Below are 64,421 nucleotides of genomic sequence, written 5' to 3' on the forward strand. Positions count from 1 at the left end.
TCTCAGCATCCCCAGTAACTTTCCAACCCCGTAAGCTTCCAAAACACTGCTGATATGCATTGCTAGAGGGTGTCTCTGCACTCAGAGTCCCCACACCAATGAAATCACAGATCTGGAGTCCCCCAAAATTATTGTATTAGTTATAATTCCAAATGATGTCATATTAACACGGTACTTTGTGGTTCACAAGCTAGTTTGCTATATTTAGTCCATGAATGACTGAATGAAAAAATGAGCATTTATTAAGTGATTACTGTGCATGGCCTGAATTTGACTGGAGAGAAGCAGTTTGTAGGTCAACACTGAGAGCTCTCACCAACCGGAGCATGAGAGGGGAGACATGATATGACAACACCTGAAGAGCAAGTGCCTCTGTATGCCCCATGGCACAAGTAGTATTATCCCCATTATAAAGATGAAGAAGGTGAGGCACAGAAAGGAAAATGAATGAACTTACATGTTTACATAGCATTTTATGGTTCACAAAGTGGTTTCCATAAGAATGAATGAATAAATGAATCTTCATAACAACGCTGTAAGGGAGTGAAGACAGGCATTATCCCAATTTGACAGGTGAGGAAACTGAGGCTCAGAAGGGTGAAATGACTTGTCTGCAATTCTCCAGTGAGTTGTGGGAGAGTTCAAACTAGAACCCAAGTCTTCCAGACCTTAGCCCAGTGCTCTTTACCTTCTATTGGGCTGCCAAGAGGGCTGTGTGGCCTCGTCCCATGACTGGCCTCAACTGCCCACCTCCCATGAGCAGGAGCAGACACACTACCTTCAAATGCACCAGTCAGCTGGGATCCCGCCAATGGGAAATTTGTTTCTGCGTTACATCAACTAGCTAACATGACAACCCACACAAATGTTTATTTCCAGCCAGTGGCTCCCTGAAAGAGGCTCGATGCTTCCCAAGACCCTTAAAGTGCGATTCAAAGAAGGAAGAGAGAAAAGCACCAGCTTGGAGATCTTCAGAGCCACAAATAGAACAACTCTATTTTCAGTTGGGGCCATTTGGACAAAGTCCATTTTCCTTTACTTTGAGTTTCTCCCCAGTTCCTTCAGAACAGAAGTGTGTGCTCAGTTATTTTTGGATCTGATGTGAGTTGGTGTCTTAGTATTTTGGGGATTCTGAGAGGGAAAGTTGGAGTTTGGAATGAGCTTATGGTTACTAAAGAAGCGTCACAGCGTAAATACGATGCAAATCGAAATCATAGAAAGTCAGAACTTAGAGAGACCTTGGAATAGGGAATGGCAGAGCTGGGAGGGACCTTAGACTGTGATGACCTAACTCCCCCCGTCACTTTGCTTCTCTGGATAACTGAGTTTCTATCCTATTTGTGGAATGGAAGCTTCTCTCAAAATTTGAAAATAAAGGCCAGTATGGTATGGTGGAAAGACCATCCTCTCAGATGACTAGCATGCCAACCAGCCTAGGGTTTGAGCTCAAGGTCTTGTACCTGCTCATTGCAACCATGTAGAACTGACTTGGGAGTAAGGAGGAGCATTTCTAAATTGACTCTTTGTCTCTGTTTAGAAATTCTCCTCTTCATTCCCAAGTCAGTTCCAACAGTTGAAAAGAAGAGGCTCATTTCTAGATAAGCCTGAGGTATATTAAGAACAAACATGGGCACAGTCACAGACAACAATGATTTTGTTCATATGCTTAGCCATTGCAAATCAATAAGGCCAAAAAGAATCTAAAAAAGAGCTGTCTATCAACATCCCAGTCAGCAAATCTTTGCCCAACCTGAGAGAAAAGATGGCAAAGAACAACAAAATGTAAGCTTTAAACTCATTTGGAAAAGCCATTTGGAGAAGGGTGGAGGAATGCAATGAGGAGCATGGAAAGGGCTTTCCAAAGGCTTGAGGAAACTCCCTGCAAAACCCAGCGAGGCTGAGAAACAGCGATCACAAGCAGAGTAATAACTAGCTAGCTACTTCTCCTTCTAGATACAGTTTTCATGAGAATCCTTCACTCTGTATTTGTCATTTGTTCATTATAAAAATGCATTTGATCTAGTAAAGCAAAATGCTTCATGGAAGGCTCCCTTCCAACAAGGTGTCTCCTGTCCACACATAAAAATTATTCCAGAGTCTCGAAAGATATAAATACTGAGACAACCTTGTTCGATGGTTCTCTGCTCATAAGTATTTCCTGAGGCAAGAAATGGAGCTGTATCCTTGCCTAACATGTCCACCATTTTCATTCAGATATCTAACACAGAGCCCAGGCTAACAAGAGATTCTGTGTGGGTAATGAAGTCCTCCAGGAACTCCTCATTGCAGGTGACATTGGGCTGTTTGCATGAACTCCCAGAACACTGTAGATTCCCTTGGAAGAGATCTATAACCACTCAAAAGAGTCCAGTCTAACCATCCACACAGGAAAAGCCAAGTGGATGAGGAATGCCTATTGTCTAGATTATGGCACATGTGGTCAGATAACCTACAGAACTTACACACACACACACACACACACACACACACACACACACACACACACACACACATCTGTACAAGGTAGGCAGCAAGAATGGACAATGAGCTGGGCCTTTTCCAGGGAAGGGACTAAGCATTGATAGAGTGCCTATTATGTGCCAGGTGCTGTGTTAAGTACTTTTTACAAATATTGTTGCATTTGATCCTCACAACAACCTTGGGGTATAAGTGTATTATTTATTCCATTTTGTAATTTATAGTTGAGGATACTGGAGGAAACAGAGGGTAAGTGACATGCCCAGGATCACACAGTAAGTATCTGAGGCCAGATTTGAGCTCGAGGCTTGCTGACTTTAAACCCAGCACTATCCACTGCACCACTGGCCACCTCTAAAACAGGAAGGAGGGAGGGAGGGAGAGAGAAGAGGGAGGAAGGGGGGGAGAGAGAGGAGGGAGGGAGGGAGAGAGAGGAGGGAGGGGGGAGGGAGGGAGGGAGGGAAGGGAGAGAGATCATCTTTCTTCTTTCCTTCCCTCCTTCCTTCCTTCTTTCCTTCTTTCCTCCTTCCCTCCCTCCCTTTTATGAAAGACTTTGGAAAGCCTCATTCATTCACTAGGGGTACAAGGTAGTAGATGGGTCACCTGTCATCAGTGGAAGATCTGAAGTGGTGGTGGAAACCCTTAGCCAGCTTCTCTGATAGGCAGGTCCCCCATTCCCCCATAAGGGATCAAAGTATTGTGGGGACCCTGTTGGGGAGAAAGATGATGAAGTCTGGCAAGGAGGAGAGAGGATCAGCAGCTAGGTCATTTGAAGTCAGATTTTTGAAATTAGTGTTTATTATTTTAAGAAAATCTCAAGGTCTGAGGACGAAGCAAATCTGTCAGTGACTTTATTTGAAATTAGATTTCTTGAATTACTGCGATTTGTTTGTTTTTTTAATTGCCCATGGTAGTATCTCCTCTCCTGCTGAATTTGATCACCATCCAGTATTAGAGCTGGGAGAGAGCTTCAGGTAGAGAATGTCAGAGCTTGGAAGGGGCTTAGAAAAGAGCATGTCTGAGCTGGGAGTGACCTAGAACAGAGCATTTCTTACCTGGAAGAGGCCTTAGAACATAAAGCTTAAAATATCAGCCCTGAGAAGAAATGAAGAACACAGAATGGAAGAGCTGGGAGGGCCCTTAGAATTTTAATCCTAGGAAAGGACCCTAGAGGTTATGTAACCCAACCCCCTCATTTTAAAGATGAAGAAACTGAGGGTCAGAGCGGGGATTATCTGTCTCCTGCCTCTAGCCCTAATTTTCTCTCTGTGATGCCAGGCTTCTTCTGGAAGGACTTTTGAACATGGAGCATGGAAAGTTAGAGCTGCAGAGGACCCAGAGCATAGAATAGTGGAGACATTGGGAACCCCCACAAAATTTTGACTACCAGAATGATGGAGTTCAAGGAGGGTTCCAGGAAGATGACTCAGGCAACATGAAGGGAGCAGGTAGAGAGATGCCATGGGACCTGAAAGACTCCCAAGGAAATAATTCTTTGTCTATTGGAAGAAGGCCATCAGGAGGCAGTGTGGGGCAGTGGAAAGGGTGCTTTCTTTAGAGTTATAAGACATGGTTTGGAAACCTTACTCCCTGCGTGAGGTTTCTTCCTCACGAGTAGATAGTCTCTAAAGTCTGTTTCAGCTTTAAGTCATATGGATCCTAGCAGACCCAGTGTGTACCCCTTAGCTGGGGGTAGGAGAGGAGCCAAGTGACACAGTAGGGGGGCAGGAACAGTTGAACTGGAAGAGCTACTGGAATGTGTGGGACGAGGGAGGAGGAAGGGTCAAAGAGGACCCCCAGGCTCAAGTCTAGGAGAAGGCGAGGTGGGCACCCATGTTAACAGGAATAGAGTTGCTAGGGAAAGGGTTGGATGGAGGAAGCTGGATAAATACGGCCTTGGACATATTAAGTTGGAGAGGCTGGTAGGACGTCCAAGTGAAGGGGACCTGAAAGGATTTGGATGTGTGAAGTGGGGAGAAATGGGGGCTGAAGAGGCATTGGGAGACATGGTGCCTGAGGTCCTGGATCAGGGGATCCTCAAGGGACAGAGGCAGAAAGAGAGGTGGCTCCAGACAGAACTTTTGGGGGACACCCACCTTTAAAGGATTGAAAAGAAAGGGGACACAATGTGAGAGACCAGGGAGAAGTTCCTCAGTGTCCTGGAGCTTGATAGGGCCAAAAGAAGGCCCCCAGCCTGTGGAAAAGGGAAGGATAATCCCTGATCCCTGTTCTACCAACCTTCCAGGGCCTGGGAATGATTTAATGAGATCACTCATGTAAAGTGCTTTGTAAATTGTAAACCACTCGGTTGTGTAAACAGCAGCTTTTTTCCGGTAGAGGATTAAGGGACAGACATGGACAAGACTGGCCCATAGGGAGCAGCCAGAAGAGGCAGGGCCTGCCCCCACAAGATTCTGGACCCTTCTTAACATCTGTCTGTTAAGTTAGATGCAAATTACCTGTGTCCATTTATGTGCGGGATTTAGCAACAAACATTTATTAAGAGCATTCTGTGTTCCAGGCAAGGTGCTAAGTGCTGGAGATACAAAAAGAGGCAAGAGGTTTAGATACAACAAGTAAACCGGTATGTGCAAACAAGCTAGATGCAAGATAGATGGGAAGTACTTAACAGAGGGAAGGTCCTCGAATTAATAGGGTTTGGAAAAGGCCTCCCCTAGAGGGCAGGGTTTTGGCTAGGACTTGAGGGGAGCCAGGAGGTGAAGAGGAGGAGGGAAGGCATTCTAGGCAGGGGGATGGACAGCCAGAGTCTGGAGAGATGGCATTTGGGGGGAGTCTCAGCAAAGAGAAGCAGGCTAGGAGGGGGTTGTGTTTGATCCTGGAGGTGAGTGAAAGGGTCAAGGCATGGTCCTATCTGGGCTTTAGTAAGAGATTTCTGACAGCTAAATGGAGGATGGCCAGGCAGGCCCCCCACCCCTACCCTGGCAGACTAGGCCAGGCGTGAGGCCGTGAATGCCTGCACCAGTCCGTGGGGGCAATGTCAGAGGAGAGAAGGGGGAGTATGTGAGAAAAGGAAAGATGACCTGAGTTCGAATTCTGCCTCAGACTCATTTATGCAAGTCAGGGCTCCTCTGTCATCTAGTAAATGAGGATGCTAATAGCATTCACCTCCAAGGGTTGGTGTGAGGATCAAGTGAGCACACAAAGGGCTTTGCCAGACATGTGCACTCTTCCATCAGAATGGGAGCTCCCAGAGCAGTCTTTCTTCACACCTCCATCGATGAACACAATGCCTGGCACAAGTGGGTTCTCTTTCAGTTGTGCGTGCCTCTGCACTCCCATTTGGGGTTTTCCTGGCAAAGACACTAGATTGGTTGGCCATTTCCTTCTCCAGCTCATTTTACAAATGAAGAACTCAGGCAAACAGGGTGAAGTGACTTGCCCAGGGTCACACAGCTGGTAAGTGTCTGAGGTGAATTAGCACTCTGGTCTCTCTGACTCCAGGCCCTGAACTCTTCACTTCACCACCTACCTGCCTCTGGCACAAAGTGGGTGCTTAATACTTGTTGACTGACAGCTAATGGGTACATAGGATACCTGACTTGCAAGTGGGCAAGCTTGGGTTGCAATATTACTGACACTTGGAAACTGTGACCTTGGTGAAGTCTCTCTTCCTTCTCCCCTTGACTTTCCTTGCTTGTAAAACCAGAGAAGCTCTTTCATTGGCACGATTATGTGGCTGCAAGGAGATAGAATCTGTAGAGTACTCAGCAGTTCCTGGTAATGCATTCTTCCTGCGTGGTGCACTTCCCTCATTAACTAGCATGTTTTGTTTTCTCGTTATTTGTTAAAGAGGAAGGGGGCAAAGAAGGGAAGCAGCAGGCACCTCACTTGCTTTGTACGAGGTGGGGGGCTATGGGTATGGAATACAGCATATCATGTTAGGCTTTTTCACTGTCTTGGTTGGTTTTACTGAACAATAGATATTTTTTCTCTTTTTTCTTTTTTGTTACAAGGCATGACTCTCAGAGGGAGAGTGGGAACCAACACATGGGGATATGTAGATGAGGCAGCAATAAATTTGTTTTTAGAGGAAGATGATGATGTGGAATGAGAGGAGGAGAAGAGAGGAAGCAGGGGTCCCCCAGTGTGCAATGAGAGAGCTTGGAGGCTGGCCCTAGGGAGGCACGTTTGGTATGCCTTGGGAGCAGCGTGAAGAAGTGCCTTGGCCCTTGTTTCGGGCCTGGGGTTGAACCTCATGTGTTGTGCTGGCCTGGGTAGTGGTCCTAGCACGGAAGCCTCTTGGGTCCCATCCCTGTAAAGGAGACCAGACCCAATAGGAACCTGTATCCCAGGGCTTTCCACAGCCTAGATTGGGCTGGACTTGTGGTGTGGGCCAAGCCAGATCCCCTGCTAGAAGTGTGACCTCTGAGTGGTTCTGAGGTCTCTTCAATGGGGCCATTCTCTCCACAATGCAGGTCACCACCTGTCCATGTTAGTGACTAAGTAATGACAGCTGAGACTTGTGCTGCACTCAAATGTGTTTGTAAACAACTTCAGGGCTGTCAGTAATGGTTCTGTCATTGGGCGCCATCACAGCCCTGAAGGGGAGTAATGCCAGGATGATTACCACTCCCCCACCCACCCATTTCCAGATGAGGAGCTGACACCCAGAGATGGTGAAGTGATTGCCCAAGATCCCAGGGCTTGTCAGGAGCAGACACCCACCACCCTTCCCCAGGACTTTGATGTGAGTGGTCATGGCATTCTGTTGTATAGCGTCACCTGCAACCCTGCTTTATGAGGTTACGGGGGGAGGGGTGAGGAGAGCCTTTAGTGAAGAATGTAAAGTCAGTCCTGTGCTCTGGGCTTGAGCCTGCGGATGACCTCCAAGGAGCACATGTTCCGCACAGGTTGCCAGGGTGGGCAGGAGTGAGAAGCCCACAGCTGCAGTCCTGGCTTTGATTCCTGCCCCTCGGATGACTTGGGGCTCTTCTCTGGGCCTTGGTCTCTTCATTCATAAAAAACCAAAACAAAGTAAAACCAAGTCCATGGGGGAGAGTAGGACTAGGCAGTCTCCATGGGCTCTGATCTTGGGTGATGTCACATGCCAAACTGGGGGGCAGGGTTGAACAGTTCTCTCTAGTCTCCCATGGGAGGTGGGGGGGGCTCCCAGCTGCAACCTTCAGAGCCAGCTTCATTTTTTTTTGGGTGAGGCAATCAGGGTTAAGTGACTTGCCCAGGGTCACACAGCTAGTAAGTTTCAAGTGTCTGAGGCCGGATTTGAACTTAGGTCCTCCTGACTCCAAGGCCAGAGCTCTATCTACTCCACTACCTAGCTGCCCTCCAGCTTAGTTTTTATATTAGTTCTCAGCCTGCCCAAGGGCATCATCCCATTTTCCCAAAATGGGCCTTTTCAAGCTGCAAAAACAAACCCAAACCCTTGGAAAGTGTGACAACAGCTGTAGGTTCTTTCAGGCCTTTTTTTCTTGACTTCCCATCCCTTTTAAGACTTTAATCTGTCTCGGATGTTTCTGCAGACTTCTTTTAAAATATTGTTAAAATCATTTGCTCCCAAAGAATAAAACAGACTTCCAGGCAGCCATTTTTTGGGGGGAAATGATTGTGATTCTGGAGTCAGGGAGGAGGAAGAAGCATCTTCCTTGTGAATGGAGCCCTGACCATAGCTCCATGGCCTGCCCAGCCTCCTCCAGGCAGCCTTCTCTGAAGCCCCCAGGAAGGAAGACCAGGCAGAGAGCATGCAGCATGTTCTGCCTTGGGCTCTAGGACAGGTGTCCATCCTCCTACTTGAATGGGAGCTCCCTGAGAACAGGGTCATCATTGCTGCATCCTCATATTGAGTAAATGGGCCTCCGCACACACTAGGTGATGACTGAATTGTGTTGATCTAGATTGCATGCTGAGGGAAAAACAGACAAGGAGGGGGAATCAGGTGTACTCTCGTCCTTCTGGAACTTGGGTTCACAGGGCAATGGATTTAGAGCTGGACAGGGCCTTCAGTCCAGGGCTGAGGGGCTCTAGCCATCAGAGTGGGAGGTCACCCTTCCTGAGGAATTGAAGGAAGGAGCCTGGGGGCTGGGGGGCAACACTATGGGGAATGGGTTCTTCAGATTATGCTCCTCCAGCTCCCCCTCCCTGTGCTCCAGGATTCTCCCCCCACACATGAAGTGTCTTGGTCAGAGTGCTCGTCCTGATGGATTAAGGATTCCTGTCCCTACTGTTCTCCCATGCTGGTGCTGGCCATTGGGGAGTTGGCAGCATGGAAGCTGCCCTACCAGACACCTGGCTTTCTCACAAGGCTAGCTGGGAGCAAAGACCAAGAGAGTTTTCTAATGAGTAAGCTCCCTTGCTTAATGGGAAGCCCTGCTTTGTCTAGTTGATGAGGTGAATGGGCCTGGCAGCCCTGGGAATTTCCAGGAAAGTTCCTTAGTTGGGAGGTGGATGTCCTGGTATAAGTGAAGTTTTCTGAGACTTTGCTGTAAGCAGGACATAAAAGGAAAGGTCTGGGGGAGTCTGTAACCAGAATGGGGGAGGTGAGCCAACAGCCGTAAGTGCCCTCAGTCCAGAGGACATGGGAGGGGGAGGGGTTGAGGGCAGCAAGCCCCCTCCCCTCTGCCTAGAGGCTGGGGAACTAGCAGTCTGATGGCTTTGGTTGTCAAGATGCTCTTCCAGCCCTAGGTGCCAGAGACCAACCTGTGGGGTCCCCAACTGTCAGCAGGACAAGTGGGGACACCTCGCCTGTGTCAGTGTCTCTGCCATGTCAGCCAGGCCTAGCCCTCAGTAATGGAGCAGAAGGAGGCCCTACTTTCTCTGCTGGCTTGGGCTGCCTTCGTGGGGCAGCAGTGACAATTCCATGGAGAGATGACCTTGTTTGATGATTCCCTAAGGACTGATACATCAAGTTGGCCACAAAGCTGAGAGACCAGTGCCTACTTGAGTTCCCAGGCAGGGTCTGATACAGAGATGCCCTATCAACGGAGCCTTTGGAAAAGCAGGCCTGCCCTCAGGCAGTCCAGGGGTGCCTCTCCCTCCATCCGAGAAAAGCAGCTTGGCCATCCACAGAGAAAACCCCCAAGTGGATGATGAAGCATACATGCTGCCCAGACAGGGCCAAGCCATTGGCTGGTTCCCAGGAGGCACCCAATGGTTACCTGTATGCTGGAAAGGTGTGGAGAGACACTGCATCTGGGCTGTGAGCCGGGTGGGGGGGGCGCTCTTAGAACAGAATGTGTCAGAGCTGGGAGGGGCTAGAACAGGTATGTCAGAGCTGGGAGGAGCCTTAGGACAAGCAATACCAGGACTGGGAGGGGCCTTAGAACAGGGGATGGGAGAGGTGAGAGGCACTTTAGTGACGTCCTAGTCCCGCGCGTCGGCTGCTCTCCCGGCCCAGGGCTTCGGAGAGGCATTGGCAGTGAGCGCCTCCTTGCCCCCCTCCCTCCTTCCCCACCCTAGCGCTCTGGGCTGCTGCTGTGTGCCACTGGAGAGGATGCAGAGGGGCCAGATGCTGGTGGCCGAAGCGCGCCTGGGGAGCTGGCAGGGGCTGCGGGCGCCGAGTGCACACTATGGCTCCGCTCTGCTGCCTGCCCTGCCATGTCCCGCTAGCGGAGCCGAGCAGTTTTGGCGGCCGTGAGGTGTGTGTATGGGGAGGTGGATGGGGGAGAGAGTGTCTCCATGAGCACTGGGTCCGAGATTGAGCAGATCCCCCCCCACCCCGCCCACAGACACATCTCTTTCCTCCTCTTCACCGCGGGTCCCTGGCTCTGGCTGCGCTGATTAGCTGTCCCGCCCGGGTAGGTAGAGCCGCGAAGAAGGAGGGGGGCGGGTAGGGAGGAAGAGGGTTCCCTCTACCCCGCCTCTGGCCCACGGCATTGTCGTCCGGGCTCTGACCAGGGCACGCAAGGGTTAGTGGGTACGGCGGGAGCAGGGGAGTTGGGGCTAGTCTGGACCTTCGGACCTCTAGTAGAAGAGCAGCAGTGTCCATCATTATGTGTCCCCTTCACCCCAAGGAAGCCAGAAAACAAGGGCCAGTGGCTTGTCCAAGGTCACGCACCATTAGTAGATAGCACATTGGACAGAATTCGAACCCAGGGTTTTGCTGTGGGTTAGTTCCTTTGCCACTCACAGCCTTCCTTCACTGGCACTCCGTGGAGATGGTAGGGCCAAGCAGGGGTTAATGGGGCCTGAGACTATAACAGGGGTTAATGGACTCCTCGTGGGCAGGCAGGGGTCAGCAGCCATGGAGAGAGTCCAGGTTGGGTTTGGGTTAGTGGCAGTTGGGGGGAAGCAGTGATCTCAAGGATAAATAAGGTAGAAGCTCTCAGAGTTGGGGGTAGGAAGGAAGAAGGGACTGCTAATTATCCAGAACCGTAGAGGTTACATTCTTTTTAAAGACTCTTGCCTTCTCCTCCATGGAGTAGAGAATTCCTGTCTCAGATTCTAGGTCCCCAGTGAGAGGATGTTGCCAGCTGGGATTGGTCATTCATTCATTCATTCATTCATTCATTCATTCATTCACTCATTCTTGGAGCATTTATTAAGCTCCTCCTATGTGCTAGGTGCTGGGCAAAGGAGGCAGAGCTGTGCCCACAAGGAGACTGGAGAGCCCTGAAAATACATAGAATCCCACAGCTGGAAGAGAGTCCAAGGGCAGTAGTCCTTATTGAAGCCAGGATCACCATCTCTAGCTATGCTGTCCCCTACAGGTAGCTTTCTAGGCTGCGCTTGAGACTGCTCTGCTAGGAGTCTGAAGGGCTTGGTTCAAATCTGAACCATGTTCCTGGTTCTCTGTATGACCCTCCCTCTCCACAGGGCTCAAGGCTTGACATTTTAAAAGGCTGCATTCAGCTTAGTGCCACACTCTGCAATCCTTCAGTGTCAGGGGGCACACTCTAGCCCATGTGTGAGGCAGCTCATTCTACTGGGTAGACAGGCTAACTTTAATTGAGCTGAAAATGTTGTCCCTGGATTTTCTATGAAAAATACAAACTCAAATTGTAATGACAGTGGGCAGTGCAGTAAGAGGAGCCCTGAAGGAGCTAGAGGAGATGGGTTCCAGTCTCACCCTGGGACTTAGCGCCTCAGTGCAGATTAGCTAAGTGTCATCACGGAAGTGCAGGCAGGATGTGATTGTGTACATTCATGGACGTGGGATTGGGCAAGGGGAAGTCAGGGCACAGCTAGGAAGGTGTAGAGCTGGGCTGGACTCCAGAATGTGAACTGGGGAGCCAGGGGAGCTAAGGCTAAGCGGAGTGTTTGGGGCTGGGTTGCTGAGTAAGTGAGGGCCAGCACTGGAGTTTGCCCGGCCTTAGTGGCAGTTGGCAGGACCTCGGGGATTCAGTTCTAGGCCGGCCTGGGTCCAGTGCTTGCTGGGAGTCAATACTGAATTGAAAACCAACTGTCAGAGAGGCTAGAAATGGGTTTCTTGAACTGGACAAGAGAGGAGAGAGCTGGACTAGATGTCTGACAAAAATCCTTTTAGTTCTAAGATGTTCTGCCTGTGGTTCTAATCCTCTGCAGCCTTGGCAGTTCTGAGATCCCATGAGGTTGGAGAAAGGATAATTCCTAGATTTGGGCTTGAGTGGGTGGGCAGAGAGGCATGTTGGAGCTGGCTATAGGAGAACCTTTTCCAACAAGCCAAGGTTTCTAGAAGTAGGACTTGAAGCCTTGGAGAGCAAGTAGGTTTTTTATCCTTGGAGGGCTTCAAGCAGAGGCTTGGGGAATTTCTCCTGTGTGTGTGTGTGTGTGTGTATGTGTGTGTGTATGTATGTGTGTGTGTGTGTGTGTGTGTGTGTGTGTGTGTGTGTGTGTGTGTATTGGGGAGATCTGTTCAGTACTAGTCAGACTGAGCATTCTTGGAGGTGTCTTCCAAATGAGAAAATCTGTGATTTTGTTTCCCAGTCATGAACTTGGACCTCGCCTTCAGGACATGACTGAATTTCATTCCATTCAACTGGCATCTCTTAGGTACCTAGATGCATACAAGGCACTGTGCAACAGTGAAGGGAGCCCAGGGGCCCAAGTGTGGGGAGCCCCCAGCTCGATAAGTACACGTGCCCCAGGCATAGAATGGGCAGTACAGATTACCACCCTCTGGACTCCACCAACCCCGAGGTTACCATTTGAAATGTGCAGCCCATCCCAAGTCACCCAGGCTCATCTGAGGGAGCTGCTGAAAGCACGTATGATGTCAGGCCAATTATAGATTGGGCAGTCACTGGCCCTGTCCCTGTGGTTCAACATAATGAATAAAGTGATGGTCTTACAGTCAGCAAGACCTGGCCTTGAATTCCCAAGATACTTACCTAGTTATGTCACCTTGGACAAATCACTTAGCCTTTTTAAGCCTTGGTTTCATAATCTGTGAAATGGAATGATTCTGTGTGTAGCATTTGCCTCCTGGGGTGGTTGAGAGGTTCAAATGAGACAATGCATACAGCAGTCTTAGCAAACCTGACAATTATTCTTATAATTATTCAGTCAATAAGCATTTGTAAGTGTTGGAGATAGAAAGTGTAGTGCCACATCTGAGAAAGCCAGTTTTAATGGATTGTAGAGTGTGAGGAGGGGAGTGGTGGCTGGAAAAGTGGTTAGAGCCATGTTGGGTAGGGCCTTAAATGACACACATAAGAGTCTGCCTTTCATCCTGGGGTGATAGGAAGCCATGGGAGTTCATTGAATAGGGAGGTAATATAATCAGACCTGAGTTTTAGGAAGATCAATTTGACATCAGAGTGGATGGGGACTAGATTGTAGTGGGTCATAGTAGTCGTTCTGGTGTGAAGTGATGAGATCCTTCCCCAAATGAGGGCAGCAGCTCAGGTATGAGGTGATGAGGTCCTGCACCAGACAAGGGGATGTCAGTGTCCTAGGAGAGAAAGGGACTGATGGGAGACAACACTGTGAGGGTAGAATGGACAGGGCTTGGCAAGTGATTGTATGTGAAGGAAAGTTAGGGAGATGAGGAGGATGTGGAAGAAAAGTGGTGGCCAAAGAAGTAGGAAAGTTTGGAAGAGGGGATGTTTTGGGAGACGATTTCTGTCTCAGATGTGTGGTTGGGCTCTCTTCTGCTGTCAGGGATGCTCGAGTCAGGTCCTTCCGGGTCTGACAAGACCTTCCTCAATCCACTTTTGTATTTTTATTGCTCTTTTCAGACTACGTGTGGGTGGTCTGTATTCTCTGCCCCCACCTCCTCCCTGACAAATCACTCCTTAACCTCTGAAATGTGTCTCTACCCACATCTCCAATCACCAAAGCCAATGGCTACTTCTTAGTCCTCAGCCTCCTTGACCTATGCTACTTCCTTGGACCACTGCTTCCTTTCCAGTATTCTTTCCTTCCTTGGCTTTCAGGACACTGATCTTTCCTGATTCCCCATGTCTCTGACAGTTCCTTCAGGGTCTCTTCATGGCCACTCTTCTTTCTTCAGTCCCCATCTGTGGAGATCATCCACAATTCATTCCTTAGTCCTATGGTCTGCTCTAGAAATGATGTCCCTTGGCTAACTCATTCACGGCTGTGGCAGTAATCACTGCTCTCCTAACATCTACCTTATAGGCTGGCTGTGAGGATCCAATTTCATGTATGTATGTATGTATGTATGTATGTATGTATGTATGTATGTGTGTATGCATGTATGTACGCATACATACACATACAATACAGACATGGGCATATATACATACATATACCATGTACACATACATACATAACATATACATATAGAGACATATATTTATGTATATATCCATTATACACATGTATAGATATACCTATATACCAATGTATGTAACATGTATATGTGTGTGTATATGGAAAGTACCTTGTAAGTCTTAGAGCACTATAGAATTGTTAGCTAATTAGCTATTGTTGTATTATTACTCCAGGGCATTTCCAATCTCTTTCCGCTAGCTCAGACTTCTGCTTGCCCATTCAGACCCAGTCTTCTGCCACTGCCTGTTGGCCAGCTCCTTGTGGGTGTGGCACCAGCCTGTGGACCAGATCTGTCCTCTCCATCCCTCACCCCCGGCTCCTTCCCATACTGCCTTCACTCCCAACCTCTCTGTTTCTGACAGGGAGATGATAGGTTTGTCATGGCCCTTTTCTTCTCCTTTTAAATTTTTATTTGTTTAATTTTTAATTTATGGAATAAAACAAGCCTTGCCCTAACCCCTTGCTTCTACATTGACTTACCTGTTGTAGGTTCTTTCTTCATGCTTCCCACCCCCATCTCCTGCCCTCCATTCTTGCTGCTTCTGTGCCCTCCTCATCCCTTCTGGCTCTGCTGTGGTTTTGTTTTCCATGTTTGTCCATTTTATATTCTAGGTTCTAGGTCATAGCATCATAGGATTTAGAGCTGAAAGATCACTTAAAAATCATCTTGTCCAGCCCTTTGTTTTACCTGTAAGGAAACTGAGGCCCTTAGAGATTAAGTGACTCACCCAAAGTCACATATTAGTAAGGAGCAGGCACTGTGGGGATTATTATCCCCATTTCACAGAGGGGGAACACTGAGGCTCAGCAGGGAAATGACATTCAATCTTGTAAATATTGGAGCAAGCTCTCAAACCAAGTGAAATCCTTCTTAAAAACCCCATTATGATGCTTCTCACATTTCTTCTTGCCCATACCACTGACCTAAGACAAACGTCTGCATTTCCCTGAAGTTCCAAATGTGTCACCTAGTCCAGCCCAGACCTGCAGCAGAAATTTCCTCTGTGCTATCCCATGATCCAAACTGCTCCAGAAAGATCTAAAAAAGAGGATTTCAGCCAGCAGGAGGGAAAATGGAGTGTCTTTCAGGAAAGGCACATGGCCTGAGTGAATGCATGAAGGTGGGAGAGCACAGGGCAAGACCCAGTAGCCAACAGTCTGTAGAATGTGGGAAGGGGGATTGGAAATCAGGCTGGCCCCCAGTTCCCACTCTCTGGCTTCCCCAAAGGCAATTGTTTGCATGCAATGACATTGGCTCCTTGGAAGTCATGGGACTTTAGAGTGATGCCAGTCCCTGCAGTGCTGTGTGTGCCAACTCTCTCCCTCCCCAGCCCTCTTTCCTGGCAAAACCCAAACTGGAATGGAAATGTTGCAGTGCAGATGAGGGCACCCAGTGTTGGCCTTTAAGGGAGGCATCGCCTCCTCAGTGACATCATATGCCATCCCTTTGTGTTAATTAATCCACTTTGTGATGACGAGGGCAGTGGCTTCTGGTAAGAGGCTTCCCTGTCAGCTTCCAAATCATCACTTGTGTGTTCTCATGTCTCCTGATTAGCAGTGACTTTCTGGTGAACAGAGAGCAGGTCAAGTGCACTGCCTGGGCAGTGGGCCAGGCTTTCTGGCCTTCCTGCAGCCTGCCTCAGAGTAGACAATCACCAGGCCATTCCCCTGGTGTGCTGAGATTGCTGCTGCAGCTTCCTGGGCAAAGCTGCCGGTTGCTGCCCACATGCTTTGCCTACCTGTCCTGGATGCTGTCACAGGATCTATGAGCATTGCAGTGCAATGGGAATTATTTGTCATGGTCAGTCAAGACCTTCCCTACAACTAGCAATTTAATTTAATTGACACATTTTGAAGCACCTACTGTGTGCATGGCCTTCTGCCTCCTTGGGGAGCTAAATGTAACCACTGTTCCTGACCATCCTCAATCTATCTCCAGCCTGCCTTCCCAGTCTTCTCTCTCTTCTCACCCCTCTTTGCCTGGCTTCATTCTTTGGTGCTTCGGTTTCCACATCTGTAAAATGGACATGAAATGGACATACCTGTGGTTCCTGTCTCCCAGAGTTGTTGTGAGCCTCAAAGGAGACTGTGGATGTAAGGCACTTTGTAAACTCTTAAGTACCCTAGAATTATCAATTACTGTTTGTTGTTGTCTTTCTTAGGGCACACCTGGTCCAATTGGGAAGATGAGATTCATGCACTTGAAATAGTGTGATGAGCTAGCTGTTTGAAGGAGATCTTTGATCAGTGCACAGAAATGACCAGAAGACAAGTTTGGGATTAATCGAAGGAAGAACTTTCTAACAGTGAGAGCTAGCCAGCCATCGGTGGGGTTGTCTTGTTCAGAGATTGAGCTCCCCGTGCTGGGGAGAGTTGAGGCAAGTGCTTGTCATGGGTGCTGCGGAGGGAGTTTCTGCTTCAGGAGGGTGGTTGGACTAGATGACAGTGAAATGCCCCTCTCCCAACTTTAGGAATGTATTGTTTATGGAAGTTACCAGTAGTAACAATAGTTGATGTTTATAGAACAACCTTAAGCTTTGCAAAGCATCTTCCATAATGCTGTCCTCTGGTCCTTCCACCAGACCTGGAAGGTGTGTATCCTTATCCCCTTTTCACAAATGAAGAACCTGATGCCCAGAGAGGGGAAGGTCACACAGGCGGTGATTAGCAGAACCTGGATTCTGGCCTCAGATGAAATCCAGGGTTCTTTTATGATTCTGTGCCCCCATTTTACAGGCCACAGTGTAGATCCAAGCACCTTTGTCTCTGGCATGGTGCCTCAGTAACACCTTGGAAGCAAGGCCAACAAGATTATCTGTTTTAGAATGCTAGTCCACGTCCTGAGCTGCATGCCTGTGCCTCAGGATTGAAGGCCACTGTCATGTGGGCAGATGAGGTGGGGAAGAAGACAAAGCAAGCCCACATAAGACCCCAAATCCTACAGGATGCAGCACCACCTTCAACTCTCCCCTCTTCTGGTTCAGAATGCTCCACCTTACCATTGCCATGGAGATTTGTGTCCTCATCACTCTCCTGTGAAGAATCCATTCCATCCTCTGGGTGTTATGGCATGTTGTCACCAACACCAAGCACAGATTTGAGCAGGCACATTTGTGACAATTGCTCCCGATGCTGTCTTCCTGTAAGGAGATTACACTGGACTTTGGTAGGCTTAAAAAAGGTCCAGTGAGTTCTTTAGAACAGTGTATGAATATTACTAGCCATATTTCTGAAAGAGCTTTGTGACAGCAGGGAGAGCGAAGTTGCCTAAGGTACAGAAAAGTCCCTGGCATGTTGTAAAGAGTATTACTGATCATGGACCTTAAAGGGCCTATCTGTTCATGGTTACTACAAAGACTGAAATAGAGTAGAATGTGTTGCTGTCTGTGGTTCTGAAAAGACCTGTGATGGCGCAGAATGATGCCGTCTGTGGTACTGAAAGGACATGGCGGTAGTGTAGATGGTGCTGCTGTCCCTGCAAATGAAATGGGGATGAGCTTGTGTGAAAATAATGCAGAGTGGAAAATGAGGCAGTTCTCAGCTCCACCTCCCCCATCCCACTTGAAAGGGCATTCTCTACACTCTGGAGTGAAATGTGTGAAAAATGGAGAGTAGTTGAGGTTTTACAAAGGGATGATTAATTGTGGGCTTCTGCTTTCTTTGTGAACTTTGGGTGGTAATGGCCACTGGTGTACCCAAGATAGTGTTGGTGGAAGGAGACCAGGTGGGAGAGCCCCAGACCTGGACTCCAGAGGTATCTGAGTCTGAGGGCCTGGTTTTGCCATTCAGGAGCTATGTGGCATTGGCCAAATCATTTCACTCCTCTGAGGCTGTTTCCTTCTGTATAGAATGGTGCTGTTACTCTGCACTCCCCAACAGGATGCTTGTGATGACAACTGGAGCTACTTTTATTACATATTAGGGTTTGAGGTTCAAATCTATTCAGGAAATATTTGCAGAGTCAGTGGTGTGGAGCAAAGAGTGCTGGGTCTGGACTTGAATTCTGCCTCTGATACTGGTTGTGTGATTGTGAGCAAGTCACAGAAGATCATAGCAATCTAGAGCAGAAAGAGTCCTCACAGATGGTCAAGGCCAGCTCCCAACACTTTACAAAGAAGGAATCGGAGGCACAGGGAGATGAAATGGCTTGCCCAAGGCTCCAAGCAGCAGGCATTAGTGGTGATGTTTAAGCCCAGCTCCTCTGACCTGGCCCATGTGCTTTCCACTGTGTCTCTCCCTGCACATCATGTTCTAGAACAGCATCTACCCTCAGAGGGTTGTTATCAGTGTCAAATGAGATAATACACATATAGAAAGCATCTTGTGAACCTTGAGGCACCGGATAAGTGACAGCAATTGTTGTTATTATTGTTATTCTAAGTCAGGAGACCTGGATTTCAGCTTTGTCTCTACGACTACCAAACTCTGGGATTTGGGGCTGAGCAGCACACCTGCCTTGGGAGTAGTCCTCAATGAAGGTTTGTTGGATCACATGCCATCTGTGCTACTTCCCTCCCTCACTCCCAGGGTTTCCAGAAGGAAAGTACTTGGTAAATCATAAGGCTATTGAGAAATGTCTGCCATTCCTGTTAGTAACAATGGTAATAATGCCCACTACCAAAAATGTAGCCTCCAAGTGAGAGAAGGGGTGTTTTCATGAAAATATCTACTGAGGCATGGAAGACTGGTGATCTGCATTAGTGGAAGGTGTACTCATGTTGATAAAAGCAAGGATCTTTTTGGAATATTATATATAAACTTATTAGATATTAAAGTTTATAGGATATACATTGAAGAGTCCATGATTTCATTAATATCATTGGCACACATTTATTAAGCAGTTAATGTGGGACTTCCTTCCAAGGTCGCTGCTCACAGTCTGCCTCGAACTTCTCATCCTGTGTGATTCTTGTTCATATCCTGGCATACCTCTTTCATGGTGGATCTCCCCAATTTGTGTCCCTTAAATTCTTCATATATTCTCTCGATAATTCTGTGCACTTGGGCAAAGGTGAGAGATAGGCTCTGTTGCCCCTCACTCTTGCTCCATGGCCAGCCCATCCCCCTTTCTGACCACACATTCTGGAATGAGTCTGGTATACCACGAGAGACACCCGAGTTATCATTGGTGACACACTGCGGCCCCCATTTATATCGCCCTTTTTGCCACCTGCAATTTTTATTCTTTGGAGATTATGGGGTTCCAAAGGTCTGTGATTCTTTTTATTATTAGTAGTAGTAGTAATAATAAGAGATTATAAGCTCAATGTAAATGTGAGTTATTATTATTGATTATTTTACCCTCTCACATTGGAGAAAATGCCCAAGGCTGTAAGAACTAGCAATTGCTGACTCTGACCCTGGCCTCCTCCCTTCCCCCACTCTCCTCATTCATCCAGTCTTGCTTTGTCCGGAGGTTTTTAGGGGTTTCCAGGCTACCCAAGGTAGCCTGCAGATCAGGGAAAGGTTATAAGTTATCTTTGACTTTTAAGGTCCCTTTTTGAAAATCATTACTAAAATGCTTAGGATTGTAGATGTAGTCATAAGAAACTCATTTATCTTGACAAAAGTGCTACTATCAAGTATCCAACCCTCATGAAATAACCTTTGCAATGATTGTTTCTGCTGGTATCAATAAATTCTGACAAAGTGAGGAAAGGTCAGACATCGTCAGGAAGCATGTCTTTGCTGCTTGTTAATTAAAGATTTGCAAGAACGTGGCTGGGCTCGCTCTTTGTGGGTGGGGGACAAGTCTGGGAGAAGGAGGAAGGCTGATGAGAGGATGTGAAGATAAATGGAATGTGGCCCAGACTGAATGCCATTCAGTCCAGTCAATGAAAATTTACTAAGTCTCTACTTAATAAATTAGTGCAGGGCCACGTGCTTAGTGCTGTGAACACAGAGACAAATGTCCCTGCCAACGTGTGTGTCTGTGCAACATGTGCACAGACAGGCATAACACAAAGCACTTTGAGGCAGAAGAGAGTGATGACAACCGTTGGACATCAGGGATCGTAGTCTCTTTCTTTGCACTCTTCATATTTCACCATCATCTCTGTTACCTGGTTGCAAAATCTCCAGTCATTTTTCACTCTTCCTTTTCCCTGAAAAGAACACTGAATTTTTGAGTCAAAAGACCTGGGTTCAAATATCACCTCTAATAGTTTTTACCTGTGTGATTAACCTTATTAGGTCTCAGTTTTCTCCTTTGTAAAATGAAGGTGGTAGGCTTAGTCTCTGAAGTCCCAGCTCTACATCGATGATCAGGTGACCCTCCTGTACCTTCTCCCAGTCTATGATTGAGTGATCCTCCTATACCATCTCTAAATCTGTGAGCAAGTAATCCTTGTGCACCATCCTCCCTCTAATTCTAGATCCCACACTTACTCTTTATGTCATCTTCTCAAGCCTTCTGTTTCCCATAAAATGGGTGTAGTGATGGTATTTATTATAGATAAAGGCTAATTGTTGTTTGGAGCAAACCCCTCACCCAGTTGGAAATGAGAGCCGTTACAATGACTGTGGGCGTTGCCGGCTGTGATGTGCTGGCAACTCCACCTCCACCGCATTTCTGGCGTCTAGCTCCAAATCCCACTTTTTCGCTGTGATGGCCACTGCCTTGGTTCATGCCTTTGTGGCCTCTTGCTTGGTCTATTGCCATAGTGTCCTAATTGGTCATCAGTTCTCTGTTCCAATGGAGTCTTTGCAGAGCTACCTAAAGTCTCCTCTAACCTTGGCTCTCAGACCCTTCAAGGAATGTCTACCATTTCCAGACTTCATGCCTGACACACCAATGACTTCCTGCTCTGACTCCAGCTAGCCACTCTGGCCTTGTCTCGTCTCTTTTCCCTTCACATACTCCATTCTAGCTCGGCAGTAGCTCTAAAAGCCCACTGATTTCCTGCCTTGTTTTGCCTGCAAGCCTGTCATTATCCTCCCATCCCCCCAAGCCTGGAATGTACTTCTGGCCTTGTCTGTCTATCCACCATCTTCTCCATCAGAGTTCAGTTCAGTCACCTTCTCCTTCAAGTCTTCTCTAGCTCACCCCATTCTCTCTCCTCCCCGCCAGCTGGAAAGGATCCTTCTCTCCTTAAGGAAGGAAAAGAATAAACAGTTATATGATACCTACTATGTGATTTTATAGATATTATAACATCTCATTCTCACAGTGACCCTGCAAGGTAGGTGCTATTATTATCACCCTCACTTTACAGTTGAGTGCCCAGGATCATACAGCTCGTAAGCATGTGAGACTGGATTTGAACTCAGGTCTTCCTGACCCTAGGCCCAGCTCTATCCGCTGTGCCACCAGCTGTCCCAAGTCTTAAATACCTTAAGTGGCTCTCCTTGACTTCCCTTGTGGATGTGATTGTTTGCTGCCTTAGAGTTCTTTGTGCATGTTTTCATGGAAGGAATGTTGAATTTACTGGGCTGTGTCCTGGTTCTCCTGTTTGATATCAGTGTGTCCCTGGTCATGTCTTGTGGCCTCATTTCTCTCCAGTGCAAAATGAGAGACCTCTAAGTCCTTTCTGATGCTAAGTCCTCCCATCCAGGCTGTTAGGGGTAGTTTTCTCCCTGAGGGTTGAGGCTGTGCCTTTGTATCTCTGGTGTCTTGCCTGAGCTAGGTGCTTAATTAATGTGTATACAAGCAAATCCAAGTGCCCAAACCTGGATTAACTACAGCCTAGAATAAGAATATTATCTGATGGCAAAATCAGCATTCTGCAGGAAATCATTTCCATTCCCCAGAACTGAGCAGGTGGCAGTGACCTCCAGCCTCAGATCTCTTGGGGTAGGCCTGGAAGGAAAGGGACCTTTTGGAGGCATATAGTCCATGCTCAGGTCACATTCGGATGTGGTTGACTGTCATTTCTGACTGTTTACCTCTTCTGCCAGACTTAGAGTTTGAAGACAGCTGCTGTGTCATCATCGTAGCCCTCTCCTGGGCACGGACACAGGGTATGTTGCGGTGACCCTGGGCAAGTCACTTAACCTCTGTCTGACTCAGTTTCCTCAAAATGGGGATAACAATAGCATCTAACTCTCAAGGGTGTTGTGAGGATCAAATGAGATCATAACTGCAGAGAGTTTAGCATAGTGCTTGGCACATAGTAAGTGCTACATCCATTGTAGTTATTATTAATAGTTTCCAGACAGTGAAGGGCTGGCATCCTTGGCAGCTGCTTACAAACAATAAAGACAAAAGAAAGATTAAAAAAAGACCTTGTGGAATAAGTGGGAAATCGTCCAAGTTCCATGTTCCTGGTGGCATCTTGGCCAGTGGTTTGGGAGAGTCCAACTTTCAAAGAAATGGGGAGCAGTCCTTGTGAAACCAATGCCCCCTCTTTAGGCTTAAGTGTGGGCCTGGATCTTTGAGCAACTCAACACTGAGTTTGATTTTAATTAACTAATTAAAACTAACAGACAGATGGCCCTTTTTCAAATTTAAATAGAGAAGGGAGTCTGAAAATTGTTGAGGCATTAAACATTTCCCATACAGAAGGAAGAATTAGGATGCAGCAAAGCTCAGTTGCTTTTCATTCAATTCAACCCAATAACCATTTATTAAATGCTAATCATGTGCTGGGCATTGAGTATATAAAGAAACAAATGAAACAAGTCCTGCCTTCAGGGAGCTTCCACTCTAGTAACCATGGTCTTCTTTTCCTTTGGCCCATTCTGCTGCTGAATGAGGGCCTTGACTATGCTCTGCTGTTTAGTTGCCTGCTGTGTTAGAAGTATGTGGCTGGTTGTGGTGATCCCTGCATGTGATCCCAGCTACTGAGGAGGCTGAAGGTGGCGGACCTTTTGAGTTTGAGAGTTCTAAGCTAGAATGTGCTATGTCCACTAGTGTGCTAGTGAAATGTTTAACAACTGTCTCTCTGAGAAAAAAAAATGTATGCATGATTTCACTCTGCTGACCTGCAGACTCTCATCTCCAGCTGCCTCTCAGATATCTCAACCTGGATGTCCAGTAGACATTTTAAACTCAACATGTCCAAAACAGAATTCATTATCTTTCCCCTTAAACCCTTCTCCTTCCTACCTTCTCTGTTACTGTTCAGGGTACCCCCATCCTCCCAATTCCTCAGGCTCCCAGCCTAGGAGTCATCCTGGACAACAGACTGCCTCTTACCCCCCTCCCCCATATCCAATCTGTATCCAATGTCTGTTGACTTTACCTCTGCGCCATCTCTCTGATAGGCCCCTGATGCCCTGGTGCAGACTCTCATCACCTCACCCTTAGACTACTGTAGTAGCTTTTGGGGGAGGGAGGCTGCCTGCCTCTAGAATCTCCCTACTTCAGCCCATCCTCCATTCAGTCACTAAAGTGGTTTTCCTAAAACGCAGGTCTGACCATATCATTCCCTTACTCAATAAACTCCAGTGTCTCTCTGTTATCTTTAGGAACAAATACAAAATGCTCTGTTTGGCATTCCAAGCCCCTCATACCCTGCCCCCTCTTATTTTTCAGTCTTCACCTGACTCCCTGACACATGCTCTTGAATCCAGGGATGCCCGCCTTCCATGAACAAGACCCTCCATCTCTCAGCTCTGGGCATTCTCTCTGGCTGTTTCTCTTGCCTGGAATACTCTGTCCTTATTTTGCCCACTGGCTTCCCTGGCTTCCTTTAAGTTCCAACTAAAATCTCATCTTCTGCAGGAAGCCTTCCCCAGCCCCAATTAACCCTAGTACTTTCTCTCTGTTAATTATTTCCTCTTTATCCTATGGAGCTTACTTGTACATGTTTTGGTTGCCCTCAACCCCATTAGACTGTGACCTCTTTGAGGAGAGGGAGTCTTTCTTTTTCCTTTTTTGTATCCCCAGTGCTTAGAACAGCATCTGGCATGTAGGAAGTGCTCAATAAATGTTCATTGACTGACTTTTAACTTTATAACATTTTCTCCATTACTTTCTTGAGTCTAAACAATCAACAAGGCAATTAATGTGCATCCCAATTTTTAGCATTTGCCAATTTCTGAGACGTAAATGTCTCACTGAAAATTTAATAGTTGGCTTTGCAACCCCATTATGGCTATCTGGTATTTGCCGTCAGTTTGGGGAGAGACTCAGAGTGTGAGGGAGAGACCAGGCTGCCTAAAAACAGTCAAGCTGACCCAGGTTAAAGCTGGTGCGCTGATAAATCATGGGATCAGGCCACAGATTAGACCACCTGGGCCAGATGGGGAGACCCAGACTCTGTATGTGTGTGTATGAGACAGACAGACAGAGACAGAGACAGGGACAGAGACACAGAGACACACAGAGAGAGAGACAAGGACAGGGATGAGAAACAGAGACAAAGACAGAGACAGGAACATAAATGTGGAGGGGAAGCTAGGTGGTGCAGTGGATAGAACACCAACCCTGGACTCAGGAGCACCCGAGTTCAAATCCAGCCTCAGATGATTGACACTTACTAGCTGTGTGACTCTGGGCAAGTCACTTAACCCCAGTTGCCTCACCAAAAAAAAGAAAAAAGAAAGAAAAGAAACATAAACATGGTATAATGGAAAGACTCAAGACCACTGGGTTTGGAGTCCTGGCTCTATCACTCATTGGCAATGTGACCACAGACAAGTCACTTTCCTTTTCTGGGCCTCAGTTTTCTTACCTGTAAAATGGAAAAATCATACTTCCTGATCATCCCACCTCTGTCAAAACACCTCAAGTGACAGGGACTCCCTCTACCCACACTTGTGGGGTCCACTCTAACTCGATTGCTCTTTTGTTAGGAAATTCTTCTTCTTCTTGGGCCAAGATAAGCACTCTTCTGATTTCCCCCCATTTCCACCCTCAGGGGGGCCAGTTTGATGAATTCATGATTTCCTCTAGGTCATGTGGGTATTTCTTGCCTGAGTGTAGGTTGCATTTTGGCCATGCCTGTGCAGAACTTGACTTCTTTTATTGTTTGTTTAAATTTATTTAGTATTCCATTTTCTCCAGTTACTTGTAAAAACAATTTTTAACATTCATTTTTAAAACTTTGAGTTCTAAATTCTTTCCCTCCCTCACCCCCATTAAGAAAGCAAGGCAAAGGTTCTATGTGTGCACTCATGCAAAACATTCCATAGTAAGATGACTTCCTTTAAAAAAAGTTTTATTGTTTAAAACATTACTCACCTTTCATTGATCCTCCATTTCCCTGGCTCCCATAAAGCTGTCCTTTGTAATTCACTCTCTAATAACTTTCCAGGCCAAAGTACCCCTCTCTGGCCACTGCATCTGATGTGTGGTGTCTTTCCCATTTCAATATAAGCCCCTTGAGAGAAATGACCATCTTTGCATCCCCAGAGCTTAGCACAGTGCCTGGAACATGGTAAATGCTTAATTAATGCTTTCTTATTTATTCAATAATTCATACATAATAAGTAATTATACTCAAGCAGTATAAACCAACACACTGGCCGTTTCTGAAGACATATGCTTCATTCCGCAGTGTGGGAAGCCTGCCTTAGCAGAGTGTGCTCAAGCCTTTATTAGCTGCTGCCAGAGTTCTGGAGAATTCCAGTGTTGTTTTCCTTTCCATCATGTTGGATATTGTTCAGGTTGGTGGCCTCAACACCTTTTTGATTGCATCACTAATCAGCAAAAAAAAAAGTATGTGCACCCCAGTATTTGCATATTGAGTTATTTATAGACTCTATAATGTGTTCATCAATGTATCCATCTTAAAAGTAATGCAAAATAATAATTTAAAAGTATGAGATGAAGATAAAATAGTATTTTATCCTAGAATCAAATAAGGAGAAACTGGAGTTCATTGAATGGGAGAGTGACATTTGGGAAATTCACTCCGGTTGCTACAAACGATGGATCAGACAGGAGAGACCTCCCTGGGGCAGGGAGACCTTCCAGGAAGCTCTTGTAACAGTCCAGGCATGACGTGCTGAGGACCTGCATCATGGCAGCTGAGTCAGAGGAAGATACTATGGACATAGAAATGTCAGGATTTGGTGATGAATTGGTTATGTGGGGGGAGGAGCAAATGTGAAGCCAGAAAGATAATACCAAGGTAGAGAACCTAGGTGACTAAGGTGTAGGTCTACTCAACAGACATTGGGAAAATCAGAGCAGGGGTTGATTTGGGGAAAGCTTTAGCACATTCTGTGTTTGAAATGCTTCTGGGACATTGGGATTTAGGAATGGGGATGAATATGTAGAAGAGGACATTATTTACATTAAACCTAGGGAACTGGTGAAGTTACCAAGTAAGAGAGTGTACAGAAAGAATGGAAGAGGACCTGGGAGAGAACCTTGGGAAACACCCACAGTTGGTGGCTTCAGACACCTGAGCAGAACAAAGAAGCCTGAGGAGGACTAGAGCAGGGGTATGGGACAAAGCAGGAAAGGACAGTGTCACAGTAAACATGGAAAGGAAAGGGTGTCTAGAAGGAGAGGGTGGCCAGTGGTGTCAGATGAGTACTGAGGGGGAAAGAACATTTGATTTGTCCACTAAAAAAAAAAACACACTGATAACTTTGAGGAGAACAGTTTCAACTGAGTGGAGAGTGTGCAGGAGTTTGAGGACCTGGGAGACTGGAAAGATCATATTGTGTCCCACAGAAATAAGGACATTCAGAAGGGGATAGATTTGGGAGACCAGAACTAACTCCAACCTATTTATACCTGCTCATTCTGCACCATTCATTCTTTCTTGCTGAAATGACATGTGTATATTTGTGTTTGTGTTTGCACATGTGGTAACTTACAGACCATTGCACTAGAGTGCAGAGCCCTTTGCTACAGTGATCCAAGGGACAAGGGCTGTGGCCCCTGGGGAGGGTGGAATGTGGAAATTTGCCTGTTAAGCTGATGTAGGTGAATAGGTTTGGTTAGGGTGTGACCACACTGCAGGGTTGAAATCAGGTGCAGCAAGAGAAGGCCAGCTGTTAGAAGGGGGCAGAATGGGGGACTGAATGTGAAGGGGATGGTATCGTTGTATGGGAGATAAGCCAAGGATTGGCTTAGGGGGAAGATGGGGGGTGCATCTTATCTTACTGGGTTGGGATAAATCCATGGCCTCCATAGCCCCCACTTAGGAGACTAAATGGTTTCAATTGATCTTATTTTCTGCTTATTATGCTTTGCATTGGCTTAAATACATATTCCCATCTCTCTGTTCTTTTTATTTGTTATCATCACTCAGTAATATTGCATTTCAGTCGTAGACCACAGTTTGTTCAGCCATCACCTAATTAATGCGTAGTCATTTTATTTTTTTGTTCTTTGTTACTATAAAAAGTGCTGCCATAGAGAGGGGTATGTACATGAGACTTCCCTTTGTCTTTTACCACTTGCACATATATCCTTAGTACTGGTATCTATGGGTCAAAGTGTTTGTAGTCTGGTGATTTTTAGGAATAATTTCCTATTGTTTTAAAGAATGACTGGGCCAATTCATGGTTCTACCTAAAACAATCTCAATAATATTTCCCATTTTCATCCTTTGTCATCTTTGTAAATGTGATAGCTGTGAACTGGAACCACAGAATTTAAATTTGCACACCTCATATTTATTATTAGTGATTTAGAATAGGTTTTTATATGATTGTTGATCCCTTGCTTTCTCCTTTTGAATACTGCCCATTCACATCTTTTGACCATTTTTCTATTGAGGAATAGATCCCGTCCTTTTATATTTTTTATCAGTTTCCTATATATCTTGTGTATCAGATTGTTCTGAGATATATTTGCTGCAATGGTTCTCTCCTCATGCCCACCTGCCCCAATCAATGGCTTCTAACTCTATTGGCCTTGATCTTCATCACCTGTTTCTGTTTTATGTAATTGAAATTGTCCATTCCATGATCACTAATTCTCCTGCCAGCCATTGTTGTGTGAGGTACCTATTTCTAGTCTCTTAATTTCTTGGTGATGTTACCTTTTGCATTTAAATCATATATCCATTTGGAGTTTAGTGGGGAATATGTATTGTAAGATCCTGGTATGAACCTAATTTCTGCCAGGCCGATTTCCAATTTTTTTTGAAAGTTTTTGTTAAATGAAAAGTTCTTATTCCAGTAGGTGGTGTCCTTGAATTTTTTTTTTTAGCTTTAAGCTACTGGGTTCTCTTATTTATGGCTTTCACTGACCTAGTCTATTCCATTTTTTACCTATTTGCACTTTTCTGGTTTTCTGTTTTTTACCCACTATTAAATTGTTTTTATATCTTCTGCTTAATGGTATATTTTTTCTATCTAATAATGTTAGATTATTGACCTTTTTTCTCTAGATCAACCTTGTTATTATTTTGTACAGTTCTATAAAATAACACCTTGGTAGTCTGGTATGGCACTAAATCTGTGAATGAATTCATTGAGATAATATCTTCATCATTATTATATTCCTTTGGCCCAACCATGAACAATTATCTCTCCAATTCTTTAAGTGTTGATTTCTATAAAGAGCGTTTCAGAGTTACAGTCATATAAATCTTGAACATAGGTAGATTCCAAGATTTTTTTAAAAAACATTTTTAGCTGTTTGGAAGGGAATTTACTTTTCTATCTCCTCTTGTTGGGTTTTGTTAGTAATATGTAGAGAATCTGATAATTCTGCTGTTTTAAAGTTTCGGTGATCTTTTATGTTGATGTTAGCTTTTTAGGATTCTATAAGTAAGTAACTATATCTCCTGTAAAGAGATATTTTTCCTCCTCTTTGCTCATATTTATTTCCTTACTTTTTCTTGTCTTATTCTCTGTACCTAAAATTTCTGGAGCTATATCAAATTATAATGCTGGCATTTGATATATTTACTTTATTCCCAATCTTATTGGCAAGGCTTCTAGTATGTCTCAGTTACAAATAATGCTAGCTCTTAGAGTTAGATAGATACTATTTATCATGTAAAGGAAAGGTTCACTGTATTCCTGTATTTTTAGTACTTTTTACTTCTATTAACACAATCATGTGATTTTTTTTAATGCTTACAATACCTGTAACTTTCCAAACAAAAGCATTGCTCCCTGTCTATGCTTTCCATATATATGTTGTCTCCCCTGTTTGAACGTAAGCTCCTTGAGTGCAGGGCTTGGCAAACACAAAATGCTCAATTAACACTTGTTAAAAATTCATTCACTTAGTTAGGAATGTGATTTGTTATGTTTATGATTTCCCTAATGCTGAGCCATCCCTGTGTTTCTGATATAAATCCATCTGGGTCGTAGTGAATCATCTTTGGAATTACACTAGATGGCTCCTGATGTCCTTTCCAAAGGGAAAATTCTGTGACTATTGTTTTAAATTCATTATTAGTATTTTGTTCAATATTTTAAAAATCAATATTCATTAGTGACATTGGTCTATAGTTTTCTTTTTCTATTTTATATCTCCTTGGTTTAGGTTCTATCAGAATCACATTTGTCTTATAGAAATTTGGTGACTATCTTCTATCTCTGTTTAGGAATTTATGTGAGGTTGGAGTTAATTTTCTTTGAATGTTTAATAAAATTCACTTACAAGTCCATTTATACTAGGACATTTTTTCTTGGGGAGTTCATTTATATTTTGTTCAATTTTTGCATCTGAGATTGTATCATTTAAATATTAATTTCTTATTCTGTTAATCTGGTTATTCCATATTTTTGTAAATATTCATCAATTTCATTTAAGTTTTTGGTGTCATTGGCCAATATTGTAGTAAAATAATTCCTAACAACTTCCTTTATTTCCTCTTCATCTATTGTGAATTTTCCTTTTTCCGTTTGTTAATTTGGTTTTCCTCTCTTTTGAACAACTAAATCAGTTGGTGTTTTGCCTATTTAATTAGTATTTTTATAAAACCAGCTCTTAATTTTTATCAACTCAATGACTTTTCTCTTGTTTTAAAATTTATTTATGTCTTTGGTTTTTAGAATTCATATTTTTATGTGTTACTTTTCTAGTGTTTGTTTTTAAGCTACATGCTTAATTCACTGATACTTTCTTGCTCTCTTTTGTTGATGAAATTGTTTAGAAAAATAAAATTCCCCTTAAGGACTGCTTTGGCTGTACCTGAAAAGTTTTGGTATGCTCTCTTACTGTTATTTATTATTCCTGTGATTTGTCCTTTGGCCTACTCATTCTTTAGCATTCTATTATTTAGTCTTCATGTGAGTATGAATCCTTTTTTCAAACTCCTTTTGCTGATTATAATCTTATTATGTTGTGATATATGGAGTAAGTTTGTAAAGTTTCTTCTTTTCTTCTTTGTTTATGGTTCTTCATGTCCTAGCACATAATCAGTTCTTGTAAGGGTGGGATGCAAAGCTGAGACACGTGTATATTCCTCTTGATTCCCAGCCAGCAACTGCTAGAGTTTGACCATATTCACTTTCCTTAAAATCTCCTCCAGACCCTGAATTTCTTTCTTATCTTTCTGTTAGGCTTGTCTCGGTCTGAAATGGTCATATTGGAATCCCCATTAATTATCGTTTTACTGTCTCATTAGTTCAGGACTCTCCCAAACCGTCTAGAATGAAGCCATTCCCTGTCCCAAGGCCTTTCCCAGCTCTGACATGCCCTGTTCTCAGGCCCCTCCCAGCCCTGACATCCCCTGTTGTAAGGCTTTTCCCAGCTCTGACATTCCTTGTTCTAAGAACCTTCCCAGCCTTGACATCCCCTGTCCTGAGACCCCTCCCAGCGCTGACATTCTGTCCAGGATTATGGATGAGGTGGGTAGCTGCACCCCGAGACACTTGACTTTGGCCCCTCAGAGTTCTCATTCTCTGCTCTCTCTGTTTCCTCCCACAGGCCTTGGGCACCATTGCAGCAGTACCCATTAAAGTTCCTCAGGTCAGCTCCTTGCACAGGTTGGCGGGGCAAGGACCAGCAGCGCTACCTCAGGTAAAGGGAGGAGACTTTCTTTTTGTATGTGTATTTTCACCCTTTCCCTCGATGGCCACCTTGGTGATGGGACCCCTCACCCTGTAGCCTCTGGGAGTCACCCTGCTCCTGTCTTTTCCCTGGAACCTTGGGGAATGGGGGTTATACCCAGACTTTGCCGTATCAAAGGGGATAAGAAAGGAGCTGGACCCTCCATGATGCAGCAGATGAGCTGAGAAAGCCCAGCAAAGGCTCTGAGGTGGAAGTGTTGCCAAGTGGACTGAGCCAAGACTCACCAACACCAACCCTTTCCTTTGCAAAGGAGGACACTGAATCTGGAGTGGAGAAGTCACTTAGTGTCACAGTGCGCCCAGTCACAAAGCCTGGATTTACACTTTAGGGTCCTCTCTCCTTTATGCCAAGCTGTCCCCAGGATGGAGGGGGAGAGAGGGAGATTGAAATGAAGATGGCTCCCCTTAGGAGCTGAAGGGACCTTCAAGGTAACTTATAGAGGGGACATAGAAGGAAGTTGAGGTTCAGAGAGGCAAAGCAAATGCCCTCTGGTCACACTGTCAGAGCTGGATCCAGATGGAGGGCTTCTAATTCCAAATCGATCACTCTCTTCATGGTGTCCCCATCTAATGTTGTCTGGTCCCCGTGACCAGACTGGCCCCCTAGGAATGGGCATCTCCCTCCTCCACCCCTATCCTGGGGGATGGCTTGTAGGCTTTTGAAAGGGACATGTGGGCTGCCCATGGCAGATTCTGTACCCACAATGTCACATCTGTTTCTTCTGCTCATCACCCATGAGAACCCTGACCTGTGACTCCAGCCACATCTGTAGTCCTGGAGGCTGTGTGGGTATGGATGTGGCTATGAGCATGTACATGCATGTGCTCATGTGTCTATGTGGGTGTGAGGGTGTGTATTGGTGGGGAAAGGGCTGTTGGTAGATGTCTCCTCCTCTCAGATCCCTCCTGTAGTTGCAAGGAGCCAGAGGTGGCTCTGGGGACCCCTGCATTTAGGGCCTGGTCACCTATCCCATTCACTAGGTCCCTGCCCCTGCTTCTCACTTCTGCTGGGGAAGAAGCCTAATGTGATACAAACAAATTTGGGTGACAGGCTGGGAGAGCTACACTCTGAGGGCCTCCCAGGTCCCTCATTTTCAGTCCTGTGACTAGCTTTACAAGGAAAAAAATGTGAGACCCTGGACAAGTCATTTCCATACTCTGGACCTCAATTTCCTCATGTGGAAAATGGTAACATGAATTTCTGCCTTGCCTCCACTGCAAGGCTATCACAAGGCTCAAAGGAGACAATGTATGTAAGCACCCCTGTGCACCCATGGGAGCAGTGATGTTCAGACATATCTGACTTTACGTAACCCCGTGGACAGGTTTCCTTAGCAAGGATACTGGAGTGGTTTGACATTTCCTTGTTCAGTGCGTTCCCATTTTACAGAGGAAAAACTGAGGCAAATCAGGGCTAAAGGACTTGCCCAGGGTCACATAGCTAGTGTTTGAGGCTGGATTTGAACTCAAGTCTTCCTGACTCCAAGCCCAGTGCTCTATCCACTGTACCACCCAGCTGTCCAATGATGATAATACATCAGGTTTACAAAGAGCCTTCTCCACGACAGCCATGGGAAGTTGACAGCATGGCTTGAACCTGGTTATCTTGTTGCATAGTGGAAAGAGCCCCCTACCCACAACCAGCAGATCTGAGTTCAAATCCTAGCAAGCTGTGTGACTTTGGGCCAATTGCTCATCTGTAAAGGGAACAGGGTGGGCTCCCCAAGCCCTAAGATCTCAGTGCCTCTCAGTGCACAGTCCCAGTGTCCTGTGACTGCATTTTACAAGTGTGACGTTAAATCACTTGCCTGAGGTCGTCCAACCATCTCCAGCACAGCCCTGTGACTCTGTGTCCTTCATGATTCTGTCTCTCAGCCTCATGAGACACAGCAGCCCCATGAAAAGAAGACTGAGTCACTCTGGGCAACCAGTCACAAGCAGTTCATTAACTGTTGACTGCATGCCAAGCACTGGGGATGCTTAGCTCAAAAGGCAGCAGTCCCTGCCCTCAAGGGGCTTCCATTCTAATGGGGAGGGGGAGACAAAATGCACGTGTAGAAGCATGCGGAGTCTATGAGAAATGAATAGGAGCTAATGTGGGAGGAGGGAGAGGAGATGCCAGCTTTAGGGGCAGTCTTCCTGTAGAAGGAGGGATTTGAGGTGGGTCCTGAAGGACAGGAGGGATTCTGAGAGGCAGAGGTGAGGAGCGAGAGGCACTGAGATGGAGCCAGGAGCTAGTATTGCTAGATCATCGATTACATGGGGGGTGTCAAGTGTAAGAAGGCTGGCTGAATAGGAAGGAGATGAGTTGTGCAGGGCTTGAAATGCAAAAAAAAAAAAAAGTTTGCCTGTCCTATGAGAACGGGAGATTCTTGAACATAGGGACTCCCTCCCCCCTTTCCTTGTTTTCCTAGCCCTCAGAAACCCACTGGATACATAATAAGAACCAATGCTTATTGGCTAAATAGCATTTGATCCTAAATGTTAAAGGGAGTCCCATATTCAAGGCGTAATGGTTGGTACAGATACCCCTCTGTGCCAGGGGGATGGGGTAGTCAGGTGAGGCTGCCTGGAAGAGGGAGACTAGGGCTAGATCCTGAAAAATGGGGGGAAGAGAGGCTTCCGATCAACTGGAGGCTGGGAGAGATGTGTGCCCATTTGGTCACTGCATACTAATTGGGAAGATTTTCCTTGGAAAAAACCTCCAAGAATCATCCTGCTCCCTCCTACAGCTCTTGCCTGGAGTGGCACTGAGTTACAAATGATCGCCAAGTCACTTGGTGTGCTGTGGAATCACTGCTAAATAGGAAAACCAACAAATATTAATTATGAGATTGCTATTCAATGCAAACAGTAATTAGATCTTGAAGCCTCCCTGTCCCCATCAGCCGGCAGCCCCAGGAGTCCATTCTCAACAGCCCTGCTAAGCTGAGAACCTGAGAAGCAAAAATCCCAGCCTCAGACTCATGGCAGCAAAGGCTCTTGGGATCACACGTGCTTAAAGTCTGTGGCTCCTTCAGGCTTAGAATCATCAACTTCTCCCCTACCCCCATCCTGTCCCTAGAAACAGCCTCTGAGGATCACAGTCTTCAGGCAGAGACTCAGTGTCTTAGGGGACCACAGAGTCTTAAAGCAGAGACTCAGAGTCTTAGGGGACCACAGAATCTTTTTTTATTAATTTATTTTGATTTATCAACAATCACTTCCATAAGCTTTTGAGTTTTAAATTTTTCTCCCCTTCTCTCCCTGCCTCCCTCCACAAGACAGCATGCAATCTGATATAGGCTCTACATATACATTCCTGTTAAACATATTTTCACATTAGTGATGTTGTAAGTAGGAATTAGAACCAACAGGAGGAACCACCAGAAAGAGGAAACAAAACACAACAGAAGAAAAAAAATAGCAAATAGTCTACTTCGATCTGCATTCAAACTCCATAGTTCTTTCTTTGGATGTGGATAGCATTTTCCATTATGAGGCCTTTGGAGATGTCTTAGATACTTGCATTGCTGAAAAGGGCTAAGTCTATCAATATTAATCATTGAATAATGTGACTATTACTGTGTACAATATTCTCCTGGTTCTGCTCACTTCACTCAGCATCAGACTATACAAGTCTTTCCAGGTTTTTTTGAAGTCTGCCTGCTCATAATTTCTTATGGAACAATAGTATTCCATTACATTCATATACCACAACTTGTTCAGCCATTCTCAGTTGATGGACATCCTCTCAATTTCCAATTCTTTTTTTCTTTTTTTTTATTTCCAATTCTTTGCCACCACAGACAGAGCTGCTATAAATATTTTTGTACATGTGGGTCCTTTTCCCATTTGTATGATCTCTTTGGGATATAGCCCTAGAAGTGCTATTGCTGGGCCAAAGGGTATGCACATTTTTATAGCCCTTTGGGCATAGTTCCAAATTGTTCTCCAAAATGGTTGGAGCATTTCACAGCTCCACCAACAATGCATTAGTGTTCCAATTTTCCCACATCTTCTCCAATATTTATCATTTTCCTGTTTTGTCATGTTGGCCAATCTGATAGGTGTGATGTGGTACCTCAGAATTGTTTTGATTTGCATTTCTCTAATCAATAGTGATTTAGAGAATTTTTTCATATGACTATAGATGGCTTTAGTTTCTTCATCATAGAACTGCCTGTTCATACCCTATGACCATTTATCAATTGAGGAATGACTTGTATTTTTATAAATTTGACTTAATTCTCTATATATTTAGAAATATCCCTTATCAGAGACACTGGTTGTAAAAATTCTTTCCCAATTTTCTACTTTCCTTCTAATCTTGGTTGCATTGGCTTTATGCAAAAACTTTTCAATTTAATGTAATCAAAGTTACTGTCTCCTGTTCTCCATAAATCTGATAGGCAAACTATTCCTTGCTCTCCCAGTTTGCTTACAGTATCAGCCTTTATATCTAAATCAGGAACCCATTTTGACTTTAGTTTAGTGTATGGTGTGAGATTTTGGTCTATGTCTAGTTTCTGCCATACTCTTTTCCAGTCTTCCCAGCAGTTTTTTTTCAAAATAGTAAGTTCTTATCCCAGAAGCTGGGGTCTTTGGATTTATCAAACAGTAGATTACTATAGTCATTGACTGCTGTGTCTTGCATACCTAGCCTATTCCACTGATTCACTACTCTACTTCTTAGCCAGTACCAAGCAGCTTTGATGATTGCTGCTTTATGGGACCACGGAATCTTAAGGCAGGGACTTAGTGTCTTAGGACTGTGGAACCGCACATCTTTGGCTATAAAAGATAGCGACTGGGGCCATGGGGATTGACCTTTCCACATCTTAGGGACAGTTTGTGAATTATTGTGGTGGAGAAAAAAGCTGTCTGGTGGCTGGTCCTCTGTTGGGAGAATGTTTCCAAAATGACCCGGGCAGGTCCTTGGTGACCACCATGACCTGTGGGAAGGCCATGGCTTGAAGTTTGCATATTGTGAGCCATAGAATCACAGAACTGGGAAAGAGGGACTGTTTAAGTTTTGTATTTATATCCCCTGTGCCCAGTACAGTGCTTGGTGCTTGATAAATGCTTGTTGACTGACTGACATGGGTGTTTAATAAAAGCTTGTGGGTTTATTGATTAAAAGAAAGTCTATCAGAGGTGGGAGAAACTGAAAACATGATATATAAGAGGTGGGCCTTAGAGAACATCTAAGAGGTGGCACAGTGGATAGAGTGTTGAACTAGAGTCAGGAGGATCTGAGTTCAAATCTTGTTTCAGAAATTTAGAAGCTGGTTGAGTCTCTGTGCCTCAATTTCCCCATCTCACACAGCTCCTGGGAGGATCAAATGAGTTAGCATTTTCAAGGGCTATGGAAATTCCAGCTCTTCTTCATCATCACCTAGTCCAGTCCTCTCATTTTCTAGATGAGGTAACTGAGGCCCTGAGATTTGCCTTAGGTCACTTAGAGTCAGGATTTGAATCTGTCTGGCTTCCTGTCTCCTGCTCTGCCACCTTGAGGAGATAGCTGGTGGCTTTGGGATGGAGTACTGGTCAGGGCTACATGTGTTCAAATTTGGCCTCAGACTTGTATTAGCCATGTAGTCCTGGGAAAGTCATTTGCCCTCTGCCTGCCTCAGTTTCCTCAACTGGGAAATGGGGATAACAACAGCACCTACCCCCCAGGGTTGTTCTGAAGCTCAAATGAACTAAATATTTGCAGAAAGCCATTTGCTCAGTGTCTGGCACATTCTAGGCACTTAATAAACTCTTACTTGCTTTCCTTCCATTCCTACCCGCTGCCTTGTCCTTTGGACAAAGCTCTGAGCCCCCAAGAACCTCCTCACAGTTCCCAGCCTTGGCCACAAGGGGGCAGGCAGCCCTCAGCCTTTGGCTGCTCAGTGGTCGCTGTCCACAGAGGCTAGGTCCTGCCAGTAAGGAAGCGGAAGCTTGTGAGCCTCACAGTGCTGTGGGGAGAGCAGCCTGGCTGGGCCGTTGGGCAGAGCGGTCGTGGCCCAGAAGGCTGCAGCTCCATCAGCACTTTGTCAGAGCACCACGGGATTGCTGAGATCAGCACTGCTTGTCGAGGCTGGGAGCAGAATGCTGCCACAGCTTTGGTAGCGGGCTTGGTAAGGAGCTGGAAAGGCTCCCAGGGAGTTCAGAGCACTGTCCGGACAGCGTCTGGCCCAGCCTGAGAATCCAGACTGCTTGGTTCTTCCACTCTTCTGCCGAGTCACTCTGTGACCCTGGGCCAACTGTTTCCCTCCTCTGGGACTGTTTTCTCTTCTGTAAAAGCGAGCAGGTGAGGACCAGGCATTTTCTGAGATCCCTCCCTCTTTGAGGTTTCCATGTTCTAAGGTCCCTGGACAGGACCTTCTCCTTTTCAGTACTCACGTCACTCAAAAACCAAAACTGTGGTTAAATGCACCCTCTCCACAGCTTGGCTCCCTGGCCTCGGGAAAGCCGCTTCCCCTCTGTGGGCCTTACTTTTCTCCTCTGTAAAAGGAGGGGATTTGACAAGATAAGTTCAAAGGCTCAAATGCGATCTCCTTGGTAAAAAGCACTTAGCACAGTGCCTGGCACATAATAGGTGCTATAGAAATGCTTCTTTCCTCCCTCCGAGGCTCCTGTCAACCCCAAGCTCTGGCTTTGTTAATCTGTAGAGATTGGCTGCATCTGGGAGCATGGTCCCTTCCCAGACCCACCAGCACCCTCGAGTGTCTGGTGGTTCCCAGGGCATGGCCTGGGTCACACCTAGGGTCCCTCTGCCTCCTGCCTGCTCTTCTTCTGCTCAGATGTTCCTCCCTGGCCCCAACCCTCTAGAGTATGTCTTTTTTTGCAAGTCATTACTAATGATTACTAAAACCAAAGTTTTATTGTTAATAATATTAAGTCAGATTCATGGGGGGTTACTTCCCAACACTGGCCCTCTGAAAGTGGGGGTTGCAAAGGTCATTGTCACTGTGGGAGCCATTGGGCCCAGAGGAGAATGTGAGGGACTGAGAGGCAGGAAGGCCTGGGTTCAAGTGTGACTTCTGGTGTTTGTTAGCTCTGTGGTCCTGGTCAGGACCCTTGACCTCTCTGAGATCTGCTACTCTATAAAATGGGTGTTGCATTGATGACACTCCCTTCCTCATCAGGCTCCTGTGAGGCTCAGGCAAGAGTTCGGTGAAGATTAGGTTTAGGATAAAGTGCTTTACAAACTTGTTTTGTTTTTCCTTTGCTATTATTACTTTGTGGAATCATGATGTAATTGGTATGGGGCACTCCCCACTAAGGAGGTGGTAGACTAGATCCCCCTAACAGTCTGTATTCTGATGCCCGCCTTGCTCTGACATCAATAGCATCGGGCAGGCTGGCCCCCCAATCCATCAGGCAAATCACAGCCAGAGTAAGGTCTTTCATGTAAACCAGGCCCTGCTATTTTCTGCTACAAACTCATCAATGACTCCCAATGTTCCCAATCAATCAGAAAACATCTATTAAGTGTCTACTGTATGCCAGACATGCTCTGGGGACTGGGGATGCGAGCAAGTATAAAGAATGAAGCAATCTCTAGCTACAGGCAGCTTACACTCTTGGGCAGCTGGGAGGTGCAGTGGAGGGACCTCTGGGTCTGGTGTCAGGAAGACCTGAGTTCCAATTCCACTTCAGACATCTATCATCTATCTGACCCTGGGCACATCACAATCTCTCTGGGCCTCCATTTTCTTATCTATAGAGACAAGAGTAACACTTCCTTCATAGGGTTGTTGTAAAGTTCAGATGAATTAACCTAGGGGAAAGTGCTTGTCAAGCCTTGAAGCTCTGTATAAATGTGCACTGTTATTATTCTAAGGGAGCAGACAAGCAGAGACTAAACATAAAGAGAATGAGCAAAGTAGCTGTACCCCAGGCAGTTTGGGAGAGAGGGAGGGGGAGCACACGGGAGATCAAGATGGGGGTTCATGCACAAGGTGGGGCTTGAAGAAAGAGGGGAGCTCTGGGAAACTGAGGTGAAGAGGGGGTGCCTTCCTGGTGTGAAGGATGGCCAGTGCAAAGGCTTGGAGATGGGAGATCCCTGTGTGAGAAGCCCCAGATGGGCCAGTGTGGCAGGATCACAGAGTTCATGCAGAACAGTTTGGGAGAGAGGAAGAAGGGGAGGAGGGATAACAAGAGATGAGGATTTGGCTGGATCAGAGGAGGAAGGAACGTCCAAAGAGTTGGTTGGGGTGTCCCAGGGAGATTTCAGGCTCTTGCCTGCCATTCAAGGACCTCCACGAGCTGGCGCCACCCTCCCCTCTGCCTATTCATGTCTCCCACCCAGGCTGAATGACTGTATCCCTTTAGCATCCCTTGTACTCTCCAGCCTCTTTGCCTTTGCGCCTCGGTTCCTGACTCCTGAACTGCCCTCTCTGCCTTGGTCCGGACCTTGTTGGCTCCTGTTGGCCCCTTGACAGGTGCTTACAAATGCAGAATGCTTTGTTGATCTACTCCCATGGGTGAGTATGGCTCTCCCTTTCCCCAGGTCAGGCCAAAGACCCTGATTCCCGACAGCCTTCCCATCTCCCCATGCCGAGAGCGCCCATCCAAGCAGACACCAAGCTTCCAGAAGGCCGCCGTCATCAGCATCAAAAACCCCAGCCCGGCCCTCCCCACTGCCAACAACACCGTCAGCCAACCTGTGGTGGAGCCGGCTGCCCTCACCTCCCCCCTGAGTGGGGCTGGGGTCGCCTACGCCATCATCTCCACGTCCCCCAGCAATGCTGCCTCTCCCATCAAACCCAGCTCTGCCACTGCCAGCGCCGCTGCCACCGTCTCCATGGTCAGAGACAGCATCAAAGTCCAGCCTCTCCTCATCAGTGCCGACAACAAGGTGAGTGAGTCCTGGCCGCATGTGGAGCCCTGCTCGCCTGCTTGGGGGGCCACAAGGGGGAAGGAGCCTGGGGGATGTGGGCTGAAGGGCAGAGGGGTCAGAGATGCAATACTGAAAGAGGACCAATTGGGAGCTGTCCTGGGTTCAACTTCTGCCTGAAGTCTAAGATTGTGTTTTAGTTCTGCTGAATAAAGAAAGCTGAGCACATTTTCGTACACATAGATGCAGGGTTGAAGAGGTCACATCTTGGGGATGTGATGTGTTCAAGAGAGGCTTGTACTCACGATGTTGTGCCACTATGAATACAGACCTGTCCCAAGCATAGAGAGTGCAAGCCTAGAGCCTAGAACAGTCAGAGCGGGATGGTGGGTGGGCCTTAGACTGGACAGTATAAGAGCCATGAGGTCTTAGAATTCACCCCATCATGGAGGTCCTTGCCTTCCTTCCAGGTCATCATCATTCAGCCTCAAGTTCAGACCCAGCCCGACAGCAAGGCAGAGGCAGCAAAGCCTTCAGAAGAGTTGTCTCAGGGAGCCCAGGCCTCTAAAAAGAAGAAAGAGGCAGCTCCTGATGTCCCGGAGAATCCAGAGGTCAGGGGGCTACAGGCTGTGTCAGGGAGCTCCTCCTCTTCCTCCCCACCCCTACTGGAGTCACCAGGAAGACAGGGAGGAGGGTGGGAGGCTGAGACTGCCAAGTTCTGTCCCCCTCCCCCCATGCCTGACCTCCTCACTTCTGAGTCATCAGGCTGCTGACTACCCTCTCAAGGGAGCTCCAGGAGGAAGGGCTCTGACACCTGCTGGAGCCAGGAACAGACTTGGCAGTCACCAGTGCTTGGATCAGCAGAGCCCCTCCCTCCTTTCCTTGCCTGTGGCCCCTGGTCCCCTGTAAAGTCCCCCCCCTTACAAGCTGGCAACTTCGAGCCAATGAGGGAATCGTTCTTGGGGAATCGTTGCCCTCTTTCCCTAGCCTGGGGGCTCCCTCTTCCAGAGCACATCACAGAACCTCTGTGACATGGGGACAGATGTGGAGGGTCCCTGTGTCCCCACAGGTTGTCACCCTGCAACCAATCAGGGGATGCCCATGTTGGAACTTAGCTAGATTCCTTTTCTAGGTGTTAGGCCCTGCCAGCCAGGGTCTAGGACCCCAACCAGCTCTGACCTTCCCTGTCCTAAGGCCCCTCCCAGCTCTGACATCCCTTGTTCTAAGGCCCTTCCCAGCTCTGACATCCCCTGTTCTAAGGCACCTCCCAGCTCTGACATCCCCTGTCCTAGGACTCCTATCAGCTCTGACATCCCCTGTTCTAAGGGCCTTCCTAGCCCTGACAATCCCTGTTCTAAGGCCGCTCCTGGCTCATCAGGGTTTTATTGGCCTCAGAACTGATTCATCCCAATGTCTCCCAGGCTTGTTGGTTATCAAGGTTTGGGAGGGGGTTGGGGGCGGCTGCCAGGTCATCATTGATCTTATGGTGATCAAGTCTTGCCTCAGGCCTTTTTTCCCTCCTACATCCTGAACCTTCAGGGAAAGTTCCTGAACCAGTTTTCTTTGTTTCTTTAAATTCTGGTTGATTATTGTGCATGTATACAATTAGTGTAATTACAGCTAATGACATAATTAGTGTAAATTCATTTAATGGCTTAAATAGAACTTGCAATTACAACATGGAATGGCCTTGTAAAAATCCTTATGAAAGTTTCTTTTTCTGAGGGATCTGTGCACTCTATATATGTGTGCAAAAAAGAGGGACAGAGACAGAGATAGAGAGAGATACAGAGAGACAGAGAGAGAGACAGAGACAGAGAGAGGAGAAAGACAGGCAGAGAGACAGAGAGAGAGAGAGAGAGAGAGAGAGAGAGAGAGAGAGAGAGAGAGAGAGAGAGAGAGAGAGAGAGAGAGAGGGAGGGAGGGAGGGAGGGAGGGAGAGGGAGAGGGAGAATGAGAGAGAGGAGTGAGGAAGAGCTGGAGAGAGAGAGACAGAGAGAGGAGAAAGATGTTGAGAGAGGTGAGTTGAGGTGGGGGTGGCTTTGGGGATTTGAGAGCAGTTAATGAAGAAATGAATTGGAGAGCCCTCCAAAGACAAGGCTAGAAACATGGCTTCAGGATCCTATGGAGAAATGCTGCTCAGCTGGAGACACACGCTTTGTCCAGCTGCTGCCTTTGAGCAAGCCTCGCTCTTGGGCCCTTGATACCACTGCCCTACTGGACATTCTGGAGCTTCTAGATTTGCTGGCACTTCCCCCACGTCCTCACAATGAGCCAGCCAGTGTGATCAGCCTTGTCCTTACTGTGCAGAGAAGACCTCAGCCCTGAGAGAGGCCGAGCTGTCTGTGCTAGGCCACACAGCAGCTTCTCAGGAGGATAATCCCAGGTTCTTCCTGAAGTCGAGCTCCAGTCTGACCACACTGTGTCTGATATAATGATTCTCTGGGGAATTTGTGCTCCTTTGTCAGGCATTGAAGGTGTTCCCCAAGAGGCCTTCCCTTTCCTGGTGCGTCTCCTGTTCTGTATTTTGGGGAAGTCCCTGTTAAGGTGTCTACCCTCATAGATCCCCCACATGCTCTCCAAGTTCTCTGAAATCTCATTTCCAATCTCAGCACTATTGGAGTGCTATCCCAGAGGGTCTTCCCCCCCTCCGATCCCTCCCCACTCCAGCTCATCTTCCCCTCAGCTGCTGCAGTAACTTTCCTTAAGCTCAGATTTGGCCACATCCATTCCCTGCTCTGTAAAGGCCAGTGGCATTGCTGCAGGACGACATAGACGCTCTTCCGTTTGGCATCTAGGGCTCTTCATGAGCCGATGCCAGCCCTCCCTTTGCAGCCTCCTTGAACATTATTCAGCCACGTCCATGCTGTGGTCCAACCAAAGTGGCCATGATGCTTCTGTACCTGCTAAACCTCCCCCTCCTCCTCCCCCCATCCTGGGGAAGCTCCTCTCCCTTCAAACTACTTGGAATCATTGAGACAGCTCCAGTGCCAACCCCCCTCTAACCATGATGGGGGACCTTCCCAGCCTCTCCCCCAGCCAACAGTGCCTTCTGCAGCCCCCAGAACACCTGGTGTCTGCTTTTTACAGCTTCTTACATACCTATGTGTTGTCTCCTGTTAAAGTATAAGCTCTTTGAGGGCAAAAGCTTTTTGACTTTTGTCTTTGATGCCCTTAGCATAGCATGCCTGGCACATAGTAGGTGCTTCAAAGGTCTTTGTTGGTTGATTGATCTACTTTTCAGTAGAAGTGGAGACCATGGCCATGGCTCTCTCCAGGGCTTTTCCACCTCCACGTTTTTTGTGCACAGTGTGCACCATACTCAGCTTGCCACCCCCACCTCCTTCTTTCCCTCCTCTCACCTGTGGATTCCCAGGTGGAATGTTCAAGCTGGGGACAAGTGTCCACTTAAACAAATAAATACCCCTCCAGTACAGGGTTCCTTCAAGGTCTGGGTATGAGAGCATGTGGCCAAACTGATTCTTCTTCATGTGTTTCTTCCCCTCAGAAAATCGCCTTCATGGTGGCCTTAGGCCTGGTCACAGCAGAACACCTGGAAGGTAAGATGCCTTGGCTCAGTGGGCCGGGCCACAACAGGGAGGACTTCCTGTATCTAGACAGGGGCTTGGTGGCATAAGCAGGCTGAGGATGACCCTGATGGTCAGGGCAGACCTCAGGTAGCTGGTGGGACCCCAGGCAAGCCCATCCCCTTTCTAGGCCACAGTTTCCTCCTTTTTGCAATGAGAAGGCTCAGCCAGCTGACTTCCAGTCCTCACAATCCACACAGAATCAGAACACCTCAGAATCGGAAGAGAGCTCAGCAGCCTTCCAATCTGGCTTGTGGCCCCCAAAGAACCCCTCCTCCAGCCAACCGGACTGATAGACATCCAGACCTTGCTTAAGGACCTGGGGGGGGGGCATGAGTCACTAAACCCCACAGTGCAATGTAGTCCAACAAACATGAAATGCGTACTGTGTGCAGAAACCTCTGGGGGGTGGGGGAGGTAGGAAACTCAGAGGAGCTAGAGCCCTGCCCTCTTGGAGCTTTCCATCTAGGAGACTGTATCACAAATAGCTCCACTATATCTCAGCCTCTGAGGGGACAAACCAAGTGTCCCAGCATGGGGGACAGCATGAGCAAAGACTTGGAGGCTGGAGAGAGGGGAAGAGAACTGTGAAAGAGAACACTGGTCACCCCCAATGGTTCCTCCCCTTGTGATGAATCATGTGAGGACAGTAGGCACTGTCAGCAGGAGTGGCAGCAGATTATGAAGGCCAGTGCCAGAAGCTGCCCACCTGGAGCACAGGTGGCATTTCCATCCCTTCTACCCATTGGAAGCATTGAGGGCATTGTCAGGCAGAGGGGAATATTGGGGCAGCTGGTTTCCAAAGGCAGGTTCTGGATTCAGAGACTGAGGCTTAGAATATGCTAGCCATGCTGGGCTCGAGGCCAGGGAGAGATCGCAGAGAGAGAACAATGCATTTATCTGACATCTTCCTGACTTAATCAGAAGGTGAAGGTGAAAAGGAAGGGGGAGGTGGGTCACTACTGATGTTTGCCTATCAAGCCAGATGCTACAGAGAGCATGGGGGAAGAACACTGGGAGATATGCTCAGTAATTCAGAGGAAGCAAAGTCCCATGACAGCAGTTGCCCATGACATCCATGGCCTCACACATCCACATACCAAGGATGTCATAAGGTACGGTGACAAGTAAGGTGAAACGGAAGTTCTTCTGAAACCTGGTGAGACTAGACCCAGATCTGGAGTATGGCTCTGGGAGGATGTGCCATGGTCAAGGGAGAATCCATGCAGGGTTGGATGGTAGTGTAGCTGGGTAGGTTGAGGAGATACATTTAGGTGAGGAAATCCAGGAAGCATCAGGAGAAGCATGGGGAAAGTGTAAGGGAAGGTCAATGAAGGGAGAGACAGAAGGGATCTTTTTATGGGAGTGAACTAAAGACCATCTAGGAAGAAATCCTGGCACTTGGGAAATGGGTCACAATGCTGCTCTTGACAAATGGTCATTGATTGATTGATTGATATAATAGTGATGGAGGACTTCTGTCAGCTGGACGTTTGCCAGAGCTCTCTGTCTCTGTCTATCCCTTGTTCTCTGTCTCTTTTTCTGTCCCTATGATTAGGTCCCTCTCTTCTCCCCCCTTTCTCTCTCTCTCTCTCTTTGCCTCTCCATCCTTCCCTGTCCATTTCCCTCTCTCTGTCTCGGTCTGTCTCTCAGCCAATATTTTCTTTGTTCTCCTTAATCCTTAATTCTTCCAAATATGAAGAAAGAGCTAAGATGACTTGTTCCCAGGCACCTGATGCTCATCAACAAGGAGAAGGGGGTAGTTCAAGTAGAAATGATGTGACTCTTGGAGGGAAAGGGTAATTGCACTTCCTAATTCATGACAGAGTAGTAGAGGAAGCCATGCCTTTGACATACCCTGGCTGTATGACCCCGGGCAGGTCACCTAACCTTTCAGGATTTGAGACCAATGACTTATAAGACCACAGATGAACATTGTCTAGGTTTGATTGTATTTTTTTTTTTTACCTTGGTAAACACTTCCCAATCACATTTTAATCTGGTTCTGGCTGCACTTGGGAGCTTTGCCGGTAGCGGGGCTGGGGTGGAGTCTGACCCCTCAGGCCTAGGCAACTTCCAAGACAATAATCCTCAGGGAAGGTGCTGAGGGCAGGGAGATTCTCCCCGACCTCAGTGAAACTAGAGGTAGGTCTAGTCCCTATACCTATAATTCACAGACTTCAGGGAAAGGATAGGTAGGGTTCCATGTACTAAAAATAGACTGGGAAAGTCACCTCAGGAATGAATGAACTTCATTGGACATCTTGAGAAAGAAATTTCATATATATAAATATATATGTATATATGTATGTATGTATAATTGACGCATGCATAATTTATAGCATATTGCTTGCCTTCTCAAGGGGCGGGTAAGGAGCAGGACTGGGGGAGAGAATTTGGAACTCAAAAAATTTTTTTTTCCATATGAATCAGTCTATTAATATTATCTCAATTGCCTTTTAGAAGTAATCATTAAGTCCATTTTTACAGGCTTTTCATACCTTCCCTTTTAAAAATAATATTTTTTGTTGGAGAAGATGTGGGAAAATTGGAACACTAATGCATTGTTGGTGGAGTTGTGAAATGATCCCACCATTTTAGAGAGCAATTTGGAACTATGCCCAAAGGGATATAAAAATGTGCATACCCTTTGACCCAGCAATAGCACTTCTAGAGCTGTATCCCAAAGAGATCATACAAATGGGAGAAGGACCCACATATACAAAAATATTTATAGCAACTCTGTTTGTGGAAATTGAGAGGATGCTCATCAATTGGGGAATGGTTGAACAAGTTGTGGTATATAAATATAATGGAATGCTATTATGCTATAAGAAATGATGAACAGGCTAACTTCAGAAAAACCTGGAAAGACTTGTATGGTCTGATGCTGAGTGAAGTGAGCAGAACCAGGAGAACATTGTACACAGTAGCAGCCATGTTATGTGATGACTAATGTAGATAGACTTAGCCCTTCTCAGTAATGCAAGGATCCAAGACATCTCCAAAGGTCTCATGATGGAAATTGCTATCCACATCCAGAGAAAGAACTACGGAGTTTGAATGCAGATCGAAGCATACTGTTTGCTCTTTTTTTCTATTTTGTTTTGTTTCCTCTTTCTGGTGGTTCTTCCTATGGGTTCTAATTCTTCCTTAAAGCATGACTAATGTGAAAATATGTTTAATAAGAATGCATATGTATAGCCTATGTCAGATTGCATGCTGTCTTGGGAAGGGAGGAGGAGAAGGAGGGGGAGAAAAATTTAAAACTCAAAAGCATATGGAAGTGATTGTTGAAAACTAAAAGCAAATAAATAAAAGAAAATGAAAACAGTGTTTTATTTTTCCCCAGTTATATGTAAAAACAATTTAATGGTTTTTTTTTAATTTTGAGTTTCAGTTTCTCTCTCTCCTTCCTTCCCCTCCCCCAGCCCTGAGACAGTAAGCAATTTAATATAGGTTATACATGTGCTGTTATGTAAAACACTTCCACAGTAGCCACGTTGTGAAAGAAAACACAGACCCAAAAAATTCATAAAAAATGAAGAAAGTGAAACAATTTGGCTTTGATCTTCATTCAGACTCCATCAGATCTCTCTCTGGAGGTGGATAGCATTTTCATCACGAGTCCTTCAGAACTCTCTTGGATTGCTGAGTATAGCCAAGTCATTTGCAGTTGATCGTCGTACAATATTGCTGTTACTGTGCACACTGTTCTGGTTCTGCTCACTTCACACAGGAGACTCAAAAAAATTTAAGTGAATGTTAAATTTTTTTAAATTTAATTGGGAAATATTTAATTAAACAAATAGAAAATATTTTTTAAAGGAATGAAATTTCTTTTTTTAATTAATTAATTCATTTTTAGTTTTCAACATTCACTTTCATAAGATTTTGAGTTCCAAATTTTCTCCCCATCTCTCCCCTCCTACACCCCAAGACGGCACGCGATTTGATATAGGCTCTACATACACATTCATATTGAACCTATTTTCACATTAGTCATGTTGTAAAGAATTAGAACCAATGGGAGAAACCAGAAGAAAAAAGAAACAAAAAAAAAAAAGAAAAGAAAAGAAAAAAGAACAAAGAATATGCTTTGATCTGTATTCAGACTCCATAGTTCTTTTTCTGGATGTGGATAGCATTTTCTAGCATGGATCCTTTGGAGTTGTCTTTGATCCTTGCATTACTAAGAAGAGATGAGTCTATCAAAGTTAGTCATAGCAGAGTGTGGCTGTTACTGTGTACAACGTTCTCCTGGTTCTGCTCACTTCACTCAGCATCAGTCCATACAAGTCTTTCCAGGTTTTTCTGAAGTCTGCCTGCTCATCATTTCTTATAGCGCAATAGTATTCCATTACATTCATATACCACAACTTGTTCAGCCATTCTCCACCTGATGGGCATCCTCTCAATTTCCAATTCTTTGTCACCACAAAAAGAGCTGCTATGAATATTTTTGTACATGTGAGTCCTTTTCCTGTTTTTTAATGATCTCTTTGGGATATAGCCCTAGAAGTGGCATGCACATTTTTATAGCCATTTGGGCATAGTTCCAAATTGCTCTCCAGAATGGTTGGATCAGTTCACAACTCCACCAACAATGCATTGGTGTTAAAAAGGAATGAAATTTCAGACACAAAGGGAAATAATTGTGATGAGGGTGAGAATGAGGTTAAATAAAATCTGACGTTGATTAAATTTCAACTGGGTTCAAGGCACCACATCATGATAGGCCCTAAGAATATAATGGAATGAGAAGGTCAAAACAACAGAGCTTCTGCCCTCAAGGAGTTTACATTCTACAGCAGCATGTAGCACCTGCACCAATAAGTCAGCATAAGACAACCTGAGAGTACAGGCCTAACATTTAGGGGCCCAGGAAAGCTTCCTGAAGAAGGTGATGCCTGAGCTGAGCTGAGCTGAGCTGTGAAGTGAGAATTCTGAGAGGTAGGAAAAGAGAGATGCCTGCTCCAGGCAAGGGGTGCCCTGCATAGGTAACCTGCAAATGCATTGAGGTGAGATAAGGAGTGTGGAGCTTGGGAACAAGTAAGAAGGTCAATGTGTTTGAGTTATTAACAGGGTGAAGGAGAGTTAGAGCATGAGCTTAATTGGGGGGAGAGCCTGTAGGAGGAAGGGGCAGTGATGACACCGTCAGCTTGACACTGTCAAGATGAAGGAGTGGGAAAAAAGCCAATAGAAAGAGATCTTGACAACCTTTGGGAAGACTAAAGTCAGAAGCTGGGTTTTGAGGGATTCAGAAGAAAGTGAGCAGTTAGAAAGTGGATAAGACAAGTGTAGACAATTCTAGAAGTTGGGTGGTCAAAGCAAAGGAGATAAAACTATGGTTGGAAGGGATGATGGGCTGGGCTTTGAGAAGGGGAAGAAAGGGGAACATGTATGAAGCACCTACTATGTGCCAGGCACATATGCAGCACTATGTAAAGTGCTTTACAACCGTCTCATGTATCTCATTTGATGGGCCAATGGTTCAAGACACTTAATGTCTCGGTGCAAGATTTAAGAATTGGAAGAGTTGTCCTAGTGAAGAGGGATCGGCCTCGTTCTTGGCCCCAGGAGGCAGAAGGAGGAGTGAGAGGAAGCTGCAGGGGCCAATTTCGGCTAACTAGAAAAGAAGTGCTTCCCACCAATCAGAGATAGCTAAAAGTAGATTGAGCGGCTTTGTGACGTAGTGAGCTCTCTGTTGCTGGAGTTATTGAAGAAGAGATTGGCTGACTGACCACCTGTCAAAGGGGCTGTAGAGGGGATTCCTGCACCAAGCCCAAGGCTGGCCTGGCTGAGGTACCTTCCAGCTGTGCACAGTGGGGCTTTCGCAACTGCCTCCCACCCACGACCTGGTTGGTTTGGGACCACAGGAAGTGATGGGGAATTCATGCCAGATGCTGCTTCCTGGCACCTTGATTATCCAAGGGCACAAGTCCCAAATGATGTTATGACTGTTAGGGAAAGGAAATGGCTATGGCCAGGGGCCACTGACCCTTGGGGATGATGCCAAGCTATACCACAGGGTGGGCATTGTCTATTTCCACCCTTCCAGAAATCCAGAGCAAGCGTCAGGAAAGGAAGAGGAGAAGTACAGCGAACCCAGCATACAGTGGCCTCCTGGAGACCGAGGTGAGTGTCTCTGCAGGAGGCACAGGGATATGGCAGCCAGGGGAGAGCTTGCGTCCAGGGAGGACCCTGGCAGTGCCCTAGAAATAGCCCAGCCCTGAGAGTCACGAGGCCTGGGTTCCAATCCTCTCCCTGTCCCCACATCCTGCTGTCTCTCCAGTCTGGTAGTGTGTCGGGCCAAGGGCATGCTCCATCTTTGTCCTCCCTGCAGTTCCTCATGGTGAAGCCTGACTGGACTGGACAGGACACTGGGTTTGAAACCCACCTCTGATACTACGAGGCCTGTCACCCTAGGCAAGTAATTTAACAATGTAATGCCCAGTTTCCCCATCTGTAACAATAGCACCAACCTCCCAGAGCTGCTTCTGGGCTCGAATGAGATCACAAGAGCCCAGCTCTAGAGCTGAAAGGGATGGCAGAGGATATTGAGTTCCATCCCCTCATTTTACAGAGGAAGAAATGGAAACATTAGCAGTTAAATGACTTGCCCAAAGTCACACACTACTAAGGGGAGTGCCAGGTGGGATCTGAACCCAGGCCCTCTGACCCCAGAGCCAGGCTCACCCCACTGTAGCAGGCACAATGGGAGCTGCTATCATCCAGCCAGTGGATGGTTTGGCTTTACTCAGGACTTTGCCATCTCTGGCTGCTGAGGCTGGGGGTGCTTGGCAAAATCGGGGGGGTACTTCTTGAAAATCTGTCTCTTTGTGGATTGTCCAGAGCCCAAACTCTGATCCCTTGGTTTGCCCAAACCCTTTGCCAGCCAAGATTTTTCTTCATTCTCTCCACAGCAAGTGGGGAGGGAGGAGGGGGGGGCTAAACTTATTTCTGGAGCAGTAGGAAGAGCCCCCAGTTTAGGAGCTGGACATGAATCATGGCAGCATGCTCCCTGGGTGCCTCTCAGTGAGTGGGAGGCATTGAGCCAGGTGAAGAGTGGGGAAACAGGGAAGAACTTAGGAAGGGGCAGCTCTTGGGGTAGCCAAGGGTACTCATGCAGGCCTTCTCATCTCTGCAGCGGAAACGCCTGGCATCCAACTGTCTAAACAGCCCTTTGTTCCTGTCAACAAGAGGTAGGTGCCTTGACTCCTGGTCCCTGCTTGCTTGAAGGGAGGGCCCCTGTGGAGGCCTGTGCTCTGGTCAGAGTGGACAGCTCCCCTGGACCACCGCAAGAATTTGAGAAAGTCACTGGGGACCTCCTGCTCCTGCTCTCTCCCCTACTTCTCCTCTTCTCACCATCTCCCACTGCCACGCACATGTCCTGACTTTCTTACAGTTGCTCTTTAAAGTGTCATTTCCATGAACTAGGCATGATTCTTGCATTGCTTTCCCTACCAGCCTTGTCCCCAGCCCTATCAGTACAACAGACCAGATAATGTATGGAGGGAGAAGGAAGGCTCGGGGCGGACCCTGTAGTACTGTGAAATCGTGCCCACACTGCAGAAGGACCTCGAGAGATGAATTTACACTGGCCTTGTTTTGTTCCCGGGTTTTGAACTGGTCACTGCAAAGGGGTCCGATTCCTGCTCTGTTACCTTGTGACATCAGTCAAATCACTGCCCTCTTTGGGCCTCAGTTTCCCTATCATTAGATAAAAGGTAGGTAGGTGCTGAGTTTAGGGTTCCTGCCAGCTTTGTCATTCAGTAGTTCAGTGAGGACCAAGAACCCTTGGCTTAAGGTGGCCCGTGCAACCATCAGGTTAGTCTCATTCCAGAGGGGTAGCCCCTAATCCTGGCCACCTTCAGGCCAGGCCAGCAGTCCCTGGAATGTCTCCCACATCTGCTGTGATGCCTCTGAACCATTGCTTCTCACCTGGGCCCAGAGCCGAGGCAGATATGCTCTCTCCCCTGCCTTCCCCTCCCTGCTCAGGACTTGGTTGCCCTCCCATGGTCTTACCTCCAGAGAATTCCAGCCCACTAACTTCTTCATTCTCCACTAACTGTTCTCTGCCCTTCTTCCACGCATTAGCAAATGAGGAGCCCTGCTGGAAGGTATGTGTTACCCAATATGAATCGCCCTTGTGTGTGTGAGTTTGAAAACATGTGTGAGTGTGGAAATGTGTGTGAGTACATGGGTGCATGAGTGAGTGTGTGAGTGACTATGTGTGTGTGTGACCATGAGTGTAAGTATATATGTGCATGTGTGTGTGTGTAAGCGTGTATAAGTGTGAGTGTGTGCATGTGTGAGTGTATATGTGAGTGTATGTGAGTGTATGTGTAAGAGTGAGTGTGTGTGTAAGTGTCTGTGTGTCTGCAAGGGTGTACTTTGGGGGCTTGGCATTTGGAAGCCAGGCTGCCGCCATCTGGTGGGGGGCAGGAATCCATTAGCATTCAGCCTTGATTAATGGGAACGTTCAGGGAGTTGGGGAGAGGCTGGGCGTCAGCCCTAGGAGGGTCCATGTGTGGAAGCCGGGTGGCCTCTTAGAGTGGAGGTGCCTTCTGCCTCAGATTCTGAGGTTCTGCTTTCATGTCCATGTATTGTATTTCTGCTGAGTGGTGGAGAAAGCAGGAAACCCTTTGTCCTTTCAAGTCTCTCTGGAATGCCTGTGCCCATTCCCCTGCCTCAGTAGGGAGACAGGCAGGACCAAGGCGGAGCTCCCCTATAATTCTGGGGACCTTTCAAGGCCTTGGGCTCTGCATCCCAGGCTCCAGGTTGATTGGCAGGTGAAGTCCTGGGGAATCAGTAATGGAGGGGGAGGGAGCCCAAGCTCCTGACCGTGGCCCTGCCACTGGCTGGCTTTGACCTTGGACAAGTCCCTTGGGTTTGGAGCCATAACTTCCTCCTCTGTTAAGCGGAGGAGCTCTCCTGGATGGTCTCAGTGCCAGTTGGTCAACAGAGGCCACAGGAGGATCTTGGCCCCTGCTGCAGGGTACTTGCAGGTTTCAAGCCCTTACCTCTCACAGGCCAGCAGCTGAAGTCTGGGAATCCAAACTCTGCCACCTCCTGGCCTGGGGCGGCCGCTCCTCCTCGTGGGCTCAGATGGTCCTTAAGGACCTTTCCGGCTCAATCCTAGGATCCCAGCCCTGTTAGGCCCATCGTACGGAAGTGGACGTTGAGGCCTAGGGAAGAAATGTGACTTGCCCAGGGTCATCCCGGCAAGTAAGTGTCAGAGCTTTTGCCTCTGCACGGAGAGGAGAAGGGACTTCCCAGCTCCAACCACTGCAAAGCGCGGAGCACATTCTTACTCCGGGTGGGCCTGCAACCCTTTCAGAGAAACTGAGAAAGAGGGGGACGGCACAGATGAGGAAACTGAGGCTTGCAGGGGTGAGGCCAGCCCTGCCCTTCCTGACGGGACTCCTCTGGGCCTTGGTGTCTCCCATCTGAGCATCCACCATCACAGGCCTGTGAGGGGCAGACCTTCCCTTAGGGCGACCTCCCTCGCAACTGGGCCGGGGCAGGACTCCTTTCCATCTGGCCCCTCATGGCCTCAGGAAACACAGAAGCCTGGCAGCTCCTCCAGCCACCGCCTCCAGCCTCACCCCTTCTTCCTCTGTCTTTCAGAATGAGATCTCCCATGAGGAGGTGTGTGTGATATGTAAGAGAGGCACCACCTTGCAGCCCTGCGGCACCTGCCCGCGGGCCTACCACCTCAGCTGCCTCGACCCCCCACTCAAAGCCACACCCAAGGGTGTCTGGGTGTGTCCCAAGTGCCAAGAGAAGGTAGGGCCAGCCAGGGGCAGGGGGAGGGGAATGTGCCTAGGCAGAGGTGGGGGGGGACAGTTGGGGAGGGAGGCAGGGAAGGCCTCTTTCTCCGAGTGGTTCTAGGCCACGCTGTGTCCAGGGGTGAGCATCCGGTGGCTGCAGGGTGGCCAGCAGAGAAGGTGGCCAGGAGCAGGGTCACTGGGCCAACGGGTCCTGGAAACCCTGGTGGGGAGGGTGGTGCCCCGGCACCAGAGGGCAGAGTCCAGGCAGCTTTCCAGGGACGGAGACTTAGGCTAGCCTTCCCTGGCTCGTTACAGAGGACTCCCCTCCGTGCATTCTGGGCACCAGCCCGACTGGCCTACTGGCTATTTCCAGGACGCAGTATCCTCTCCCATCTCCAGGCCTTTGCCCAGGACGCTCTGCATGCCAGGAACACCCTCCCTCCCTCCTCACTTCCCTCTCTTGGCTCAGCTCAGGGCCCCGCTCCTGCATGAGGCCTCCCAGGACAGTCACTGTCCTTATGTTGCCTCTGCTGTTTCTGCTTCTCTCTCAGTGAGTCTATGACACATGAGAATGCCAGCCCCTTGAAGGCTGGGCTGGTTTTACTTTTTTTCTTTGTACCCCTGGCATGGGGTCTTCCTGGCACCAGTAGGTACTGAGTGTGCATGAAAGCTCACCAACGCCAGAGCTGCCGAGTGGCAGAACGGGAGTCCCTTCCCCACACACCAAGCCTCTGCCTCCCTGGAGCATTGGGGGAGGCCTGCCCCTTTAGTGACATGGGGAGGGGGAGCAGAGACAAGCTTGGCATGGACCACACAAGGCTCCAGCCCCTGAGGCATCTTCCCTCGCTGCCACAGGCCTTGTTCTTGGGGCCAGTGGCACCCTCCTGCTCCTCCGTACTGCACTCCTTCAGTGGCTGGCAGAGCTGCCCAGCACTATCAGACCAGCAAATAGCCCAGACCAGTAACCGGTCAAAGGGTATCTCGGCTGGCAAGGACCTCAGAGACGTGCCATCAGCCTGAACAGAAATCCACTCTCTTGCATTCCTCATAAGCGGTCATCCGGTCTCTTCTTGAATACCTCTGTGGATGGGAAACTCACTACCTATCCAGGCAGCCACTTTCACTTTCAGGCAGCTCTGATTGTCCAAAAAGTTTTTCCTTGGGTTGAGCCAGACTGTTCCCTGGGCCTCGATCTGCCCTCTGGGGTCAAGATGAGCACGGCCGATCCCCGTGCCAAATAACAACTGCTCTTCATATACCCCATGACAGCTGTCACGTCCCCCTCCCACCTTCCCCAGGCATTCTCTTCACTGACCTGAACAGAGGACCCAGACCCTGCACTGTGGCCACATCCAGGCCTCCTCCTTGTGTGGCCTCCTTCCTCTGGGTGCTGTCCAGCTTGGTAACGGCCTCTTCAGTGAAGGCCAGGCTGCCCAGGCCTGGCTCGGGGCTAGTCCATTGCCCAAGGATCTGGCTCTCACCACCAGCCTCATCTGGGCCCATTCTGTGAGCTGCCCCAAACTCCTGGGCCGGGGAAGGCGGATTCTGGGTGCTGCCCCAGTGGCTGCCCTGCTCAGGCCTCAGCTCCTTGTGTCCCGGGCTGCCAGCTCCTCACGTCTGCTCCCTCCCCTCTTTCTTCCAGGTGTTGAACAAAGATGAAAATGTGCCCTGGACGGGGATGTTAGCCATTGTTCACTCCTACGTCACTCACAAAACAGGTAGGGGCCTGGCTGGATGTGACTGAGCCACGGTCAGAGAGAAGGGGTGAGCGCTGCCAGGTCTGGGGGCTGCCTGGTCCCTGCCTCCTGCCTCAGTGCTCCCCCCAAGTGTCCCCAAGGTCCGGGCCCCTCTGCCGGGGGTGCAGGCAGGGAGCTAGCCCTGGAATAGTGAGGACCGGACTAATGGTCTGTTGGGTCACAGCCCCCAGACCCGGCAGGGGCCTCAGGGGCCCTCAGGGCTCCTGGGAAGGGGAAGGAGCCTTCAGGAGCTCTTGGGGCAGAGCTGGGAGTCCTGTGCAGAGCTCCCTCCTTGCCTGGAGCACTGTACTGCCTGCTCCTCATAGGACCGAGGAGGCACTGAGGCCCACACGTCCGCCTCAGGAGCCCTGACTCCCATCCCAGGCTCCCTCTACATCTCTGACTTTGCCCTCCCCTGGAAGGATTCATGGTAATCTGGTCGTGGGTGGCCCCATATTACAGGGCAGAAGACTGACTCTCATGGCTAGTAAGGGGGTGGCAGGGCTGAGATTCAAACCCAGGACTTTTTGTCCCAGCCTGGGCCAGAGGTGCTGGAGGGAAGGGCCACAGGGCCTCAGTTTCCCCCTCCTTGTACCAAATAGCCTCTGAGGCCAGTTGAGGCCAGTGATCTGATCCCATCAGTTAGCATTTAGGGACAGAAGGATTAGGGGAGGGCCAACTTCCCCCCCATTTTACAGGGGAGGAAACTGAGGTTCAGAGAGATGGAAGACTATTCCTGCAGACACACAGCTAGGGTTCTGTGCCTTCAACAGCCCTGCTCTAGTTGTTTAGGGGCCAGGGCTGGGGGAGCGGGAGCTTCTCCCAAAGGGCACTGCCCCATTCCCATGACTTGGGACCAGCGAGGCCAGGATGGCAAAATATGTCCTGCCAGCCTGCCCTCCTTCCTGAGCCTGTGCCTGACCCTGGGAGAGCTGGGGGCTTCTTGTCTCCTAGTCAAAGAAGAGGAGAAGAGAAAGCTCCTGAAAAGGAGCAGTGAGCTGAAGAGTGAGCACAGACAGCTGGAACAGAAGGATCGGCTCCTGAACACGGCCGTGAAGGTGAGCCCTTAGCTGGGTGCAGGGTGGCTGGGCAGTGTGCCCCGGGCCAGACCGGTCCTGCCTCATCAAATCCAGGCCAGCCCTGCCCAGTCTAGGCCAGCCCAGCTCAGTCCAGCTCAGACCAGCTCAGGTCAGACCAGCCCAGTCCTGCCCAGACCAGCCCTTCCCAGGCCAGCTCTGACCAGGCCAGCCCTGCCCAGTCTAGGCCAACCCAGCTCAGCCCTGCTCAGAGCAGCTCAGCCCTGCTCAGACCAGCCAGCGCAGGCCAGCTCAGCTCAGCTCAGCCTACACCAGGCCAGGCCAGCCCTGCCTCATCAAATCCAGGCCAGGCGTGCCCTGCCCACCCAGCTCAACCCAGCTTAGCCTGGCCCAGACCAGCTTAGCTCAGCCTAGGCTGGCCCAGCTTTGCCTCACAACCCCAGCCAAGGCCAGGCTCTTACTCCTACTGGTGGACACTAGCCAGAGGGGATGCCATTTGGAAAACTTGGGCTCTCTCTTCAACACTCATCCATTTAGCAAGCACATGTGACATTCCTGTGTATGGTGCTAGAGGAGACAGAAGGTTTAAGTATCACGTGCTCCTTGACCTCGGGGACTTCTCTGCCTAATTAGGGTGTTTATTACAGATACAAGTAAGGAGTCATTCACCCCACATTGATTGAGCACCTACTGTGTACAGAGCACTACTTGGGGCAGACCCAAAGTTTAGCCAAGACAGGCTCATGATGCAGGAAACATTTCCAAAGATGGAGGTAGAGGGTTGGCTATAGACACTGAGGTGCCTGGAACATTGCTGCTGATGGCAGGAGCTTTTTTCTTGACTTTTCCATTAAGCCTCCAGTCCACTAAGACATCTGAGATCTTCTTCCCAGGAAATGCCATCAAGCCCGGTCCCCTGTCCCATACCTGGGCAAGTGCTGGACTTTCCATCTGGCACAGTGAAAGCCTGCCCTGTGGGCTGATCTGCATACAAGCTGAATCTATCTGAATCAGTCTCCCCACCCTGCCGGTCTGTCGAGGTCATTGCTAGCCTTCTCCTGACCTCGGCGTGTCAGGGCACACCTGCCCTGCTTCTGAATCCTGAAAATGGTTTAATGGTCTTGTTCCTAGCACTCCTTCAGGTTTACAAAAGGCTTTCCCTACAGTAATGGAGGGCGGGTATCATATGAAAATTAGTCTCTGTTCCACTGATGAGGAAATTGGGGCCCAGGTTGGTTAACTGACTTGCCCAGGTAGGAACACACACATCACAAGTAAACAGTGGAGCAAGACCCCAAACTTTGATCCCCCTCCCCTCCTGCAGTCCTTTCTAGGGTGTTTGTGGGTAGGTGGGGGCTGGCTCTGCTAGTGTCCAGACCATAATTCCCACCAGTGTCTCCTTGCCTTCAGATGAGGGAAGATCTCCAAGATCCATCCCACAGGGGCTAGGCTGGGGGCGCGGCAGAAGGGCGCTGAGTAGGGTGACATCTTCATCCTCTCTCTGCTCCCTCCGGACAGAAATGCCTGGAGCTCAAGACCAGCCTGCTTACCCAGCGGAAGGGAGCCCAGTCATCCCTGGAGCGACTCCGGGCTCTCCTCCGTCTCATACAGAATGAGCAGATGCTTCAGGTCACCATGACCACCACCGCCGCTGCCTCTGCCTCCTCGCTGCTGGCGGTGCCTTGGATCAAGCCAGCTGCCACCTCCGCCACCATGGCCATGCACACAGCCCTCCAGCAGGCCCAGGGGAACAAGTGAGGCCCAGCAAGGAGTGGACCCCACGGGGTGAGGGGCACTGGGGTTGGGCACCGGGGAGCCTTCACAGACCCCCCCCCCAGTCCATGTCCCCCTTCTAAGGGGCCAGCTTCTTGGTGCACCTCTGGTCACCCAGGTCACACTGCCCACTGGTCAAGATGTGCTGATGAATTTCAGATGAAGAAAGAGATGAAGGAAAGAAGGGAGGGAAGGTGGATGAGGGGCAAGAGAGAAAGGAGAAGAAAAGGAGTGAAAGCAAGAGGGATGAAGGGAAGGAAGGAGTAGACACCAGGAAAGTAGAGAGTGTGGGAGGGAAGAAGGGATAGTCCTCTGCTGGGATGAGCAGACATCTGGACGAGTTTGGCCGGGAGGGGAGAATTTAAAGTACAAGACTTAGTTGATAATTAGCAAGGTTAAGGGTAGGTTTTAGAGCCATGGGGAAAGGGAAGCTGGGCAGCTGGGGCCCATTGCCAGGGAGTCATGCTCCTTGACTCAGGGTGGTCATGGGAGGGCATTGAGGCTGGTAGGGATTCTGGTTTGGACACCAGCAGAGCTCCCCCCTCCACACACACAGTGAGCTTTCTATAAGGATTCTGCTCGAGAGAACAGGTCTTTACTCCGAAGGCAAGCGGAAGCCTGCCCCCTCCCCCCACACACAGTTAGCCTTTCTAGTGGAATACTGAGAGCTCTCTGGGAGAACCTTCCAAAGCGCTGAGCCAGCTTTGATGGTTAACCCTTCACTTTTGCAGGTCCCTTTGACTTCTTTTGCTATTGATGTATTTTTCTCCTGGCGTTTGGGGGCGTGATGGAGCATAGACCGGACATTGGAGCTTTTCGGCAGGATTGGGGCTTTCAGTCATTTGACTTTGGGGTTGGAGCCTTAGTGGGGAGGGGGTTGTTGTTGTTTTTCCTTTGAAAGAGCCAAGAAATATTCCATTTTTTCCGTTTCTTGCCAGTATGGACACTATGCCAAAAAATACTTTTACATTTTTGTACTGTGTTTTTATTGCAAAGATATTTAATGTGAAGGAAAAAAAAATCGCTGCTCTTTCCCTGCAGGGCCATGGCTGCACTGGCCCAGGACAAAGGTTGGCCTGCCTCTGGGGGAGAGAGGCGATCCCATTGAAGGGATCCAGAGACTCTTTCTAAGGTTGGGGGGGTGGGGCGGATCAAGGAGGAGGAAGAAGAGGAGGACTGGGTTGGGACGTTTCAAGGGTCTGCAAGCCCTGAGTCCTTTGGCCATTAAACATCATAGTGGCAAGAGTATTCACGAGAAAACCCTCAAGCCTCTGGAAGTTTCACAAGCAAGTACTCCTGAGAGTCCGAGGATCAGCCCCGGGGCCTCCTGAGGCTGACGTTGGAGATGGACCTGGGGCTCACCAGCTTCTGCCTGGCTGTCGCCAATCCTTGTCATGTCCACCCACTCAGATGTTCCACGTGGCCTCTGGACGGGTCTCGGGACAAGGGTCTGCCACATCCGAAGATCCCACGGTGCCATATCCCATGAGCAGCTCCCAGGCTACTCTAGCCAGGGGGCTTGGGCTTCATTAACCGCCAGCAGAAGACAGCCCATGGGCCCTGCAGCCATTTTCACCATTCCGGGAGAAACTGTGCAGAACGTATGATACAGATCTATTTTGATACACTTAACACTGGGTTGAACAAGATTTTTATATTCTTTTATTGACGAACAAAGTGGATTAAAGAAATGCCATCATTATTGTTGGTGACTGTACGCCAATATTTATATGCATCACAAGGGGGCTTGCAGCAGGAGCTTGGGTTCCGGTTTCATGTTCTTTTCTTTCTTCTCGGGGTGGATCCGATGGGAACACTAGAAGGCGGGCCACAGGTGGCTGCGTCCTGGGCTTTGGCTTGGTTTTGCGAAAGGGGACTGTCCTGTGGATAGTATGCATAGAGGAAAAAAAGTGTTTGTCTTAAATATGCTTCTGTAGTTTTAATTCTTTATGATGCATTAAACTTGATTGACAATTTCAGAGGCTCCTGGTGGTTTCTGGCTCTTCCAGCCATGGCATCGTGGAGGAGGGCATGGCCGAGCCAGCCCCAGGGAAGGAGGAGAGAGGAAGCAGGAAGGAGAGGGAGAGCTGAAATAGGATCATGGGTCCGTCTTTCTGGGTGCCGATGCTCTTAGGAGGCAGGACAGCTGAGTGGCGGCACAGGAAGGTAGCAGGCACTCCCAGCAGCCTCAAGAAAGGCTTGCACTTTGCTTCCTATGAAGCCGTCTGAGGCATGAGCAGGGAGAGCCTGGCTCCCAAGCAGCCACAGTCAGCTCTATTCACAGGATGGATGCATGGGGCACAAGAAAGCCAGGAGAGCTCTGAGGAGGTTTCCCCTGGGTGCCCCTGGGAGCCTTGGGTGCCAGATTGTGCTGGGAAGCCACCCAAGATGCGAGGCACAAACATGCCCTAAGAGCCTGGCCAACTATGACTTATTGCCAAGGTCTGCATCCTTGACACTGCCTGATTCTACCTCTATTCATAAAAGCTCAGGCCCACAGAGCTGAAAGAGACATCAGGCACCATTCTGCCCGCCCCCGCCCTGATCCGACATCCCTTCACCCTGTGAGGAAGAGCGACTCCTCTCCCCAGGCCCCAAGACACAATAATCAGTGAAGACCACAGCTAACATGTAGGCAGCACCTACTATGTGCCAGGTACTGTGTTGGCTCTTGACAGGTTCTCCTCTGGTCCTCATAACCCTGGGAAGCAAGTTTACTCGCCTGGTACAGATCTCAGGCTAGATTTGAACTCTGCTCTTCCTGGCTCCGGGCCTGGTACCTATCCCCCGGGCCACGTAGCTGCCCCTTGCTTTAAGTCAGGAAAGGAAGGGTATGTCTTGAAATGACTGATGCCGGGCAGCTCGATGTGACGGGGCAGTGAGGTGGCGCAGTGGATAGAGCACCAGCCTTGGAGTCAGGAGGACCTGAGTTCAAATCCAGCCTCAGACACATAGCACTTACTAGCTGTGTGACCCTGGGCGAGTGACTTAACCCCACTGCCTAGCCAAAAAAACCCCCCCAAAACCCCAAAACAAACAAACAAACCAGGATTGATGTTAGATAAAATGGAAGGAGGTAATCGGCTGACCTCTGTTTAGGGTCTATGATGCTGATTTGGCCTCCAGGGAGCCTCAGAAAGGAAAGGCTGGTGCCCACTCAGCACCTCGCAGGAGCTGGGGCCACTGGGATGCCTGGCAGGCCCTGTCCTGGGACCTGCTGGATCACAGGAGCAGCAGCAGCTGAGTTGAGCTCCGGGGCCTCCCTGAGCCTTGGCACTTTGTGGGTCTGGGTTCCCACGTCAGCCTGAGGCAGTGCCCGCTCAGCCCAGAGCCAGAAGGCTGCCATGTTCTCTCCTGGAGAAGGGTCGTCAGGGACCTTTGGAGGTCTGGTATAAGGTCCCCCTAAGGAATGGGCCGGGGAGCATCAGACTATGTGCCTGGAGGTCTGGGTTCTGAGCCTGAGCCCTGCTGACAGCCAGCTGTGGAGCCTGACCTTCAGGGGGGCCCATTCCCTCCCTTTGGGGCTAGCTCTGACTAGCAGAGGAGCTTCCCACACCCCTCTGAAATCTGCCTGTGACTCCCCTCAGTTGCTACCAGTTCTGCCCTCTGAGGCCAAGCTGAGCAGTGGACAATCCTTGAGGCGCTGGAGGGCAGCCTTTGGGCACAGGTGCCCTCTGTGAGCCCTTTGCAGGTTCTCTGATAGACTCAGTCCTGGAAGGGCCTCCTATCCCCTAGGCAGGCTAGTACAGTGGGGAGGGTGCAGGGCTCAGAGTCAGAGCACCTGGGCTCAGATGCAGGGTTTGCCGTTCAGGAGCTGGGTGGCCTTAGGCAGGGCGAGACAAATAGCAAATGCGAAGCTCCTTAGCTCATGTGGCCTTGGGGAGTCAGTGCTGTTATTATCACCCCTCATTATTCAGGAGAGGAAGCTGAGGCAGACAGAAGTGAAGTGACTTGCCCAAGGTCAAACAGCTAGGAAGTGTCTGAGGCAGGACTTGAACTCAGGTCTATCCTGACTCCAGGCCCAGCATTCTGGCTGCTGTCTACAAGTGGTCCAAGGGTCTGGTGCTTTCAGCAGCCATTTTCAGACCAAACTGTGGGTGGTGTTTGTGCCTTTTCTTTCCTGGTGGCTGGAGCCCGCAGGGTAGCCTGTGTCCAGGTCACTGCTTCTCCTCCTGGCTTCCCTGTCATCCCCCGGCAACCCTGCCATCCTGGGGCTTGCTGTCTGACCTCTCTCTATGGACTAACCAAGTCTTCCAGGCATTCCCATTTCAACCCTCATCTCCTTCCCCATCCCAGTCACTAGGAAGAGGTTGGACCCATTTTCCAACTCTGCTCTGCACTGGTTGTGTGACCTTGGGAAGGTCCCTTCCCCTCTCACTTTCTTCCACTGTAAGATGAGGGGATTGGACAAGGGCATGCCAGAGGCCTGGGACGCCAGACATTCCCTGCCCTCTTTCCTAAGTCTGGCTTGTCATCTCTCCTGTTCACCTGGTGACTGTCCTACCCGAAAGCCTGGCTCCTGTTAGCTTAGAGCGTGGGACATTCTGAGCAGCTCCAGGATCTGACGGGCAGCTTGGGGACCCAGCCTGCTCAGCCCGTTGGACGTTGTCTGGTTGCTGACCTCCAGCAGAGCTGGGCGGCGGATGCACCGGCCATCATCGGCCCATTTCTGTGATTTCGCCTCCCGCTGCTCTGAAATGATTCTGTTGCTTTCTTAAGTGCAGTTTTGTGAGCAGTTAGCCATGCTGGGGTAGACTCATCTTGCTGGTCCTGGGGTTCCTGGGCCCCACACGTTGGAAGGAGCCTGGCCAGGGAGGGAAGCCTGGATTCCCGTAGTGTTCCTGGGTCCTACTTTGTGACTTCATAAAAAGAGGAGGTTGGGGGTTCTCATCTTCTGTGCGCTCCCCCTCTGGGCAGCCACTTATCCACTCTCAGTGAGGGCGGTTGGATTTGGTGGCCCCAAGGGCCCTTCCAACTCGGACGTGCTGGGTTAGTTCTGTCCTAGCTTCTTGCTTGGGGAATGATCTTCCTGTCTGGGCCTCCATCGCCTCCTGTGGTGTTTGTAGTGACCTCTCTGGGCCTCAGTTTCTTTGTCTGTAAAATGAGGGGGCTGTCCGGGCTGAGCCCAATCCAGTGGCCTTTTCTCCATCTTCATTCTCCTTGACCTCTGTGCAGCCTTGGACTCTGGATCAGTCTCTACCCCCAGCTTTTCCCGGCATTCTCTTTCCTGGTTCTCTTCCTCTCTACCTGACCACTCCTTCTCTATCTCCCTACTGGATAATCATCCGGATCATGCCTTCAAACTGTGGGTATCTGGGAGGACTCTCCCAGGCCCTTTTCTCTCCTCCCTCTGCACTACTTCATTTGGTGATTCCATCAGCTCCAATGGGACTCGATGATTAACCCTGCCCTGATGAGTCTCAAAGCTACCAATCCCACCCTGATCTCTCTGCTGACCTCCACTTATCAAAGCAGATGTCCTGTAGTCCTGTAGTCCAAACCAGCTGGTTATTCTTTCTTCCAAACCACATGCTCTTCCTCCCTTCCCTATTCCGGGGGAGGGCATCACCATCCTCCCAGGATGCCCCCAGGGGCCTGGCTCCCTCCTGGCTCCCTCTCACCTTTCACATCCAGTCAGTTGCCGAGTTCTGACCTTTCTACCTTCATGACGTCTCTGCTGTAGGCCCCCTTCTCTCCTCTCACTGCCGGCCCTGGCGAAGGCCCTCCTCACTTCATGCCCAGACTATCACAGACTATTTCCTGCTGGTGGCTCTCTGCCTCATCTCTTCCCACTCAACAGTCATCAAATTAATACACCCAAAGAAGAGTCCACCAGCTAGCATTTATTAGACATCCACTATGTGCCGAAGGCTAGAGATGCAAAGAAAGGCATAAAACAAGCAGCCCCAGCCTGTCCCAGGAGCCACCAGTCTATTTGGGGAGGGAACATGGAATAATTGTGTACAAGAAAGATATGTATGGAATAAACTGGTGCTGGTCTCAGAGGGAAGGTGCTAGGATTAAGAGGACTGAGAAAGACTTCTTGAAGAAGGTGGGATGTTAGCTGCGGCTTGAAGGAATCCGGGGGGGAAGAACGTTCCAGGCAGGGGGATGACCTGGGAGACAGTCCATCCGCCATGTAGAAGTCCAAATGTTTCACTACCCCATCAGTAGACTCCAAGGACTCCTTGTCACCTCCAGGACCATGTAGAAAATTCTGTTTGGCCTTCAAAGCCCTTCCTCCCCACCTCCCTCCTACCTTTGCCATACCTTATTTACCCCCACACACTCTGAGATCCAGTGGCACCAGCCTCCTGGCTGCTCCTCAGACCAGAGGCTCAGTCCTTTATCACGGGGAGGGGAGGGGTTCTCCATGCCTGGAGTCTTCTCCCCCCACGTCTCCCCTCCTGATCTTCTTCAAGTCCCAGCTAAAACCCCACCTTGGCCAGAAAGCCAGTGCTGATCCCTGTCATTACTAGAATGTACCTTCCTCCTGTGGATTATCTCCAATTTCTCGTGTCTATAGCTTGTTTGTACATAGATGGTTGCTGGCTGTCTCCCCCATTAGAATGGAAGCTTCTTGACGGCAAGGACTGTCTTTTGTCTCTTTGTGTATCCCCAGGGCTTAGCACAGTGTCAGGCACACAGTAGGTGATTAA

The 64,421-nt window shown here is 48.3% G+C and overlaps 1 protein-coding gene across 1 annotated transcript; it reads left to right on the plus strand.

Moving 5' to 3' along the window:
- Window positions 1-17,845: 17,845 nt before the first annotated feature.
- PHF21B (PHD finger protein 21B) lies at window positions 17,846-59,741 on the plus strand. Its single transcript, XM_078150526.1, has 13 exons — window positions 17,846-17,920; window positions 30,902-30,994; window positions 39,527-39,874; window positions 40,324-40,464; window positions 43,362-43,413; window positions 49,502-49,578; window positions 50,591-50,645; window positions 51,541-51,563; window positions 53,074-53,232; window positions 54,859-54,934; window positions 55,907-56,010; window positions 57,508-57,774; window positions 58,494-59,741. The coding sequence occupies exons 1-12, from the start codon at window positions 17,846-17,848 to the stop codon at window positions 57,745-57,747; spliced, it is 1,443 nt and encodes a 480-aa protein (XP_078006652.1). The 3' UTR covers window positions 57,748-57,774; window positions 58,494-59,741.
- The last annotated feature ends 4,680 nt before the right edge of the window (window positions 59,742-64,421 follow it).

Source organism: Phascolarctos cinereus, unplaced genomic scaffold (assembly GCF_003287225.1).
Source record: "Phascolarctos cinereus isolate Bilbo 61053 unplaced genomic scaffold, phaCin_HiC Scaffold_1;HRSCAF=81, whole genome shotgun sequence".
NCBI lineage: Eukaryota > Metazoa > Chordata > Mammalia > Diprotodontia > Phascolarctidae > Phascolarctos > Phascolarctos cinereus.

What these genes read in the sequence shown, in the direction of transcription:
- PHF21B (XM_078150526.1), top strand. Translation starts at nt 17,846, where the DNA reads ATGGCCACTGGTGTACCCAAGATAGTGTTGGTGGAAGGAGACCAGGTG. An exon ending in CTACGTCACTCACAAAACAG is followed by an intron (nt 54,935 to 55,906) that starts GTAGGGGCCTGG and finishes CTTGTCTCCTAG; the next exon opens with TCAAAGAAGAGGAGAAGAGA. An exon ending in TCCTGAACACGGCCGTGAAG is followed by an intron (nt 56,011 to 57,507) that starts GTGAGCCCTTAG and finishes CCCTCCGGACAG; the next exon opens with AAATGCCTGGAGCTCAAGAC.